Source organism: Callorhinus ursinus, unplaced genomic scaffold (assembly GCF_003265705.2).
Source record: "Callorhinus ursinus isolate GAN/ISIS: 27379988/994484 unplaced genomic scaffold, GSC_fseal_2.0 scaffold1, whole genome shotgun sequence".
In the NCBI taxonomy this organism is placed as follows: Eukaryota; Metazoa; Chordata; class Mammalia; order Carnivora; family Otariidae; genus Callorhinus; species Callorhinus ursinus.
Genome location: NW_027397063.1, coordinates 93,103,199 through 93,175,287, shown reverse-complemented (window position 1 = coordinate 93,175,287; position 72,089 = coordinate 93,103,199). Strand labels below are relative to the sequence as shown.

Genomic DNA, 72,089 nt, shown 5'->3' with positions numbered 1-72,089 from the left:
TTTAAAAATACTTAATCTGAGTGGTATAGAAAGTCTAGATACTGTTAGTGATCAAAAATGATACTCCTTCAAGAAATACTGAGATCAAAAACATGTCAAAGTCACATTATCTAAATAATGAAATACATAATGCAAATATGCCATAAGAAGCTGAAAATTCTATCATTTTATGTTGCATTTAGATACAACAGGTGCTGCTTCATCCTAACTAAATCATTACAATTAGATCATCAAAGTACCCAGGTAATCTTCGTGGCAATCTTAGGAGATAAAGTATATGAGAAGATAGTTAAAACGGACATTTGTCATCCTTTACAGTTCACAGAGGCTGTCATCCTGCTGGAGCAGCATGAGCACCCTTTCCAGTAGACATCGATTGTACACATGAAGAATTGGAGACCTCAGGAGACTGAGGCTTGGTTAAAGCCACACAACCAGTAAGTGGGGGTCCCCGAGTCACACCCAGCTCTGTCTGCTTCTCAGTCTAGCTCACGCTCAGGTATGACTTGTACTTCTACTGCATATTAAGAGCAGGTTTCAGGTTTAGAGGCCTCACCCTGGGCTCAGGATCTTTGCACTTTCCATTCTCTCTGTCTGGACTGTCTCGCAGACATCCGTTTGGCTTGTTCCCTCACCTCCTTCAGTTTTCTGCTCTGACCACTTTCTTTGTGAGTTCTTCCCTGATTATTGAAAATCCCACTTACCCTCACCCCCACACACATACCCAAGAATTTCTCTGCCTTTTTCTTGCTTTATTTTTCTCCAAGCACTTACCAGCCTCTGATATGTTAAATATTTACTTGCTGACACTTGCACGTAAGCTCCACAAGAACAGGAGTAAAAATTCCTAATAAAAATTGTTCTGCTCACTGTGGTATCCTAGAGCTAGAGCAATGGATGGCTTCTAGAAGACAACAAATATTTGTAGGATGTATACAAACTAAAAAAATAAATCCATGTAATTTCAAGTTTAAATTCATAGCAGTACAATTGGCTTCTGTGGCCATAGTCTGAACAGCCTGATTTCTAGCTCTGAGATTTTCATTCATTCACTGTTTTGCTTTACTTCACATAATTTATCACTGCCTGAAACTTTATTATGTATTTATCCATGTACTTATTTATTATCTGTCTCTTTATTTTACTATAGTATTAGCTCTAAGAAGGCAATGGCTTTGCCTGTCTTGTAAAGGGCTATATCCCATCACAGAAGACAGTATCTGGCACATAATAGGAGTTCAAGAAGTAGCTCTGATAAGATAATAAATTAGTAAGTGTATTAATTTAAGAAACATTTATTGACCACCTGGCATGACCTGTCTTTAGTTTTATGAGGGAGAAAAACAAGTCAACAGGGAATTGCAACATAGGTAGGATTTACCATGGAATGGGGGGGAAATGTGCAGATACCCCTAACCTGGTTGTGAAGGGTCACAGAGAACTTTCCAGCTGGGATTGTCCTGAGCCAAGCTTGACGGGTGACAGCATATGCAAAGGCACTGGGTCAAGCAAGAACATGACAACTCTGGCAGGTACAGAAAGCCAGTCACAGGCCCAGCCTTCTGGAAGTGGACGGGCTAGACTGTCCCATGGCTCTGTGGGGACATTCAAACCCCACGACAGTGCTTGGTGACAGCTTATGGGTGTCTGAAATGCCCGCCAGGAGCTTTCCCACTAGTGTAAAACCTGGAAATAAGCAAAGCTGTAAAAATCTATATATCTTGATAAGCTAGTAATTCTAAATAACTCTAGAAAGTAATAGAAAGATTAAAAACTCTCCTTTCCCCACTTTCATCATGCATACAATTTTAAATAATACGTGCAAATAGTACATTTAATACTTGGAGGAGATTTTTCTAAATCAGCTGGGTAAGCAGAAGATAAAAGTGATACTATGAATCAACCTTGACTGACTCTCTAGTTTCTTGAGACCCTATGATAATTTGTGTCAGCAAAATCAACTTCCACCTGCATATAATAGGGAGAGAAATAGTAGGGGGCCTGTAAATGTGGGGGCAGAGGGATCTGTGCCTCTGGGGAAAACTTCCAGCACAGTGAGGGGGAAAAAGCTTAGTGAAGAGCGTGTGTCCATTCATTCAGCTCACCTGTAGTTGGATCTGCATGTGAAAAGCATGGTTTTAATTCTTTAACAGGAATCAAGGCTGGAGGGTAATAAATAGACTCACACAAATGCATTCAACTGATTTTTTTAAGAAATTGTGGTCAAACTCACATAACATAAAATTAGCCATTTTAAAGTGACTTTGAGTGCATTCACAATGTTGTGCAACTACCATCTCTGTCTAGTTCCAGAACACTTTTATCACCCCAAAAGGAAACCCTATACCTGTTTAGTATTTGCTCCCCATTCTCCCTTCCCCCCCGCCCCATCTCTAGGAATTCACTTATTCAGGATATTTCGTATATTTGGAATCACACAATATGTGACCTTTTGTGTCTAGCATCTTTCACTTAGCATAATGTTTCAAGGTTTATCCACTCTGTAGCATGTATCAGTACTTCATTTCTTTTTATGGCTGAATAATACTCCATTGTATGTATATACCATATTTTGTTTATCCGTTCATCACTTGATAGGCATTTGGGCTGTTTGCACCTTTTGGCCATTGTGAATCATGCTGCTGTGAATATACATGTGCATGTACTTATTTCAGTATCTGTTTTCAATTCTTTTTCGCATATACTACTAACTGATTTTTGGGAAAGAGGCAAAGCAATTCAATAGAGGAAAGACAGACTTTTCAACAAATGGTGCTGGAGCAATTGGACATCCATAGTCAAAAAAATAAACCACAACTTACCCCCGATAACCTTATACAAAAATTAATCCAAAATGGGTCAGAGATTTAAATGTAAGATGTAAAGCTATAAAAACTTCTAAAAGGAAACTGGTTCAGTCACTCCAGAAAACAGCATGGAGTTTCCTCAAAAAGTTAAAAATAGAGCTACCCTACGACCCAGCAATTGCACTACTAGGTATTTATCCAAAGGATACAAGCATAGTGATTTGAAGGGACACCTGCACCTCAAATGTTTATAGCAGCAATGTCCACAATAGCCAAACTATGGAAAGAGCCCAGATGTCCATCGAGAGATGAATGGATAAAGATGTCCTGTGTGGGGATGGCATAGCCACTCTGGAAGGATGGTTTGGCAATTTCTTATAAAACTAAACATGCACTTACCATAATGACCTGGTGATTGCACTCTTGGGTATTTATGCCAGAGAAATGAAAACTTATGTTCACACAAATGTTTTGTGTGTACATGAATGTTTATAGCAACTTTGTTTATAAGCACTCCAAACTGAAAACAGCCAAGCTCTGGTACATTCATACTGTAGAATACTACTCAGCAATCAAAAGTAGTGAACTATTGGTACAGGCAACAACCTGGATGTTTCTCAAGGGCATTATGCTCAGTGAAAAAAGTCAATCTCAAAAGGCTGATACTTTATAATCTTATTTATATAACAATCTCAAAATGACAAAACTATAGAGATGAAAAACAGATTAGAGGTTGTGATGGGGCAGGGACAGGTGTTAGGAGAGGATGTAAATATATATGGAGTGTACGAGAGGGTTCCTTTGTGATGATGGAACAGTCTGGTGTCTGGATTGTAGTGGTGGCGACATAAATATATATGCTTGGGTTACATATGCATATATGGCATAGAAACACAAACACACACAAATGAGTGCATGTAAAAATTGGTGAAAAAATGAACACGATCTGTAGTCTAGTTAACAGCATTGTACAAATGTGGATTTCCTGTTTTGATACTGCATATAAGATGTCACCATTGGGGAAAGCTGGATAAAGGGTACTACAAGTGTTTCAAAATACAAACTTAAAAAAAAAAAAAACTAAGTAGTGAGTAAAAATGCTTGTAAAAAACTTAGAAATACCTGTATTTTGAGCATATAAATGAAAGTGTGATTTTAGGCCTTGCTGCATATTCCAGGTGAGCTAGAGGGAGTCCGTGCCTTCTAGGTGCTTAGGTAGTGGGTAAGAAGGTTCAGTGAATGGCACATTGTCTCATAGGAGGTGAGCATGTAAACAACCTCCTATAATCTCTGAATCAAATACATTGATTAATTCCAAGCAAAGTGTGGCAGGAATTGAGAAGAAAGAGATTTTAAAGTAGTCCAAGAGGCTGGGAGAAATTTCTTAGGGGAGGTGTTTTCTGATATGAACCTTGAGGGATGGGTCCGATTCTGAAAGTACAGAAGAGAGTAAGGAAATTTTTCATGTGGATCTTAGAATTTTTTTTTTTTGGTTAGTATTTTTAAAATCAACCTTCTACTTTTCCCCAAACTTATTCTTTAATGCCTTTAGCCTAGGAACCTAGATGAGTTTATATATGGTAAAAATGCACCATAGGGACTGGCTTGAAATGTGCTTATTTTGAGGTTCAAAGAGTGTTTAACATCACTTCATAGTTCTTCAAAGAGAAGTACTTTGAGAGAGAACTTGAATTCCTGGGTCCTATAGCCATATGCCTGGAGGTACCAAGCTGCAGTCATGTAGCTGGGAACCCTGCCAAAATAAAAGAGTATCTCTTCCATCCTCATAGTTTTGTTTTGTTTTGTTTTGTTTTTATCAAGAAGAACTTGAAAAATGAATCCCACCAAGTGCTGCTGACAATAAAGAATATTGCCCCAGGTAGGGACACAACAGACTATTTGCAGTTAACAGAGTCTTGATTCTGTATTTTCTTGCGTCTACTTAAATTTGGGCTCCAGCCCAGAGAAGCCCAATTCCAAAGGAAAGCTAAGTGCCAGATATAAATAGACCCAGACAGGGCACAGGCAATTTATTCTATCATTTGTTGTAATGAGGAACTTACATTTTACTTGGCCCTGCCTTACCTTATTGGCAAGTGTTAACTCTATTATTTACCTAGTGAAGTTTTCCTCTATTTTTGCAAACATTAATTTGTACTTTAGAAAGAGGACTGCAGGTCCTTTCAACTCTGTGGAGAAGGAATGCCCTTGCAGAGCCAACTGTTAGGGTGCACATACAACTACAGACAGAACCTGGGTGTTTGGCTGAACAGGGCCCTGGAGATTACCTTATTAAACAACCTCATTTTGCAGGTGAGGAAACCGAGACCAGAAGAAAATGCTCCTTTGTTGCAGAATAAGTGGAGTTTAAACTGCCCGTTCGTGTATTTGTTCGTTCAGTACATTCTGAGCGCCTATGAGCCAGATGCTGTTCTGGATGTTGGGGGACACGGGGACCCTCTCCCAGGGAGCTGACAGAAGTGCTTGTGAAGGAGGGACGAGAGAATTAAAAAGTAATCAAGCGAACTTCCAATTTCATCACAGTGTCAAGTACTGTAGACAAAGAAGTCCTGGGAGAGCGACTCTCTGATGTGGGTGGGAGGGGCTCGGAGAGGGCCGTTGCCAAGAGGCACATGTAAGCTGAGGCCTGAATGATGAGAAGGAGCCAGCTGTGTTAAGGCAGTGGCAGAGATTGTTACAGGGAGAGGAAGAGCTGAAGCCCTGAGGCAGGAAGGTGCCTGGCAGTTTCAAAGAGCAGAAAGCAGATGAGTTCATAAGGAGGGAGATGTGCTGGTAGGCGGAGAGCTTGAGGGTTTAGACTCTACAGGCCTTGTAGGCCTAGGGGGCGACTTTTGGGATGTTGCAGGCTTGAGCAAAGGAGTTGCAGGATTCTGGTTTATATTTTTTTAAAATAGTTCATTGGGTATCCTGTGGAGTGGACGGTAGAGAAGCAAGAGCAGAAGCAAGGAGACTACTGGTACAGTCAGGCCAGACGAGAAGGAGTAGCATAGAATAGGGTGGTGGCAGAGACGAGCGAGGGCAGTGATTGCATTTAGGGTATATTTTGGAGACAGAACTGTTGGGACTATGGTTGGATTGGATATGGGTGTGAGGCCAAATGAGAGTAATCAGAAGGACTGAGGTTTTTGGCTTGAGTAATTGGGTAGGATCGTTTCCTGAGATGGGGAAGTCTGGAGAGGAGCAGGTTGGGGAGAGTGTGGGTGGGGTGAGGAAACATTTATCAGAAAAAAATAAAGCGGTATTGAGAATGGGGGAAAACAGGAGTAGATCCATTTTGGTAGAACAGTTAATGAAGGCCTCATTCAGAAGTTGACATTTAAGGTGAAATCTGAAAGGTGCAAAGCCAGCTAAAAGAACATTCCAGATAGAGGGAACCACAGGTGCAAAGGCGCAAGAGAAGAAATGGCTTAGCAAGTCAGAGGTAAGTGGAAGGAGCTAGTGTGACTGCAGGGCAGGGAGTGAGATAATCAAAAGAGTGGTTTCTATTTTTTGTACTGCTCGGGAACAAGTTTAACACTGTAACTTAGATGTGCAAAAAGAAATATTGCTTTTTTTTCCCTATATCACTGACCTGATTTTCCTCACAGCTGCTACCCTGAATAGGAGTAGAGACTGTAAGAAGGGACCAGAAATTTAAACCTGCCCATTTGTGTTATATTCATTGCTTTCGGATAACTCCATTGCCTTCACAAGGTGTGTGTGTGTGTGTGTATGTGTGTGTGTGCACGCGCGCACGTGCGCGCGCGCTGGGGGGGAGACTTTGGGTCCACACACCAGTCGTGTACTGCTTTCTAGCGCCCCTTGCCTCCATCTTGACAGGAGCCAAGCTCCTGTCGTGTACTTGTCCATCCAGTCAGGTGACATGTCTTGGGAGAACTCTTAGCCTGCTCTCTGGGCACAGTCGGCCTGGAGGTCTTTCCTGCACACTCACCCTACTTCCATTTTCTCTGATGCCACAGTTCCTTCTCCCTGAGGTTTGAGAGCACCTGTGACTCCCAACTTAAGGCACTTCTGAGTCACCTCATCATTGTTCTGTGGCATCTTTAGCGGCAGCAACATCATCTCACGTCCTTCACAAGGCTAGCAGGAACCTGGGGCTCTTCTGTGCCATATGGCAGCCAAGGAAGTCTCTGGGTAATTAAGTGTTCTCACTCCCTGACTGGGCTATGCTGCCATTTTTACTTTGCTGTGGTCTTTCATTGTTGGTGCTCTGTGTGGTGATGCCCTCTCAGAGTTGTCAATGGGAAGGGGCAGCAGCTCTTCCACTTTTGACTTCCTTCTTGACCCTCGACCTGTCTGATACCTGCCCCAGTGATGTTACGGTCCAGGGTGGTGTGGTGGTGATCCATAACACATAGGCAGCTGACAATTGGCTTTCTCTACCTCTCTTCTTTTTCTAGCAAATTCTCTGACTAGAAGGAGAAAGTGTCCTTCTTCCTTCTTATGATAGTTTAAAAACATACCTGCAAATTCTTTGATACTGTCATCAAGAGGTGGAGTCTATGTCACTTCCCTTGAAACTGGGTGGACGTTTGTGTCTTCCTTGATGAAAAGAACATGGTGGAAGTAATGTGGTGGGACAGAGGCTGGACTAGAAAATTCTGTGCTGCTTCTGCCAGATTCTCTTGAGACTCACTCTAGGAGCTTTTAGTCACCATGTGAGAAGCCCAGCTACCCCGAGGCCACCATTCAGGGAGATTATGTGGGGAGATGAGAAAGAGAGGGAGAGGAGAGGGAGGGAGAGATCTGAGGAGCTTGAGCTGTTAGCTGTTCAAGTATGCCAGGCCAGGTGCCAACATGCTAGTTAAGAAGGTGTCAAGATGTTATCAGTTTCAACCACTGTCTGATTGCAACCTCAAGGGACAATCTGAGCAGGAAGCACCTGGCTGAGTTCATTCAATGCTCAGATTTATGAGCAAAATAAATGATTGCTTCCATTCTTTTGGGGTGGTTTGTTAGTAAAGATTAGAGTACTCACTCCTCCTGGAGCTCACATTCTTACCAGTATTTTTCTTCTACCTTCAATAATGTGTATACTATGGCTTATAATTAAGCAATAGGTCCAGGCCTTCAAGTAGAATGACCAATTACTCTAATTTGACTGGGATCGAGCAGGTTCCTAAGATGTGGGACTTTCAGTGCTGAAACCTGGGAATATCCTGGGCAAATTGAGATGAGTTGGTCGCCCTATTCCAAAGTTTGCTTTCAAGCTGAAGAAATTTCGGGATTTTTAGAATTACTGCATCACTATGAATTTTAATAAGTGGCTTTGGGCTTGGATGCTGACCCATTGTTCTAGAGGATATCTGTCCTCCCAAAGGGAGTCAATGAGTAGGCTAATGCAGGCAAAGATAATTAGAGGATCTGAAAAAATATTTCAAAAATATCTCCTACAGATGGGGAAACTGGATCAGACAAAGTCACTGACTTTTCCAAGGGCAAATAGTGACAAGGCCATAATTTGGGATACAGATTGTTGGACTTAAGTCAAGGGCTCTTACCTCCATATTATGTCATTTTCAATCCTCATCGATCTTTACCCTGTGAATATGGTATAATAGTGAACCCTCGATACTATTTAGGCTGAAGGAGAGATGTCCTTGCCAGTACTATAGTTCACCATCTTCAGCTCTAGGCAGTGCACAGATAAGAATAAAATCTAATCTGGGCCATACCTGGACAAACAGAGAACCAGAAAATACATCTCGATTAAAACAAAACCCTAAACCAACGTCAGGTCTGTTTTGAAATGGAGTTTTAACAGTCGCATCAGAAATGTTGGTGAAAAATTGTAGGCCCTGGTACTGCTGTCCCAGAAGAAGCCCAGTTAACTTTGGGTCCCGGTGTTAGGGCTCTCCTTGAAAGTACAGGATGGGGCAGCTTCCAGCCAGCAGCAGGACAGGTATAACTAGATATGGGCCAACAAGTGTTTCTGGGTGTGTCTTTTGGCAATGAAACCCAGACTGCTTTAGCAAATAAATAGGAGGCTGGTAACTATCTACTCTGCCTAGAGCTGAAGATGGAGGACTAGGTGGGAGGAAGGGTGGAGAAGGAGAATATTACTTGAGGTCTGACCTGGCAGGAAACTGCCATTATGCTGCTTGCCCCACCTCTGTTTAGAAAGTGTATGTGGTATGCTTGGGTGTGGGCTGTGTGTGTACCTAACCACTAGAGTACAGCTTTTATCAAAGAAAACAGATTGCTCACTGATATGACATGACCACCCAAAAGCCAGCCCCATCCCATGCAAGGGATCCAGGAGGAAGCTCTGTTTTGACCGGCAAGGCAACGTAGTGAGGAGGCTGTGAATCATACGTGGTTAGATTTGGTTGGCATGTGAGCAGGCGTGAGCTGCATTTCATTTAATGATTATAAGATAAAGCCCTATAATTTTGCACAACCTAGAACTCATTCAGGAGCAACTGAAATTAGTTTAAAAAGAAAGTCGAAGCTCTTGGGATGGGGTACTATTTTGAGATTTTTAACCTTTGCTCTTCTTCTGTATTTCCTCTTTTTTTCCTCCTTCCATTGAAGCAGGCAATTAAGTTTGTTCTTTGCTTCCATGGGGGGTGGGGGGGGGGTTATGGTTGAGAGGCGAGCAAGCCTTGTCTGCTTGTCTTCCTGGCTTTGGGAGCAGAGGTGGGAGGATGTGGGTCAAAAAAGCACAGAAACAACATATTGGCCAGAAACCCAAAAGAAAAAAAGATTTCTCCAAGACAAGAGAGATTTCCCAGCACTGGAAAGAGAGAGAACAGAGAGCTCTAAAGTTCTGAGACAGGGGTGCCTGGGTGGCTCACTCGTTAAGCATCTGCCTTCGGCGCAGGTGGTGACCAGGGTCCTAGGATTGAGCCTTGCACAGGGCTCCCTGGTCGGCAGGCGACCTGTTTCTCCTTCTCCCACTCCCCCTGCTTGTGTTCCCTCTCTCTCTCTGTGTCTCTCTCTGTCAAATAAATAAGTAAAATTCTTTAAAAAAATAAAGTCCTAAGGCAGAGAAAAAACATGCCCTGAATCTTGCAACATTCATTCACTCAATTCCTGTATACACCATGCACTGTCCTAAGAGCACTGAACAAATACATAAAGACCTTGTGCACGTGGAGCTAACATTTTAGTGAGTATCAAAACATATGGGATTCTGATATGCCAGGGGCTATTCTAAGTGCATGGGATGTATTTACTTCTCAAGACCCATTGAATTAGATACTATATTCCCAGCTCACAGGTGAAGAAGTTTCAACATAGAAAGGTTACATAATTTGCTGATCTCCTAGCTAGTAAGTATCAGAGGCTGAACATTGAACCCAGACAAGCAGGCTTCATTGCTCTTAACTGCTTGCTTAATTTCTAGGCAGGGCTTTGGGAGGGTGGCAAGGCACTAGAGTTGAGAAATCTGTGTGGAGCAGTTTCACAGACTCCCATGCCCCAGGTAGGTTAGGGTGGCAGTGAAAAGACCCTGAAATTCTAGGGGCTGCAGCCTGTGATGATGGATGTCTCTGAGTCAGTCTTCCCCTGAGTGTGTTCCACTGCCCCAAATTCTGGGAGGCCAGCATGAAAACAGAAATTAAGCTGAGTTAAACGAATACAAATGATAAAATAGATGACCAAAAAAAATAAGAGAAAGAGAATAAATGTTTTTGTAATCCTGAGTCTGTAGACTTAAGAGCTAGCCGTGTATTTTGGAAAGTGTGGGAATTAGAGAAAGCTATGTGCTGCCCGTGGGAGGAGTTAAAAATCCCAATCCCTTCACACGTTCCCCGTCCCCCCGACCCCTCGCCTGCCCAGAATTGGGGCACTGTACAAGGGGGACTAGGATTTCATGAAGGTGGAAGCCCAATCAGGTAGAGCTTATATTAAAAAAATAAATAAATAGGGCACGTGGGTGGCTCAGTCAGTAAAGTCTCTGCTTTCGGCTCAGGTCATGATCCCAGGGTCCTGGGATCGAGCCCCACATCGGCTCCTTGCTCTGCGGGGAGTATGCTTCTCTCTCTCCCTCTGCCTGCCACTCCCCCTGCTTGTGCTCTCTCTGTCAAATAAATAAATAAAAATCTTTAAAAATAAATAAATAAAAATAAAGTTCATCACTCCAATCTTTGTTTCTGACATTGCATTGACTTCTTCTCCCTCTTATACAGACCATTGTGACTATACTGGGTTAATCTGGATAATCCAGGAAAACTGCTGAGTTTCTATTGATCAAACTCCCTCTTAGTCTGATTGATCCAAATGTCAATTAGTGATGGACAGTCTTAACATTGCAGTTGTGTGAACTGCTTTTAAATAAAGCAAGCATGGCCCGTGTTTCATATTTACATAGCCCAGAATATGTTTTTATTTTTTTTGGTACATATCCAACCATTTTGAATTCAATAAGATTTGAACTTGAAATACCTCAAATACAATGTCATTTGTCAAAGAGGAGATGAAATTTTTTTTAAATTTTTTAATTTTTTAAAATTTTTTATTGTTATGTTAATCACCATATATTACATCATTAGTTTTTGATGTAGTGTTCCACGATTCATTGTTTGTTCATAACACCCAGTGCTCCATGCAGAATGTGCCCTCTTTAATACCATCACCAGGCTAACCCATCCCCCTACGCTCCTCCCCTCTAGAACCCTCAGTTTGTTTTTCAGAGTCCATCATCTCTCATGGTTCATCTCCCCGTCTGACTTACTCCCCTACATTCTTCCTCTCCTGCTATCTTCTTCTTTTTCTTTTTTCTTAAAATATGTTGCGTTATTCGTTTCAGAAGTACAGATCTGTGATTCAACAGTCTTGCACAATTCACAGCGCTCACCGTAGCACATACCCTCCCCAATGTCTATCACCCAGCCACCCCATCCCTCCCACCCCCAACCACTCCAAGTAACACTCAGTTTGTTTCCTGAGATTAAGAATTCCTCCTATCAGTGAGGTCATATGATACATGTCTTTCTCTGATTGACTTATTTCACTAAGCATAACACCCTCCAGTTCCATCCACGTCGTTGCAAATGGCAAGATCTTATTCCTTTTGATGGCTGCATAATATTCCATTGTGTATATATACCACATCTTCTTTATCCATTCATCTGTCGATGGACATCGTGGCTCTTTCCACAGTTTGGCTATTGTGGACATTGCTGCTATAAACATTGGGGTGCATGTACCCCTTCGGGTCCCTACATTTGTATCTTTGTGGTAAATACCCAGTAGTGCAATTGCTGGATCGAATGGTAGCTCTAATTTCAACTGTTTGAGGAACCTCCATACTGTTTTCCAGAGTGGTTGCACCAGCTTGCATTCCCACCAACAGTGTAGGAGGGTTCCCCTTTGAGGAGATGAAATTTTATACAAATTGATTGTGTTTACTTATTACAAGCTATACTGGTTTTCTCATCTGAAACCCCAAGAATTCTTTGTGTATGTGTTGTCCTCCAGCTTGGGTATCTAGTGCGTGGACACCCTGTCTGTGAATTCAGTCCTAGGTGGTTACCTGCTTTTTCTTCAGGAGAGAGAACTACTGACTCCAGTAAGTGCTCCTTTAACATCCTGCTCATATTGCAACTGCTAAATTCAAGTCATTCTTGGGGCAGTATGGTTCAGTTGGTTAAGCATCTGCTTCAGCTCAGGTCGTGATTCCAGGGTTCTGGGATGGAGCCCCATGGCAGGCTTTCTGCTCAGTGGGGAGCCTGCTTCTCCCTCTCTCTCTGCCTCTCACCCCAGCTTGTGCGCTCTCTCTCTCTCTCTCAAATAAATAAATAAATCTTAAAAAAAAATTCAAGTCATTCTATTATCATTATGTGTCTGTCTATGCCATTGATTGCTGGGCTCTTCAGGTCATGTTTATATCTTCAATCTTTGTATCCAACACAGTGAACATGGCATCTGAGGTATTGTGAGTCCTCCACAAATATTTGTTAAATGGATTCATTTATTGAAGAAAGAACCATACTTTATTTGATTCCGTGATGAGAACTTTACATCGTTTCTGGTTTTCCTTTCCCTTGCATACTAGAAAACTTCAAGCCAAATTGCTCTGTGACAATAACTCTCTCATCCTAATTCTAAAAGATATTTTACTTCTGTTCCTATTTTTCTTTAAATTAACCTGACTACGTATTTTTATTATACATAATGCCAAACGCTTTTTAGAACTACAAAGAACATAACTTATAAATAACATGTTTGGCAAATTTTGAATCATCTGGGATTTATGTTTAAGGAAGACCAATGCCTTTCACCATAGTGAACCTAATCACTATGATGGTAACAGTAGGAAAAACCAAGGAGCAATAACTATCAGATAAACATGGGAAGGTGGTGTGCATTGTGCTTATCAACAGGAAAGACAAATAGGGATCATTCAAAGAATTGACTGCTGATGTGGAACTTCAAACAGGTACACTTCTATGGGGAGAGTGGCTGAGGTTGTCTGGTACAGATGGCTATTATGTTGCTAGAAGAATCATGTTGAAAACATTTATTTTACTTTTAGTTATTTTTTTTTAATATCTAGAGAAAGAAAAGGACATAGAAAATCTAAAGGATTTCTCAGAGAAAAAGGAATATTATAAACCTGGTGAGAAAACTGTCCAGTGGTCCAATTATGAGAAAGGCAGATGGAAGATCCTCGTACCAAGGTCAGACAGAGTCTGGAAGGTGCACCTCAATCATGATGAGAGAAAAACAGTATTTGAGATTGGGGAATGGTAGCCTTGGCTAGTTACAGGGACATAAATCAATAAGAATATTGTTTTGTAAAATAAGGAGGATATTCTCTGAAATTACTCTTGGTTTTGTTACAGGCTTACCAAAAGGCCTAGGGCCAGAGTGAAATGGGAAAACAGGAAACAACAGAAGAAAAGAAAAATCAAAATGCTTGATGACAAGGCAGAGCTTTATTTATTAAAGTTTTTCCTTCAGAAAATTTGAGAAAGTAAAAAAGTTCAGCTTTTTTTTTTAACTGAAAATAGACGATTGGTTTTACTTAGAAAGCAAAGAACACTTTTTAAATGAATACAAATAAATGGAAGAATCCACAAAGAAGCAGTCATCTCATCATTACGTGAGTCAGTAGTCACTCTGTAAGGTGACCAGAAATATCTGGTTTTGTTTTTTTAATCCTGATGATATAAAACTTTCTAGTTTTTTACTAAAGGTTAAACAAAGGTAGTTCAACCTTTAGTAAACAATTGGTTTTTCCAATTGGTCCAAGAGTAGACAAGGTTTGCTCTTATAAATGAATTTGTGGGGCACCTGGATGGCTCACTCAGTTGAGCGGCCAACCCTTGAGATTGCAGCTCAGGTGATGATCTCAGGGTCCTGGGATCAAGCACTCAGTGGGGAGTCTGCTTGAGGATCCTCTCTCTCTCCCCCTCTCCCTGGGCCCCTCCCCCTGCTCACATGCTCTTTCTCTCAAATAAATAAATCTTTAAAAAAAGTGAATGAACTCCAGTTTCAAAATGAAAAGTGTCCTCATTTAGAATATTTTTGTTGTCCAAAGTTGGTAGGAATATCCCGATATTGGTAAGTGGGCAAGGAAGGTGCCTATGGGAAATGCTGGGATCTGTAAGTGGGAAAGGAAGTTCCAAGAGGGTTGGCTGGGCTTGGCTGTAGTGAGAGTTCTAGTTCTCGAGCTGCTCTCAGAAAGCACAAAACATGTAGCCCATCTGAAACGTCCTATTATCATGATTAACATTTAATCATGAGATTTCACATAAGCAGCCACATTTCTGATTTCTCTTGAAAAATCTGAGAGCATTCAACCGTAGCAACTATCACTGAGTAGGACTGAATAGCTGCTGCTCATTGGGACAGGGCTGGCTCCCTGTCGTCCATTCCTTCCCACTCCTGTTTTCTTCAGACGTGGAGACGAAGTGTCAATTGCCGTCCACCCATGAGACTGCACAGGTGTTTGTCTTATGGTAGAAGTAATAAGATATGAGAACATCTCTTATAACCTTGTCTATATCAAAAGTGTGAAATAGACCAAGATGCCACATAATTCAAGAACAATGGGCAAAAGCAAATTTCCTTGTGGAAGTGAAGAGTAACCTAGGGATTCATATGCATATAAAATAAATCTGTATAGAAATCACTTGCCTGTTTTACTCATTTGTTCCCTTGCAGACTTTGGGTTTAAAATGCCTGGTTTAGCTTTTGTAGCTGCGATCTCATCTTTGGGCATGGATCACCCCTGAGGCTAAAATAATATGTTTCTTTTTCCAAGAAACAGTTCCCTTTTCTTTCTTTTCAGTGAAACTCTGACTTTTTATGGTGGTAAAATGCCCACAGCTGGGTCTATGCCAAAAATTTTAACCACATTTAACCCTTACTTCTCAGCTTCCTGTGTTGCTAACCACATAACCCAGTGCTGACCAATGAGATGTAGGCAGAACATGCTGAGGAGTTGAGGAATTTATTTACCTGTAAAAGGGAACAGGTGCAGTTTGTTTGGCCTTTTACTATTACCCCCTTCTTCCTGCTTTGAAATGGACAAGTTCTCAGGAGATGTAAAAACCATCTTGTACCCACAAGGAGACAGCCATGGGGGCAAAAGCCAATTTGTGAAGGATACTGAGCAGAAATAAAGCAAGAGTCTAGGCCCTTGGGTACAGGTGAATAGCTAAACCAATTGCCAGTAACTACCTAGGTTTGATTATAAGAGACAACCCCTTCATTGTTTATATCATGGTTGTTTGGCTTTTCTGTTACTTGCAGACATAGGCATTCCTAATTGATTCGTTCTTCTCCCCTCCCCTCCATTCATATGTGCACAATGCTTCTCACTGATATTTTGTACTTCCTAAGTCTGCCAAATTATGTCAATACCCCAATTCAGTTCCTACCAGACAATGTTTGCAAGGCATGATGCTAGGATTTGGAATGCAGGATCCTATAAAGATGAGCAAGACAAATACTTTGTGTTAAAGAATCTTGTTATCTAGGGGCACCTGGGTGGCACAGTCGGTTAAGTGTCTGCCTTCGGCTCAGGTCATGATTCCAGTGTCCTGGGATCGAGCCCCACATCTGGCTCCTGGCTCAGTGGGGAGCCTGCTTCTCCCTCTCCTCTGCCTCTCCCCCTGCTCATGCTCTCTCTCTATCTCTCTGTCTCAAATGAACAAATAAAATCTTGAAAAAATACAAAATAAATAAAGAATCTTGTTATCTAGAAGGGAGAATTAGATACCTGCACACAATAATTGCAACACAAAGTAGCACAAAGACAATGCGCAGGTTGTTACAGAGTGTTCAAGGTGGGGGTGACAAATGCCATCACACCTGGTTCCTGGCTGGAGTCATCAGGAGGGATTTCTTGGAGAGGGTGGAATTTGAGATGAGTCTTGAATGTTGGGTAACATTTTAGAGGACTCCCTTCTAGAAAGGGACTGGTGGGAGGAAAGGCCTGGAGGCAGCAAATGTAGAACATGTTGGAGAACGAAGGTTCTGTAGCCCCCTGCTCCCACACTCCAGACCCACTGGCCTTGCTGGTTCTTCTGGGAGCAAGCTAGTCCCAGCTGTGCACTCTCACACATGCTCCTTCTCCTGCTCATGGCTCTCCCTTCTTCTCCTGTATGCTGGCCAACTGGGTCTGTTGTTTCCTTAGAGAGGACGTCTGTGGGTAGCCAAAGTCAAATAGGTCCCACCTGCCACTCTTTCTCTTGTACTTTTTCTTTGCCTTTACAAAATTTAGATGCTCGTTTGTTTAGCAATTGTTAATATTTACTGAAGACCTGTTGTATTCCAGGCATTGGCCTCACCTAGTAGCTATATTAGTGAATAAAAAAGTCAAGGAGCGCCTGGGTGGCTCAGTTGGTTAAGCGTCCAACTCTTGATCTCAGCTTAGGTCTTGATCTCAGGGTTGTGAGCAAAAAAAAAAGTCAAGCTTCATGCCTGTACATGCAGGTAATGAGACAGGTGATTAACAAACATAAAATTATTACCTATTGTGTTAAATGCTGGGAAGGAAATAAGGGTAATCTGGGAGACACCTGGGGCTGGCAGGAGATAAATTCTGTTAATGACAGCACCTACTTCAGAGGATTTTGTGACGATAATAAAGATGATATATATAAAGAGCTAAATAGAGTGGCTGGCACATAGTCAGCAATTAAATTAGTAATTACAAGTTTGTGTGAGTGTCTGAGTAAACTTTTTATTGCTACATATACAAGAAAGAGCACAGAGCAAAAGTCTATAGCTTGGTGAAATTTTTTTAAAGATTTATTTATTTATTTATTTATTTATTTCAGAGAGAGAGAACATGTGGAGGCAGAGAGAATGCTTGAGCAGACTCCCTGTTGAGCGTGGAGCCTGCTGCAGGGCTTCATCCCAGGACCCCGAGATCATGACCTGAGCTGAAATCAAGAGCTGGCTACTCAACCGACTGAGCCACCCAGGTGCCTCTGTAGTTTGGTGAATTTTTATAAATAAAACACACACATGTTACCCTTCCCAGATCAAGAAACAGAATATGACTCGAACCCTCAGAACCCCATCATACTTCCTTCTAATCACTTCTCAAGGGAAATTATTATTTTACCTCTAATAGCAGTGAATGATTTTGTCTGCTTTTTGAACATATTTATATAAAGTATGTACCCTTTTGTACTTTTTTTTCCCTGAAAAATGTATTTTACAGTATGGGATTTTTTTAAAAAAATGTATATATTCTGTTGAAAATATTGATATGCAAAGAAATAGTTTTGGGTCAAATATTTTTAAAATTTAGATTTGATCAATTAAAATCAGAAGTGTTGATTTTATTGTTATAAGAAATATTAATTCTTGTAAGTCTTAACTGAGAATTTCTGCATAAATGATTGCTGTACAATGTATCAAATCTAAACAGTAGTATAGCAAGAAAATAAGTGGTCAAAAATAATTACACAGCAAAAGGAAAAACCAACAAGGTGAAAAGACAAACCTATGGAACAGGAAAAAATATTTGCAAACCATACATCTGATAAAGGGTTAAGATCCCAAATATATCAAGAACTCATACAACTCAATAGCAAAAACCCAAATAATCCAAGTAAAAAATGGGCAAAAGATCTGCATAGACATTCTTTCCAAAGAAAACATACAAATGGCCAGCAGGTACATGTAAAGATGCTCAACATTACTAGTCATCAGGGAAATGCAAATCAAAACCACAATGAGATATCACCTCATGCCTGTTAAAATGGCTGTCATCAAAAAGACAAGAGATAATAAATGTTGGTAAGGATGTCGGAAAAAAGGAACCTTTGTGCGCTGTTGGTGGGATTGCAAACTGGTACAGCTACTATGGAGAGCAGTAAGGGGTTTCCTGCAAAAAATTAAAAGTAGAACTACCAAATGATCCAGCAATTCCACTTCTGGAAATATATCCAAAGGAAACAAAAACATTAATTTGAAAAGATATCTGTGCCCCCGTGTTCATTGCAGCATTATTTACAATAGCCAAGACATGGAAACAGCCTAAGTGTCCACTGATAGGTAAATGGTTAAAGAAGATGTGAGATATATATATATATATATGTATGTATATGAATATTATTCAGCCATAAGAAAACAAGGGAATTCTGTCATTTGTGAAAACATGGATGAACCTTGAAAGCATTATGCTAAGTGAAATAAGTCAAACAGAGAAAGACAAAAACTGTATAATCTCACTTATATGTGGAATCTAAAAAAATAACCAAAAAAAAAAAAAAACACCAAACCAAATTTATAGAAAAAAAGAACAGATTTGTGATTACCAGAGGTGGGGGGTGGGGAGAGGGGGAATTGGAAGAAGGTGATCAGAACTTCCAGTTATAAGATAAATAAGTAGTAAGGATGTAATGTACAACATGGTGACTATAGTTAATGTTACTGTATGATATATATAGGAAAGTTGTTAAGAGAGTAAATTCTAAGAGTTCTCATCACAAGGGAACCAAATTGTTTTTCTTTTCCTTTTTATTCTGTATGTGATGGTGGATGCTAACTAAACTTATTATGGTAATCATTTCACAATATATGTAAGTAAAATCATTTTGTGGTACACCTTAAACTTATACAGTGATGTTAATTACATCTCAGTAAAACTAGAAACAATAACAAAAAAATTTAACCAGTAGCAATAACCAGACTCCCTTTTCAAAGAATCTGAATACACAAAGAATGGGAAAACATTGTTGTAAGATTTTGCAGCATACAAAAGCATTTGATCCTAATTCATCGTCATCAACACCCCTTTTTTCTCCAGTAGTGCTGGACCTAGGTTAAATCCTATCAGTTCAGTAGGTTTATACGTGAGCCATAGCACACACATGTGTGCAGGGTAGGTTCTGAATGCCAACGTCTGTCAAAGGTTGCTTTAGTAAGACACAGGATTTCAATGTTGATATCATTGACTAGGCTTTTCCTTCTTTTCTTCCAAGATGGGTCATGCTATCCTCCTGGTGTTTTTTTCTCCAGGTGGAATGGATGAGTTGCAACGTCCTATACCTGGCTACCAGGACAGACGAGGCGAGGCAGGAAAGCCGTTCTGACTCTGGGTGCTCCCAGGGGCGGGGTGGTGTCTGATGCCCTGGAAGCAGCACCTTGCCTACACAGACCACATTCTCTAGCATCTCCCTGGATACCTTTATCTTTAACTGAAGCTGCCGCTCCTGCCCCAGCATTGGCAGACCCAGCCTCAGCAGGGCTATGCTATGCCTGCGGCTGTAGTGTGTTGATTTTCTTTTCTTTTCTTTCTTTCTTGTTTTTTTTTTTTTTTTTTTTTTAAGATTTTATTTATTTGTCAGAGAGAGAGAGCACAAGCAGGGGGAGTGGGAGAGGAAGAAGCAGACTCCCCGCAGAGCAGGGAGCCCGATGCAGGACTCAATCCCAGGACTCTGGGATCATGACCTGAGCCGAGGGCAGACGCTTAACTGACTGGGCCACCCTGGTACCCCTGTAGTGTGTTGATTTTCATTGCTGTGTAGCATTTGATGGTGTGACCATGCCACAATTTATTTATCCATTTCACTGTTGATGGCTTATTTTTAAATGTTTGTCATTTCACCAGGTTGCATCTCCACACAGGTTCAAAAGATTTTTATCAGATGAATGTATATTGAGTAGGTGATGTGAGATAATACTGGAAAAGTGAATTAGGGCCCTATTATGGAGAAATGTAAAAGTCCAGTAAAAAGTTTGCAGCAATTTCTTAGGCGAGAAGCTTTAGGGGAAGAGGTTAAAAGCATGAACTACGGTGGGGGCGCCTGGCTGGCTAAGTTGATAAAGCATGCCACCCTTGATCTTGAGGTTGTGAGTTCGAGCCCCATTTCAGGTGTGTTCGCTTAAAAAAAGAAAAAAGCATGACCTGTGGAGCCAGACTATTTGGGTTTAATGGCCAGTTCTACTTACTACACTTAGTAGCTGTGTAACCTGGAGGAACACACCTAATATCTCTGCCTCAATTTCCTTCTCTAAAACAATGGGTGTCATAGGGAGCTTGTAAAGATTAAATGAGTTAATATTTAGAAATCACTTGGACCAGGATTGAGCACATGGTAAATTCTACAGCACTGATCGTTAAGTAGAATGAGGGTCTCTGCTGTCGGTTTTTGAACAGGGAAGTGGTATTGTTGGAGCAAAGTGAGAGACTGTCAACAAGGCAGTACCAGCGGTCCAGCTAAGGTGACTGTTCTTATAAGGAGGGTGACGGTCCCTGACCCCGGGGGTGTTACCTGTATCAGAAACGCTAGCGAGCAACTCAAATGCAGAGAAACAGCTTGAAAATGGGAGTGACAAAACTATAGTTCAAAGATTCCATCCTCTGACTCAGCAGACAAGCTGTGAACGGGCAGTTTGGAATTATGACCTGTAATTAGAAAACTTACATCTTTTATAACCATCAGTTAACGAACAAACTGTAGTTATGTGGAATTTCAGAGCAACGGAAGAGGGATTTTTTTTTTTTCCATCCCACTGAAATGACACAACGTTAAGAGTCTCCCTCTGCTCTCTGGGCTCTTGAGATTTGCAGGAATTTCCACTGGAAGTTTCCTGCCGTGAAGTTGTCTTGTGTTGTGCTAGGTTATTCTGCTGGAGCCAAACTACAGAACAGTGAATATGTAAGAATCTCGGAAGAAACAGATGCTACACTTCAACTGCATAATTTGAAAAGAGTTTAAGAAAAGGACCATTTTACAGAGTTAGGAGATATAAAAAGGTAGTGCAGAACCCTGAGACTTGCAAACTTGGGAAGATCTGACCACCCTAGATCTGAGGGTGGTGGGGAAGCTCACCAGAACCCAGAGAGGGCTGAGGACAGAAGCTGTGGGCTTTGGTACACCCAACCAGTGGTTCCCTGGTAAGGAGGGAACTGTGAGAATGCATCCTGGACTTTCCCCTTCCCCTGCCCTCCCCACTCTGCCAGTGTGCCCATTGGCGGAAACTTTCTGGAAGCCGGAAGGCACAGGAGTCCAGTGATGCAGGTCATAAAGGTCAGCCTTCCCAAGACACAGAGCAGGGGGAAATCCACAGAGGCATGGACCTGAAGGGGCAAATAATGCATGTCCCGCAGAAACAGAAAACAATGGCATCGGCCAGACAGCCCATTTAGCTACTTTCAGAGTCAACGTAATCTCATAAAACAGCTACGATTAATATGAATAGTAATAATTGGCATAGTAAAAACATACTTTTAATCTATTGGGCATCCCCTGTGCCAGGCACTGCGCTCAGCACATTGCATGCTTTAGTTCACTAAATCTTCACAATAGTCCCATGGTTAGTGTCACTGCTATTTTGCAGATTAGGAAAACTGAGGTGTGAGAGAATTAATTGACTAACCCTAAGTACCGTAGTGCAAAGGAAACACCTGGATCAAAATGTAGTCCCATGCTTTCTGAAGCCAAAGTCTGTGCCTTTGTTACCACTTGAGTGATCTACTGATCCCTTTTATTTATGCATTCCCTTCAAGTATTTTCTACTCAGTTAGATGATCTATTTACATATAAATTGAAACAATACAGAAATTATAAAGTCAGTTAAGTCCTTCCCATCTCTGTCCCTTAAAATATTTCCCTTCTCAGAAGTTCTCAGAAGTCTGTTAATGGTGTGGTATGTCTCCTTTCAAACTCTTTTTTCTATGCATTTACAAATTTACATGTACATATGCAGCTATTCTATTTTTACATAAATAAGATCATTTTGTTTATAATTTTCTTCAACTTTTAAAGAATTAACTCATTTTTTATTGATGTATAATTGACACACAGTGCTCTATTAGTTTCAGGTGTACCAGAGTGGTCTGACATCTCTATACATTATGCTCAGGGCACCTGGGTGGCTCGGTCGGTTAGGCGTCCCACCCTTGGTTTCTGCTCAGGTTATGACCTCAGGGTTGTGAGATCAAGCCCCATGTCAGGCTCAGCACTGGGTATGGAGCCTGCTTAAGATTCTCTCTCTGCCCCTCCCCACCTCTAAAAAAAAAAAAAATTATGCTAAGCTCACTGCAAGTGTAGCTGCCGTCTGTCACCCTACGATACCATTACAAATACCACTGACTATATTCCCTATGCTGTATATTTCATCCTCATGATTTATTCATTCCATAACTGGAAGCCTGTGCCTCCTACTCCCCTTCACCCATTTTGTTAACTTTTTTTTTTTACCCTGGCTTTTTCCCCCTACTTTGGACCCCTCCATACTATAGTGACTTGAATTATTTTATGTGCTGGCTTAAATACGTATAGATATATAATTACATATAAAACGCCCCTTGTGCTTCTAGGTCATACACAACTATAAAACCCAAATGAATTAAGGACCAACAAAATTCCAGAATAAAACATTATCAGCATTAATGTAATACAGTTTAATGTAATTGAAAGGAAATTATAGATGGATGGGTTTAACAATAGGATGATGTTTGATTTTTCAGTTTTTGACTTGATCCTTTTGATTTTGAGCATGATGGCCCATTTTTTATGTCATCATCGTCATTATTTTTATTTTTCCTTTTAAACAATAAACACTATACTCTCTTTTGATCCTATGACCAATCAATGTAATAGAGCATGCCAAAACTTACTGAAAATTTTACAAAGGACCATTGAACACAAATATTTTCCATGTATCTCTACAATTACATGTTCTGACAATAAACTTTTGCAAGCTGATTGATACAGAAGGAGATACATACAAAAAATGAGCTTGCTTCCTGAATAGTACTAACAATCATACCCTTACATCTGAACTGCTGTGTATAATGTGACCTGATTCTTCAACCATTGTTTAGCTTTTGCATAGCACAAGATGAGGTAATTTGGCCTCCAGTTGAACTTGGTGCCTCATTTCCATTCTAGGTCTGTCTCAATTCTTTCCTCATTAGCTTCATGCTTTAGAGTATGTTACTGCACATTTTGGTGATATCATGTCAAAATCCCAATTTATTAAGTAACTTAAGAAACTAAAGCATTAGTCCGTGAAAATATCTTTCAATTTTGAGTATCATTGCAAATATCAAGATTTATCTTTATCATTGGCTAAAATAAATCATTTAAGTATAATAGCAGCCATGTTGTCATTTGGGTATGAAGATACACCAGCTCAAATGTGTCCAGTTATGTCTATTAACACATAAAAGTTAAATGCTGTCCTTTCAGATGATCAGGTGATAATAAGCTGATTACAAACAGCAGTGCAAATATGCAGACACTAGAATTAGTGGCAGTTTGTGGGTATTAAGTGGTCATCCAGATTGACCCAGAATATGCTTGTTATTTTTTCAAGAGTATCAACCATATGAAAATAAAGAATTAAAATAATCCCAAGATATTTGTGGGTATACTTCCCTCCCCCCAGTTATGTGTAAGTGAACATCCACAGTTTAAGAACCACTGTGCGCTATGTTTTATGTTCCTGCATGGGGTATAAAGGCAATCAGGATTAGGGGCAAGGAGGAAAGAATTGCTAGAGCCAAGAATTTATAGAGTTTCTGTCTGCTGCTGGCAAGGAAGTTGGTGTTAAGAAAGAGATACTGTGGGGCGCCTGGGTGGCTCAGTTGGTTAAGCGTCTGCCTTCGGCTCAGGTCATGATCCCAGGGTCCTGGGATCAAGCCCCGCATCGGGCTCCCTGCTCAGCGGGAAGCCTGCTTCTCCCTCTCCCACTCCCCCTGCTTGTGATCCCTCTCTCGCTATGTCTCTCTCTGTCAAATAAATAAATAAAATCTAAAAGCAAAAACAAAAACAAAAAAAAGAAAGGGATACTGTGGTCTGTGTGGGTTTCTGCCTCCCCAAAACCCAACCCAAGAAGATATTTCTCCCTCCTTCAGACAGGCTTAGACTAAATTCTTTCTGTGATGTCTAGACCTTGAAAGATTAATGTCAACCTTCCAAGTTACCACTCCACTAGTTTGTACTGTGGCTTGAGACCCTAGTTTCCTGTTCCAAGGTGTACTCATTTGCTATAAAAGGTAGGAGGGAAATCCATGGTGGTTATATGGTAATGGCCTCATAAATGTATTACCCTGCTATATAACTCACCCAGGTGGCATGAGTGCCAGAAATGTGTTTTGTTTTTTATCTTTTCTTGTGTGATTCAATATAGGTATATCCCATTGAAAGAAAAGTGTCCCCTTAAAATACTACTTTTTCAGACTAAGCAATAGTTAAGAAGAATACAAAGGGTTAATTTTTCCTTTTTTCTCTCCTCTCCTCTTCCCTCCTTCCTTTCTTTCCCCCTTTCCTCTCCTTGTCCTTCTTCGTTTTTCTGAAAGATACCCTTTAGGTTATCTCCTTTGACTCAGAAGTATGGAATAGACATTCCCAAGTTGATAGATCTCACTGGGGCAGAGCTATTGCTGGACAAGGATCTCCAAGACTCCCAGAACTGTGCTTACCATCCTAAGCATCTGCTAAGGAGTATAAATCAATAATATATTAATAAACACTGAGCCTTATAGAATAATTTATCCAATTAATAAATATAAATGAATGAGGGAAATCTAAAACTGTCATTGGGCAAATACCATAGTAATAATAGATACAGGCAGGATCCACTGATGGATAAAATCAGTGGGTGAAAGTTGGAGTAGAAACTGGTTATTAGCAAAATCTTAAAGTATCAGTTATAAAGAAAAAATAGTAACTTGCAATGGAGAAACCAAACAGATGCCACAGTAACCAAATGGCCAAGGTGAATGTCACTGGTACTGAGATGTATCAATATCACCTACCTCTTGATATGATGCACTGAAGACACGTCACTTTTGTAGTAATCTTGTCAAAAAGGTATAAAACCTCTGTTAAATCACGAGAAAACACCAGATAGGTCCAAATTGAGGAACATTCTACAAAATACCTGTCTAGTACTCATTAAAAAGTCAAGGTCATATGTCAGATAAAGGGCTAGTATCCAAAATCTGTAAAGAACTTATCAAACTCAACACCCAAAGAACAACTAATCCAATCAAGAAATGGGCAGAAGACATGAACAGACATTTTTCCAAAGAAGACATCCAAATGGCCAATAGACACATGAAAAAGTGCACAACATCACTTGGCATCAGGGAAATCCAAATCAAAACCTCAATGAGATACCACCTCACACCAGTATGAATGGCTAAAATTAACAAGTCCAGAAATGACAGATGTTGGCAAGGATGCAGAGAAAGCGGAACCCTCCTACACTGTTGGTGGGAATGCAAGCTGGTGCAACCACTCTGGAAAACAGTATGGAGGTTCCTCAAAAAGTTGAAAATAGAGTTACTGTACGACCCAGCAATTGCACTCCTGGGTATTTACCCCAAAGACACAAATGTAGTGATCCGGAGGGGTATGTGCACCCCAATGTTTATAGTAGCAATGTCCACAATAACCAAACTATGCAAAGAGCCAAGATGTCCATCAACAGATGAATGGCTAAAGAAGATGTGGTGTGCGTGTGTGTGTGTATATATATATATACATATATATATATATATACACATATATATATATATATTGCAATATTATGCAGCCATCACAAAAGGATATCTTGCCATTTGCAACTATGTGGATGGAACTAGAAGGTGTTATGCTGAATGAAATAAGTCAATCAAAGAGAGACATGTATCATATGATCTCACTGATATGAGGAATTCTTAATCTCAGGAACAAACTGAGGGTTGCTGGAGTGGTGGGGGGTGGGAGGGATGGGGTGGCTGGGTGACAGACATTGGGGAGGGTATGTGCTATGGTGAGCACTGTGAATTGTGTAAGACTGTTGAATCACAGACCTGTACCTCTGGAACAAATAATACATTATATGTTAAAAAAAAAAAAGAAGAAGATAGCAGGAAAGGAAGAATGAAGAATGAAGGGGGGAAATCTGAGGGGGAGACGAACCACGAGAGACTATGGACTCTGAAAAACAAACTGAGGGTTCTAGAGGGGAGGGGGCTGGGGAGAGGGGTTAGCCTGGTGATGGGTATTAAGGAGGGCACGTTCTGCGTGGAGCACTGGGTGTTACACGCAAACAATGAATCATGGAACACTACATCAAATAAATAAATAAATAAATAGAGAAGAAAAAAAAGCAAGGTCATGAAAGACAAGGATAGACTGAGGAACTGCCACAGGTTGGAGGAGACTAAGGAGACAACCAAATACAATATGGGATCCTGAATTGGTTCCAGAACAGCAAAAGGACATTAAAGGGAGAAAGTAAATACATTCAAGTAAGATCTATAGCTCAGTCAATAGTATCGTACCATGATTCATTTCCTGGTTTTGATCACTATGCTATGGTTGTACAACATACTAACATTAAAGGAAGCTGGGTGAAGGGTATGTGGAAATTCTCTGTACTATTTTTGCAACTTTCTGGCAAGTCTAAAATTATTTTATTTATTTATTTTTAAAGATTTATTTATCTATTTTAGAGAGAGAGAGAGAGAGGAAGAGAGAATGGGGTGAAGGGCAGAGGAAGAGGGAGAGAGAATCTTTTTTTTAAATTTTTTTAATTAACATATAATGTATTATTTGTTTCAGGGGTACAGGTCTGTGATTCCTCAGACTTAAACAATTCACAGCGCTCACCATAGCACATACCCTCCCCAATGTCCATCACCCAGCACCCCCATCCTTCCCACCCCCCACCACTCCAGCAACCCTCAGTTTGTTTCCTGAGATTGAGTCTCTTATGGTTTGTTTCCCTCTCTGGTTTCGTCTTATTTCATTTTTCCCTCCCTTCCCGTATGATCCTCTGTCTTGTTTCTCAAATTGAAGGAGAGAGAATCTTAAGTGGGCTCCGCACTGAGTGCTAAGCCCAATGTGGGACTCTATCTCATGACCCTGAAATCATGACCTGAGCCAAAACCGAGAGTCAGCCATTTAACCAACCGCGTCACCCAGGTGCCCCTAAAATTATTTTAGAATAAAAAGTTAAAAACAAAAAGAAAAAGTACTCGGAACAGACATTCTCTCTTGAGAAGGGCGGAAAAAATTTCAGTCTTTAGGACCATCTTTAGAGTGCCCAGCAAGTTGATGGGATAAAGATCTTTGAGAACATTTGTGTCTTGTAGTTTGTGTGAGGATGTGTGAGGAATTTTATTGATTTTATTTTGTCCTCCCTTTTCCATTTTCTGCCAAAATATCCTGCTTTCCCTTGGTAAGTGTGATTTGAAAATTGTGTTGTATTTTAAATGTTATTATAAAATTCTGAGCACACAGTTTTTCCTGTTAGGAACTCATTTCAAACTTTTATAGGGAAATAAAATGAGTTTTCCTTCCCCCAGTTATTGGTAGCAGTCTGCTTTTAGAGACTACATCTCATCTTTTAAATGAGTCATAATTGTGTCCAAATCTGATAAAATTAATCAATCAGCACATGTCTACTTACCACTTGCTGAAAACTCAGGACATAGCTGCAGTCCTTAGTGAGCTCACAATCTCTTTGGAGAAACAAGTGAACATAGGGAAAGCAGGGCAAAACCCGAAATGAAGCCCTGAATGAGGTTGTGGTGCAGAATTTAAGTGCTGTGGGAGGAGAGGGGGCTAGGGGGTTGGAATGGTCACAGTAACTTTCCTGCATAAGAAGTTATTTCAATACAAAAAAAGAAATTATTTCAATATCAAAACATCAAGTCATACACATCAAGCATATACAATTTTTATATGTCAAAGATATCTCAGGAGAGCTGTTAATAAAAAGAAATTATTTGATCTCAGTCTTGCATTGTTGGCAGAATTCCGTAGATGGGGGTGATGGAAAGGACTTCACATAGGGAGAGAATAAACCAGCAAGCCCGCACTCAAGCGATCGATGACAAACACAGCCTGCCTGGGGTAGCCAGTGGATGTTGACCTGAAGTTTGGTCAGTAGCCAAAAGTGGGGGGAGAAGGGGGGCTGAGTTATGGAGATTCTTGAAAACCAGGCCAAGAACATTAGATTACAAGCCTGTAGCAGATAACAGACTCTTCACATGTTTGGGAACAGGGAGTCTATTGTAGTGATCTAGATGGGACCTAAGGCCTTGCTAGGTTTGCATATTGATAGTGGGGATGGAGAATGGACATGACACAGAATATGTAAGAAACATTCAAGATTTGATAAATATGAGGGAAATGGAGAGGAGTCATAGAGGACTTGAGAGTTTTCGGCTCAGGTAATTTGGATGCCAGTACTCCTGACAGCAGGAAATTCAGGAGGCAAAGGAATTCAGGGGGAAAGGACATTTTGGTATAAAGTTTGAGATATTGTGAGAGATTTGAATGAAAATGTTTTAGTAATAGTTTTATAAACTCATTCATTAATTCACTTATTGAAAAAACTATCACGTGTTTTGTGCCAGGAATTATGCTAAGTGCTGCATATCTTATCCCAGGGGAGTCTGGTAGAGCTAGACATCTATGCTCTGAGTGCAGGGAGCATGAAAGGGCTCTAGGAGCGTCAAGGCAGGGCAAGTTTCTCAAGGTGTTGGGACTATGGGACTACAGGTCAGACAAAAATGGAAGATCCAAAAATGTTGAAGTCATTTGCAAGAAATAATACGTGGAAACCGAGATTGGCTAAATCCAATTTTAATGGAAGCAAAAAGGCAGAAGGTCAAGGTGTGAATCCTGCTGAGACACAGAGAGAATAGGAGAAAATCAAGTGTCAGCAACAGGGAGAAAGTACTGGAAAATTTGCATGAGAATAGGTAGTGGTGTCCCAGACCCTGGAGAGAGAGTCTCAAGGAGTTTGCCAATTGTTTGGATTTTGGAACAGCTTTGAGGGGATGGTTTCAGGGGAGCCAAACTAGCAGAGGTTGGAGAGGAGTTAGAGAGGAAGTGAAGGCATTAAGCACTCGTGTAAAAAGTAAGGTAATAAAAGAAATCTAAAAAATAGGAAAGTAACCAGACAGGGCACCAAGAGAGAGTGAAGTAAAATCTCCATTCATGTACTCTGTAAAACACACACACACACACACACACACACACACACACACACAACAACTGATTCGGTTGCCAGGCACTGTGATGGCTACTTCATGTATATTTTCTCTTTTATTCCTCACAACTTTTTGAGTGAGTAGCAACATTTATTCAGAAAACATTTATTGAGGGCCACTTGGGGCCACGTAGTGTTTCAGGGGACAGGGATACAATAGTGGACAAAAATAGACAGTTCCTGCCCCCATGGCACTTATTTTCTAAGGGGAGAATTGACATGAAATAAACCATGTCACGCATTATGAAAAATTGAAAAAGGAACAAGGTGTACTGTTACGGGACTTATCATTCAAACAGGGCTGTGCTCCAGTTCACCTTTGTCCTGTGAACATGCATTTTGCTAAACAAATTAATAAAGGAAAGGCCACAACATCTTTATGAAAAAAGTTCTAATTTGCAGAGAAGTGTGCACATGAGCACCCTGGGTTTGCTATAACTCTTAGGGCCACTCTGATTGTGGGCACTGATGTTAGGTAACTTCAAGTGGAAGTTTGTTCTGCTGCCCTCCTGAATCTTTGGATTCACCTGAGGCACCTTATCAAAACCAAGAATTAGGCCAAGAGTGTGCTCTGAAAGTAGCGGAGCTGGTGTTTAGCCCTGAACCTGGGAAGTTGGCTCAGGTTGACCAAATGCCCCCCCACCCCAACTCCCAGGGGCAGCCTGGAATTTAGAACCCCAGATATGTCTTACCAGGAGTGGGAGTTTCTAGGCACTATTCCCACTCTAGGCTCTGGAGTTTCCCACTTGGTCTTTTTTTTTTTTTTTTAAGAGATTTTATTTATTTGTTTGACAGAGAGAGAGAGCAAACAAGCACAGGCAAGGGGGAGAGGGAGAAGCAGGCTCCTTGCTGAGCTGAAGGCAGACGCTTAACCCACCGAGCCCAGGCACCCTCCCACCTGGTCTTGACTCCCTATTTCTGTTCTCCTAGCTCCTGCCAATCCAAACAATTATTTTCTTTTTGCCCAGATCTTGATCTTGGTTTTTAACCTCTGCCCAATAGACTGATATCACCTCTGACTGTTTTTTTTTTTTTTTTAAGATTTATTTATTTATTTGAGAGAGACAGAGAGAGAGGAGGAGGGGAAGGAGGGGCAGAGGGAGAGGGAATCCCAGGCAGACTCCATGCTGAGCACAGAGACCAATGTGGGACTTGATCTCAGGACCCCGAGATCATAACCTGAACCGAAACTAAAGAGTCAGCTGCTTAACCAGCTGCGCCACCCAGGCTCCCCACCTCTGACTGGCTTTATTTTTTATTTTTTTTAAGAGTCTATTTATTTATTTGAAAGAGAGTGAGGGGGAGAGAGAGAGCACAAGCAGGGGACGGGGTAGAGGGAGAGGGAGAAGCAGACTCCCCACTGAGGAGGGAGCCTGATGTGAGACTTGATCCCAGAACCCTGGGATCATGACCTGAGCCGAAGGCAGACACTTAACTGACTGAGCCACCCAGGCGTCCTGGCTTTATTGTTTTTTCTAAGCTGGTTTCTGTCTCTGGAAGAGTCAGGATCCCACCATCCTGAATAGGTTTCACCATTTTTTCCTCCTGTCTTTCATCTGGGAGGCAGGTAACTTCAGGTTTCCAGGATATATGACCATTGTTAAATCAGATCGACTTTTGAGCCTGGATTGAGTGTCCCATTATGGTAATTAACCCAGAGTCAACCCAGGCTTTGAAGAAGTGAGAAGCAACCATGTCCTCCTTGCCATTTCTTCTCTGAGCTTCTCAATGCTGTCAGGTCTTACAGGTAAATGTGACTTACAAGGCTTGTATCTTTGCGTGTCTGTGGAGTAAAGTCACCGTCACGGTCAGGTCGAAAGTTATTCATTATTATAATTAATTTGAAAAATACGGCTGTTAAATGAAAGGCATGGTCCCGAACCAGAAACAAACAAAAACAGGATTCCAATGCAGTCCCTTTTTATTTTCTTTGATCAGTGGGCTGTCCTGTTGGCCCAACCATCCTTAAACTAAGGCTCGGCGTTATAAGTAGAACCAATCTTTATTTGTCTGAAACTCTCCAAAATCTAGCATCTTCCCCCTCATATCTTCATGGAGTTACCGGCTCATTACCTTTGATTTATTGGAAAGTCTGAAGCTCTTGCCTATAAGAGGGAACAATTTCCTCACTCTCTGGTGCCCTGAAATATTTTCTCCTTTCCTAATCAAGAATTTTATTAAATCTTTCCCTCCCTTTCTAACAACCCAAGAACATCACCTGGAAGTGACATTATGCAAAGCAAGTTACTGCAGTTGGGACAGGACTGCACTTTATTCTTGCACATAACTTAATGGTTTTTTTTTTTTTTTTGAGTTTTGGGGAGGGATGGTTAACTCCATTTATGAAATAATGTATTTAAAGGGGGGGGCTGGATGACTCATTCGGTTATTATCTGACTTTGGCTCAGGTCATGATCCCAGGGTCCTGGGATGGAGGCCTGTGTCCAGCTCCCTGCTCGGTGGGGACAGTGGGGAGTCTGCTCTTCCCTCTCGCTCTGCCCCTCCCCCTGCTCATGTTCTCTCTTTCTCTCTCTCAAATAAATAAATGAAGTCTTAAAGAAAAAAAAGAATGTATTTTGGGGTCCAAGCAATATAACCTACTGGAATGGGAGAATGTTCATATTGGAGAATAAATTGATTTTAAGGTGGCCAATTGCTATTTATGCTATTTACTCATTAATATGTAACTCAGGCATCATCTCAGGTAGAAAGCCTCTGAATTCCCCCCCCCCCGCCCCCCACCTAAGACACTGCCGGGTCAAACCAGGATGTATGGTCACCCTCTGTAAAACTCTGTCTAAATCTCAAAGTGTTTTACTACATGCACTGATCTCTGGCAGTCATAGGGAATCAGTACATAATAGAATGGAAAAATAAAAAAGTAGGGTGAAGGGGGGTGGTTGATATAGATATTCAGAAGAAGATAACCTTTCATCCAGTGGTTAAGCCCATGTGCAGACTGCCTCAGTTCGAATTCCAGCTCTTTCAGTGATTACGTAGCCTTGAACAAGTCCCTTACACAATCTGTGCCTCAGCTTTCCCCCTCTGTACAATGGGGATCCCTAAATGGATTGCTGTAAGGACTAAGTGAATTACCTATGCAAAATGCTTAGAATAGTGCCTGACACATAGTACCTGCTGCATAAATGTTACCCTTTCTTATCATGGCATACGTTGGCCTAGCAGAAGAGGTAGAATTTGAACTAGAGCTGACAGGTAAGTGTGACTGGGTAAAGACAGCTATATGCCAGTATGTACATAGGGCTGTGAAGATTAGCGCTAAGGTGGTGGAAACAGTTGTTTTCATTTTATTTCTACTGGTCTCCATCCATTGCATTGGGTTGGGATGGCAATTCTCTGGTGTTCGGCCCAGTGGAAATTAAGCTTCACTTTCCTTCCGACCTCCTGATAGACATTGATAAGTTGATAATGGATTTCTGTGCAGCGAGCTGATACAGCCTCAGAACGCTTCTCAACACACCGTCCCGAAGGCCCTGCTAATGACTGAAGAACCGAAAAAGGCAAAAGCGTATGTGCCATTCCCAGGTGAATGTCTCACCTCACAGCAGAGAAACCTGGAGCCTAGAGAAGCGAAGTGACCTCCCCAAGGGGACACACAGCTACCAGAGCAAGAACGAGAACTTGGGTTTTTCTACCCTCCGGTTGGCATTTATCTTTTCATCATCCACCACTGGTATTCATTTTTCTATTACACATTATCACTTGGTTAACTTAGTTTCTAATTAGAATGGCTTCTGTCACCAACTACATTGGTATGGCTTTAGATGGTTTAAAAATATGTGTGTGCGTGTATTGTCAAAAGTTCATAAATAACAGAAGGAAAACCAGGGATCACCTAAGGCATAATTAGTAAAAGTTTATTGTGCGTACACCAAAAAGACTATTCTCAAACCGAGAGCACTGGAACCAAAACTTGGAATGAGGCTCGGCGGTGCATTGTTATAAGACAATTTATATAATAGAAAGGCAGTGACTCTTTATTCTTCACAGTGATTGGTTTATAATATTATAATTTTCTTAAATGATGGGGAATTGGTTAGTGGTTACCTCATATCAAATTCGGGAAACTGTTCTGCTTATGATTTCCAGAGGCATAAGCAAGAAATGACCTAGTCAAGTTCATCCGGCAGCATAAGCTAAATTAAGCTTTGCTTCTATGACTAAACCGGTTTTGTCTGCTCAGAGAATTTTTAAGGCTGGTCTCTGTTTGTTTTTGATTTTTAACAATCTCCTATATTATGTATCTATTATGGGAAAGACGGGTAGCCGCAAGTAATTAAAACAAAAGGAAGCGAGGTACAATCATGCGTCCATAGGACGCCTTGGTGCCTTCCAACCGTACGGTGAAATGGAGAAGTCTTGCACGTTCTGCAGCAAGACTGATGACACAATTTGGCTTAACTGAATTATGGTGACATGATCTTGTACTCAAGTTGCAAATGAAAAAGCTCCACCAAGCTCATCAGCGGCAGATCGAGTGTACTTAGAGCTTCAAGCCTAGAAGCATAAATTGTGATATTTTATTGCTCTTAAATGATGCATGATGAATGATTGAAGACATCATCCCATGGGACAGAATCTGGTGGGGAGTGTGATGTTCTTAACTGTTTAGCACTTTAAGCTCTTAAGGCAGTGTTAAATACTTTTACAGAAAACCTGTAGGAAAGTGATATTTGTTATGATTTAGACTGTGTCTAGAGAAACAGTGGAGCCTTGACCCTGTCATAGACATGTTGGGGAAACTGGCAAGTGGGAGAAAGTTAAGTGGAGTGTCCAGCTTTACACTGGATTTTAGTGACTTAATTAGCACTTAGTGAAGCCCTGGTAAACTGGTTCTTGGTCTAGGCTGAATATTAGAATCACCTGGGGAGCTTTTTAAAGAACCATGCTGCGGTCCCCTTCAGGGATTTTGATTTAATATTTTGGGTGGGGCCAAGCACTGGTGGTTTTTAAAGCTCCCAAATGCTTCTAATGTATAGCCACAGATGAGAACCAATGGCGTGGTACTTGAGGAGCAAATTCATCTTTAGCCTTTAAAAATCCTCCTTCTTTCAGCAGAGTATGCGGGGATTGCTGCGAAGGAAAAATATAGGAGCGGAAGAGGAGTAACAGGTAGGAGAATCTAAGGGAGGGTCAGTAATTTCTCAAAACCTTCGTCTACACTCGTTCAGAGTTTAAAAACTTTCTTTAGAGGTGAATCACTCAATACAAACTCTAATGACAGATCACGTCTGGAAATAGGACTCTGTGCTTCCCGACCTGGAATTGTCAAAAGGACTTAATTGTCAAAAGGACTTATTCATTAATCAGTTCATTGAATGAGCTCCTACAAAATTACACGGGGTCAAAAACACAAAACACAAAAACCAAAACACACATACACAAAACACAAGGTCTGTGCTCTCCAGAAGCAATTCACACAGGACTCTGTGGAAACTGACAAAGGAGAGACAGGGAATATTCCTCTGTGGGTAATGGACTTTTCCTCCCCCTCACCCCTCTTTTGGAGCCAGTTACTTTTTCTGGCTGAGGGAAACATAATTCCGGGCTGGGAGGATGGCAGTACCTTTGCATAACAAGGTGTAAAAGATAAGCTACCAGAGGTTACATCCGACCCTTGTCTGTTGGCTAGACCAGGACAGGAACCGAACCGCTTCCGTCTTTGTAGATTCTACTCACAGCCGGTCCTCTTATCCCCAGTCCTCTGTGTTCGTCCAGTGGTGAAAACTGAGGTTGCTGAGAAAGACAGTGAACCCTTCCTGGGGCAGCAAGTAAGAGTAGGCAGGCGGAGGGCCCCCAAGAGGCCTGTGGGAGGGGGTGGGGGAGGGGCTGCGGAGTGGGCGTGGCTACTGAAACGTAAGGTGCAAGCTGAATCCCCCGGGAAGGCCTCTCCTATAAACCCACCACCCATTCAATGAACTAGTTTTTCTCAACTGAATCTGCGGTGAAGGACTGACTGATTGCTCTTTGGGATTTTGTGTGTTTGCTTGTTTGTTTTTATTTGTGGGCTGTCTTACCTTTTTCCCCGTAACAACGATGGTTAGTGCGAGGGTTACAGAGGCCATAGAATTTCAGAGAAAGGTCAGGTTCCTATCAATAACCAGGGAAAGCTTCAGGAAGCTGAAATGCTGAGAGTCACTAGAATTTCATAGACTGTAGACTTTTTAATTTGAAGACACTCTGGAGAGACCCAAATCCATTCCCTAATTTTCTAAGGAGGTTATTGAGCTTTGAAAAATAATGACGTAATGGGGTTGGGATGGGATGAGACAGAGTGAAACTTAGAAGCCAGGCCATAGGGGAGGGAAGACATAAGACCCACTGGAGGATGGAGAGAGGATCAGTTGCCTGATTATTCAGAAGTTTTTTTTACTATGGGCAAAGGTGAACTATTTTAACAAAAGAAACTGAAATATTAATGTGAACAAGATATAAAACATTTGGATATGGCTCTTGTTAGGAAAAAAATATATGAGATCAGGGAATTTCTTTGAGGGATGAAGATGGAGGAGAGGCATTGCACTTTACTTGGAAGTGCGACTTTCCCAGTATGAACGCAGAAAACAAAAGGATAAGCCTTCTTCCATTTTCCTTCTTCCCTCCCCTCCCCCAATCTCTCTGACTCTTCTTCCTCCTCGTCCATTTCTCATCTCATTGCTGAGTGGGACACCAAGCTGGGTGACATGGGGCTCTCCTCCATCGCTGCATCCCTAGTGATCAGGACGATGCCATCCAGGGAATTTACCCGCTGGTGTGCGTGTGTGTGTGTGTGTGTGTGTGTGTGTGCGCGCGCGCGCGCGCGTGAGAGAGATGTGGGGCACTCTCTCCTCCATTTTGCAGTCTCCCCTCCCCCACAATCAGACATCTGGGTTAAGTGCTGCCTCTGTTAGAAAGAAAACTACAATAATAAAAAGCAGCAATTTGAATTTTGAATTCCATCTGGAAATGATTAGAAGTGTGAATTTTGTTAATGGAATACGTCATCATTGTTCACAAAAAAGCTACAGAAATAGGCTTTGCCATTATAGTAAAGGCAACTGTAATTTTATTTTGGAACTCCTTCTGCCTCCAGTTTCCTCATAATTTCTAACCAAATAACTGAAATTAAAAATTGGTCAGCCATGCTCCGATAACACTACTATTAAATCTTCTCAATACCATTACTTTCACTGTTGTCTGCATAATAATTCGGGAATGAATCAAAGAGAACCCGAGCCCTGAAGTTTGCTTCTAAAGCCTTTTCAAGCTCTAGAATTAGTCTTGGGGTAATTTAATCCCTAGGAACAACCATGCTACTGATATTTTGGCTAGTCCGTTTTGATGATGCAAAGTACCTAGAGAATAACATTCTGTTTCATGGTGGAAAACTGGAGTCCTTTCTTCCAGTCAGAAGTGTAAGGACTCTTGATGAGATACAGTGGAAAAAATAGAAAAAATATATGAAGCTGGCTTCCTTCAACCTCTCTTAGGATAGTTAATCAGCTCCGGAAATAACTTTACCAAAATGGGAAGTTTCTTTTGGAGTTTAAAGAAAAAAGGTTTTGGGTATTTAATGGAATTACTCCTTTGATCCAACCTATAAATAAGATATGTGACTTTCTAGCTTCAAAATATGTCAAATCAGACCTCTGTGTCTCTGCTTCTGATACTGCCCCCTTAGTCCAGCCCTCTCCTGCATGGGTTCTCCCTGCTCTGACCCCTGCCCCTCCCACCCGCCCTCACACAACAGCCAGTGTCCCCCTCTTACAGTGTGAGATCACCTCCTTCCCACCTCGTCCTCCTGCTACCATCCTACAATGAGAGAAGTTTGGATTCAAGTCTCACTGGGTCTCCCAAATGCTCCACCCTCCCCGACTTTCTGTTGCTTCCTCTCCAGCACTCTGCTGTTCCATTCCTAAGACCTTACCACAACTCATAAATATTTTGTTTGCTTATTTTTTTCCTGTGTCATCTTGTGTACCAGATTGTATGATTCATGAATTTGGGAGTGTTACTGTTTCAGTCTCATTTATCTTTGTTTCCTAGTGGCAAGCTCAACGACCAGCCTGTAGTAGACTTTTCCTCCAGCGTTTTTTTGTTTGTTTGTTTTTTGTTTTTTATAAAAACTTTCAAACAAGGGTGCCTGGGTGGCTCAGTCATTAAGCATCTGCCTTCGGCTCAGGTCGTGATCCCAGGGTCCTGGGATTGAGTCCCACATTGGGCTCCCTGCTCAGTGGAGAGCCTGCTTCTCCTTCTCCCTCTGTTCCTCCTCCCACGCTCATGCTCTCTCGCTCTCTCTCTGGCTCGCTCTCACTCTATCTTAAATAAATAAAATCTTAAAAAAAAAAAACTTTCAAACATGCAGTAAAGTTAAGAGAATTTTACAACGGACATGTGAATACCTACAACCTAGTTTCTACTAGGCTTTCTTCATTAGATATCTATTCATCTCTCCATTCCTCTCTCTGTACATGGTTGGCTTTTAATATGTTTGTTAAATGAATGAATAAACAAATGAATGAGTGCTACTCTTTTGGTTGATAGATGGAAGCTATTCATTCTGAGGTTGGCCCAATACAAATACTGAGCTTCCTTGATTCTGCGTGGATACAGGGTATGTCATGTGCTCTAGGATGTGTATCTGCTAAGCTCTGTATTGTGAACTGGGCTAGATACTGGGGATTCAGAAATAAGAAAAAATTTCCTGCCTTTCAGGGGCACATGCTCTGCTAGTGAGAGAATCTAAATAAGGTAATGATGGAAGAAGAAAGAAGTAGAAGATGTGAACTAGTGATTTTTTTTTTTTTTTTTTTTTTTAGTACACACAACTTATTAACAAAGACTGACCGGTGTTATCTTGGTGTTAAAACTGCCTGCTTTCTCAGCATTTTGTGTTTTTGGTTGCACAAGTAAGGAAAAGCAGTTGTTGACTTGGCCAATATCCGTGCAGGAACATTTTATGATTCCAAGTTTAGTGAGTGACAAACACAAGCCCATTTTAACCATGAAACTTTTGACTATTCCTTTTTTTTTTTTAAAGTTCTGTGACCACTGTTGAAATATACAAATAATAGAAGAAAAGAAAAAGCATATAAAAAGTGTTTGTAATCTAGGCTAACACCGGTCATGGTAAAGAGCATCTCTGCCTAGCAGGACAAATTGACAGAGTAGCGCAGGTGGGGCTCTCTTCCCTTCTGTATGCAGATACGTTTTTTCCCCCCCATACTATGTTTGATTATATTTGATGAACCCTGTGTTTATCATTTTGATTGCTCAGTGGAAATGCTTACCTTCAAAGTGACAGCCTGGGGGCAGTGCTTTGCAATATCCTTTATTAGGCTTTACTGTGTCTCTTCACATTTATTTTAACTCTTATTTTTAGAAGGAGGATTTTAAGGTCAATGCACTATCTTTGTAATTGAATTCCAAGAGTACTTAGCAGGGGTCCTTGTATATAAGCATGTTGAATCATTGTGAACTGGGAATGCATCCAAGTTCATGCTTAACTGAGAATCCTCTTTTAAATATTTAAAAGTGAAAGCGCTCTTTCAAAATAGGCCTATGGGCCTGGACAGCGTAGAAATGGGTGAACACAGCACCAGGGTAAGCAGCAAAGGTGGAACTGGGACCTGGGCTTCTTGTTCCTCTGACCTCCGCTGTCTCCTCATGCCCTTGCCTCTTTTAATCGATGTGGTTCTGTTTCCTAACCTGTCGGTGACCCCATCCCATCATCTTTCGTTTGCTCCCATTGTCCTCCCACCGCTCCAACGTGCCACGTATTTCCGGGCCCAGAGGAGCCCTGCCCTGGACCTGCTTCCTTGCTTTGCCACTAGCAGCTGAAGGACCTTGAACAAGAAATGCGTCTTTTCCAAGTTCCACGTCCCTTACCTGTAACTGGGAGACCTTAATATCTACTCCAACATGTAAAATGGGTTCACTATGGAGAAGACCCTTAATAATTGTTCATTTTAACCCGCTGTTTTAAGATCAGTTGCCCCAATGGATTATAAGAAAAGATAAGTTTAGGGGCACCTGGGTGGCTCAGTCGTTAAGCGTCTGCCTTTGGCTCAGGTCATGATCCCAGGGTCCTGGGATCGAGCCCCGCATTGGTTTCCCTGCTCAGCGGGAAGCCTGCTTCTCCCTCTCCCGCTCCCCATGCTTGTGTTCCCTCTCTCGTTGTCTCTCGCTCTCTCTGTCAAATAAATAAATAAAATCTTTAAGAATAAAAAAAAAGTCTGGGGACAAGTGTGGATGGAAGCACCTAGATAGTTGGTGCAATATGAGGAGAAAGCAAATCTGGAGGTGACTGTCTTATTTACAAAATTAAGCCTAAGTTTATTTGGCAAAAATCAACAAGTCCAGGTTCAGATCTGGTTTATCGTCAAAACACGTGTTTTTGGTTTTGTTTTGTTTTGTTTTTTAACAAACATGCATGTTAATTTGGCATGTCAAACATCTTTCTCTCTAGCCTTCCTTGGAAATGTTTTTTCCATAACACAAACATGGGTGCAAATACTGTCCAAAAACTATTTACATTTTGACCCTCAGAATTACGAACCTTACTATTTATTGAAAGGAAAGACGAACTGTAAGGTTTGGTCTTTGGCATTCACATTTGATTCAGCAGTACAATTAAAAACCTGTATTTGTTTTAAGATAAACACTTTGAAGGAAATTTAATAAATCTTGTTTTTGCTCTGCAAAAGAGCCACTATATCAAAGCATTTAACTGGAGCTGTCGAGTTCCTGCTGGTAGACTATTACTTCCAGCCTATTTATTAGCTTTTCTTCCTGTAGCCCAATACGTGCTTCCCCCCACCCTCCTCCACTGAGTGAAATCACAGAAAGAAAGCAATTTCTTTTTTCTTCCCTCCCCCCACCCCCCGGGCACCATGCAAGGCAAGTCAACATCACAAGTCATGATATCTGAATTTACTTTGATTATATTTTGTTCCTTACACTTAATATTTTTTGTATTATAATACTTACTGGGTTATCTAAAATCAACATTGTTGATTTTAAACTCTTATAAAGCCAGACTTTTAGAGGCATTTGAAATAATTCATGAACCATTCTGAAAAGAGATAATTGCCTCCCACCTATTCTTTTGCACTTGAAGTAAAAGAATTTTAGGTATCAGCAGTTTGCTAGAAAATAAGACTTTAGGGGGCCCATATAACTTATTCACATCTTTTTATATGTGTAAACAAATAGGATACTTTTGACAGGAGCTTATGAACAATTTTTTTTTTTAAATATACCCTTTAGTACAGAATAAATATCAAGGGAGCATTTTAAACATGATTCTGGTAGGTCTCTTATGAGCCTACTTTTCAGAAAAATTTTATATGAAATTTCCTGATTAAAAAAAATCTAAAGTTGTAGATTTAAGTTGAAAGAATATGGTTGGTATGTGAGGCAAGGTGTATGTATTATATGGACTAATGCACCATGTAGCATGTACAAAAAAACCTAAAAGACATCTATCCCACACTGCAGGCAAGATATATGAGTGCATAGACAAGAGAGTTTTTCAGATCATACAATGAAAGAAGACACGTATTCACGTAACACCGGTTAAGTTGTAAGCAACATATACATAGGCAAAGCCAATTCACAGAATGCAAACAGGATCAGTTAGAAATTGTACTGTGATAGCCACACATTTTGGAGAAAAATTCCCAAGCCAGACGAATGTGGATTGGGATAAAAACATAGGCGGTATACACCACCATAGCAAAAATGGTCAGTAAGATTGTATTGAACATGGATTGCTCCCAGGGCTCCAAGACAGCACAGCAGCTAATGATTTGGTATTGATAGTAGAGCCAGGAGAAATAGTCCTTCACACGCTTGAAATCCATTGTTGGCTCCTTCAAGCTGCAGAAAGTCTGTCCTGTTAACAGATTAGAAGAAAAATAAAATGAGGAACCAAACACAGAATCTCCTTAGATTTTCATGATCTCAGCATGTTAAAACCTTTAAAAGAATGTCAATGATCATTGGATGGATTATTTATATGAATATTATATTAGAAATAATTCACAGTATATTAATCATAGGAGCTCAAAATATTGCCACTATGGATAATAATTACTACCAGGATTAATGGCAACAATATTATTAATAATAGTAATAGTTATCTAAAAACGATAATTGCTAGTGGATAATCTAGTGAAAATACCTAAAAATCAAGGCTAACCACATTTTCTTTAGCCATGTATGCAAAGAGTGAGAAGTGTGAATATTCTATTTCCTACAACATGTATTCTGGAAGAAGATTTAAAGAATGGTGTGCAGAAAAGAGTTAATACAGCAAGCCTGAGGCTGCTATATTTACAAGGGTCTGCTTGCAAGTTTTTGGCCCTTGGCCAGCATCTGGGAACTTGCTTTCGGAATGTTCTCTCTATTCCCTAATGGATAAGGATGATTCACTATGTCTAAACTGTGCAAACACTGTAATTTTTGGTGAACACCTGCCTTATTCTGGAAGTCTGAATTTTGATAATTGTTAGGCAAAGGATGTCCACAGAACCAGCCCCAATTAAAACCCTGGTGCCGAGTCTCTAATGAGCTTCTCTGGGGAGAAATATTGCATATGTATCACTGCACTTTTTGCTAGTGGAGAAAGAAGCACGCTTGGTTTGTCCACTCATGGGAGGCAGAGAGCATCAGAAGCCTGTAAAGATATGTTTTCCAATTCCACCTGTATCTTTCTTCCTTGCTGATCCTGTTGTACATCCTTTCACTGTAATAGTCTCTAGCTGTAAGTATAAACATATATTGAGTTTTGTGAGTCTTTCTAGTGAATCACTGACTATGTGGGCGGTCTTGGGGACCTCCAAAGCACATGGAAGCCCAAAGGTGGGTGATCATTTGGTTTTTGGGTAAAGAAATTATGAAAACCATGTAAAAAGGTTTTGTTGGTCCCCAGATAGAATCACACTTACAACCACATGCATGTAAAACTTCCTAGAAAGAAGGGCATCTATTATTTCTTAAAAAGATTCTTGGGAAGATTCTGTAAACTCCCACAGATACTATGGGAATACAAGCTGACCCTTGTGCCTCTTCTGCATATTCCTAAGAATATAATGGTGCCACATCCTCTAAGTCCACTTTGCTTACATTTACTATTCAAATCACAGTTAAAGTTTTTGAAGATAATTTCTACCTTCTGACCTAAACACGTCTCTCTTTTCTTTGATTCTCTTTGAGTAAAATAAGATGTTTTTGCTCCCTAAGACTACGGACTCCTCAGGCTATGGGGAGACTTTCATGATCCTAAAGCCCGCCACAAAGATGGTCATAAGTAAATATGTGCTGAATGAATGAGTGAATGAATGAAGAGTAACCAACTTAAAAAAAAATAATTATAGATCACTCATAGTCCCAACCTAAGTAGGATATGGTTAGCTATTGTTGACTTTCAACAGCTTGGTTTTGATAAGTAACTATTTCTGATAAGGGTAATTTCCACAAAAACTCAAAATAGAAAGTCTTTGTTGCGATTATCTGTAATAATGGCCAGGATAATCCAAGTAAGTCGATGGTACAAACTGAAGTCATTGTGCTTTCTTATGAAACGAAAAGTCAGTCTCCCATCTGTCCTAGAAGCCAGAGCAGGAACTAAGTAATTGGATTGAAATGCCTTGTCCTGGTTGGTGGACCTTGGTTAAGAAGTCACTTCCAACATTCTTTTTCATTCCTAGCTCTGGCTGCAGAGAAAGAGCAAAGGCCAATAGAGTTTGGTCTCAGAGGAAATGAATGACAGAAGTGGTCATTTCAGTGAGCAATATTATCCAAGCAATCAACATTTTCCATTGAGAGGCCAAAATGGAGAAAATTAGGAGGTATCACTATTTGAGCTTTTAGGCTGTCCTACTAGACAACTGTATATTTCAAACTAAACTTACTTGTTTAAAGATCTCATTTACAGCTACCCATATTTGCTTCCTCTTCATTACCTAGATATGGTTCAGGGTGACACTGGGTAACTGTTCGGGAATGTGAGAAAACATTCATCAGGTATCACGTCCAGGCTGTACTAGGCAAAGGTGGAAGACCAATGGCTCAGACAGGCACAGACCCTCCCCTTAGGAAGCTTCGTCCAGTTGAGGAGAAAGGTAGCAATCAAGTGGTATACACAAATATGTATATCAACTACATTATGCCCTTAAGGAAAAGAGCAGCGTATGAGAGGCTATGGGAAACCTGATCCAGTCTTAGCAAGTCTTGGAGGAAGAGATGCTTGAGATAAGATCTGAAGGATGACTATAAGTCATACAGATAACATCGATAGTCAGGTGGGGAGAATGGCCAAGAGAGGGATCAACTTATGTTTGTGCAAAAGTCAGAGGTGGGAAGAGGTTTGACAGATGTTTGCGGGGGTCAGGGAACGGAGCCATAGACACCTGGGGATGGAGAGTGGGAGTAGGAGAAAACTGAAGAGAAGGGGGTGGCCAGAGTTAGGCCAAGCACAACAGGGACTACTTGGATAAGCTAAGTATTTTGTCTTTATCCTATGAGTGAGGGGGGCTGTGGTGGGTTTGAGACAATAAAGTGTTAAGCTCATAGGGACATGTGGCCTTCTCTGCATTCTAAAGCCAAGATGAAAAGATTTTCAAGACCAGTCATTTCAGAAAATCTATACCTCTGCTGTCCCAAGGGTGTTACTCATTCAGAATCAACCTCCTACCAAAAATCTGCTTAAAATATTCTTAATACTCTTTTCACTTTTATAAATGAGATAAACGACTCATTTAGAAATATCACTGGCTTGGGCGCCTGGGTGGCTCAGTTGGTTAAGCGACTGCCTTCGGCTAAGGTCATGATCCTGGAGTCCCGGGATGGAGTCCCACATCGGGGTCCCTGCTCAGCAGGGAGTCTGCTTCTCCCTCTGACCCTCTTCCCCCTTGTGCTCTCTATCTCTCATTATCTCTCTCAAATAAATAAATAAATAAAATCTTAAAAAAAAAAAGAAATATCACTGGCTTTTTCTCTATACTTTTTCTCATTTTAGCTTTTAAAAATACACACAACAAATTGCCTGGCCATAGCTTTCTCTTCTATTTTTAACTTTTTTCTTTTTTAGTAGTCTCTGCCCCAGTGTAGGGTATAGATTTCTCTTCTAAAATTAAGTTTCTTGCTCGAGCAGCCCCGATGGCCACCTCGACTGCAGTCTTGTGAGAGACTGTGAGCCAGAGGCATGCAGCTAAGTTGTGCTCAGATTCCTGAGCCACAGAAACCGTGAGACAGTCTGTTGTTTTCAACCGTAAAAACCAATCAATTGAACGACAAACAATAGATCTGAAGCACACCAACGTGCATTCACCAGAGGTGGATACCTGGTAAGACCTTGATATATACTGCTAACAATTTAAAGAATCAAGATTTTAAAAGTTTTTCTTGCCAGTTTTCCTGGCCCCTGTGTCACTTCCCAGGACCCTGTGTCACTTCCCAGTTCTCTCAGGAGCCAGCTAGGACATGTGAAAATGCTTATACCGTCACATCTCACTTCAGTCTCCTGAAGCCTAAAAGTCAACAAAAGGCATTGATTTCTCCCCTCACTTTGATTCTTTCTTCCCCTTATTGATGAAAAGCAATTTTAAAGATGGTTTATTTGTTCCTTAGCTGGAAAGGTAACTATATAAATTAGTCATGGGGAGGAAAAGTATATCATAAGAAATATCGTCAATAATAACTGTAGTAACTTTGTATGGTGACTACACTTACCGTGCTGAGCACTGGTGAGTACGTTGAATCACTGTGTTGTACACCTGAAAGTAATATAAGATTGTATGTCAACTACACTTTAGTTAAAAAAAAAAATTACTAATGCAGCCGGGAAACAAAGGAAACAGAATTATAGTACATTCTAGAATCTATGTGCATTTTTACAGAATAAAAGGGGATAGCATTTTATAAAACATTTAAAAAAAAGAAAAGGTGAGAAGAGAGAGTTGGTTATTATTGGTAAACCATCTGTTACAATCTATTGTTAGAAAAACACTATATTTAGTTTCTAGATTTGCTTAGGTAATATATTTCTACTTCCTTTTGAGCCCATTTTAAAATTTCCTATGGGAATACATCCAAGATTAAAAAAAAAAAAAGTCCTTAAGATGAGTAATGTGGGTAGAAGAATTCACTCATTCATTAACGAATGCATTTTGAGTACTACTGTGTGATTTCTTCTGAACAGTGATGGCTTCAGAAGGAATCTGTCCCCAAAATGGCACTGTAGACAGGAGATGCTCTTATAGGCAGCACACTGGACCATGTCACAAACACGCAGTGGATGAGGGGTCAGTAATGAACACCACATGGGGGATAGGACATGGAAAGATGCTAAGAAGGAAACTAGGAGACTGGGCTGAGTTTGGGGAAACAAGATGGCAGAAATGCCATGAAAGGAATCACCCATTGGTAACTTAGAACTGGATGAGAGCAAACATTTTAATGTCTTAATTTCTCACAGTGAAATGTGGAATTCGTTTGCCCACTTCCTTAAAGACCTAATGCAAAGCTAAACAAAGGACTTAAACTCAAGCACACAACAAATCTCCTTGTTTACAGTTGTGTGCTTTTGAAAGGTGATTTCCATACATGGAAATGAAGGAGGCAGTAGTTTGTTGCCTTTAAAAGAAAACTTCCCTCCAAACTTGATGATTTTTAAAAACTTCCTAGATCTTTAAGGAAGCTGTCCTTTTTTTAGGGGCAGAATTGCTTAAGCAAATAGTGATATGTCTTTGGGGGCCTAGATGGGTATGACTGACAGCTGAAGCTGAGTGATGGGTACACCCTTGGGTGAACTGGGAGGGCTGGGAGCCCCTGCGGAACACAAAGCAATTGAAGCTCCAGGTAAGAAGTAGGGGGTGAAGCAAAGGGCAGCAGCGTTACCTGGAGAAATGGACTGTGAAGCCTAAGGAAAGGCTTTCTCTGGGCCATTGTTTTAAAAACATGAGGACCAGTGTAGGACCACATTCTAAGGTGCCTAATGGATTTGATTTATTAGAGTTTCTTTAGTAATAATAACAACAAAACAATTTATATTTTCAAAGGATCTTTTATAGTTTGAGAAGTGCTTTTTTTGCATTTGCATAATGCAGAGTATGAGTTTGGGAATAAAGATAGATGTTGATTCAAGTCCTGACTCCTCCACATACTGGCTGTGTGACCTTGGCCCAGTTACTTAATTGTTCTGGGTCTCAATTTCCTCACCTGTAAAATGGAGACAATAATCCCTACTGTTTAGGGTTGCTGGAAGGATTAGCAGAAATGCAAGCAAAACATCAAAGATTTGCATATGGAGGAAGGACAGAGATAGGAAGATAGAAACTAACTGGAGAAAGCCTTCCCTTCTTCCCTCCCACCCTCCCATTTATTTACTGAAAATAATTATTGACATGCTGGTAATTGCACTAGAAACTGGAGATTCCATGGTGACAGTCATCATTGCCCTTGAGGATTATAATTCAACTGAGTATATTCCACCAATCTACATTAGAGATAATATTTACCACATATAACAGGTAGCTAAAGTGAAACTCAGAATGTTAATGACTGGATGGACTGTAGAGATCCCCTAGACCAAATTACTCATTTTAAAGAAAAGGACCAAGTCTATGGGGTTGACATCAAATTGATATTAAATTGGTTGACATTGAAATTGGTTTGTCAAACCAAATTGAAGTGACTGGACCAGCTGGAGAACACCTGGTATCTTGGCAGTTGACACTGGATGAATGAAGTGAAAATTCCGGTGAAGGTTTTCTGTGGTCTTAGAAGACTCAAAGTTGAGCAAGGACAATGGATTCAGGTGTGTAGGATATCTAGAAGACCTCAGCCCCTACCCTCTGTTTCCCCAGACTCTACTCTTCCCTTACTCAAGACTCTTTCCTGAATTCCCACCCTTCAGATGCTCCTCTGACCAAATGAGGATCTGGATACCTATTTATTGCAAATGTTACTGGGAACTAGCAAAAATTTAGGTTCTTGTTAGTGATGCACATCTTAGCATGGCTTTACCCATGCTACAATATGCAAAATAATAAATTGTTTTGTTGTTATTATTAGAGAAACTCCGATAATTGGCTTTAGCCATGGCTTGACCCAACTTGGTAAAGCAGAATTTTACCAAGCAGAGGGGAGGAGGAGAGAGAAGGATTATTAGAGTCCTGGGAGACACAGGAAGAGACTGAATCCTGAAGGGAATCCAGGACACTGGGGCCCTGGAAAATAGTAAGGGCTTGGAAGTCCCCTAAGAAGTTATCTTATAATTGATTGGAGAGTAAGTGACTATTTTTTATTTCTGAATGTCACTGCCCTTTTATCAACAGGTGATGATTTTTTCCCCCTCACTCGATTTGTGTACAGTGAGGAAGGAGATAAAGTTGCACCTCTTCTCCCAGAATGAACGGAGAGGACCTGGGACTTATGACCCACATTACTCAGGGGCAGGACTTTGTTCTGGTCTGTATGGACAAGAAAGAATACATAGAGCAACAAGAAAACACCATGTGTTCCCATGAACCCATGTGTATGAGTCATGAAACGAGAGCATTGTGAAGGGAACGTGCAGGGAAGGAATGAAAAAGAGAGGCTGGGCTTGCTCAGGAAGTTCTGTGTTGTTGTTTTCTCTACATGAGAACAGGAGTGGCAGGAGGTTAGGCAACTGCAACGAGGGGGAAGCAGCAGGTGGTTTGGCAGGCTGGAATTGACCTTGTGGACATTGCAGAGGCTTGATCTTGCAGCCCTCCTCCACCTAAAGAAGCTACTCCAAATTACCGGATTTTCTCAGTGTGGGATCTCCCTTTCTAAACATTAGCTAAAAATGAATCTTCCCTCTTGGGGGGGAAAACCCATTTTGGGTTTTGGGTTAAATTTACTTCTAAAATGTCAGAATCTGGGGCTGAGGAGAAAAGTCAGAAAGATGTGCAGTTGATTTTGAGTTAATTCCTTTCCGACTTATTTTGGAACTTCGTGTCAATCACTCAATTTGTGTGTGTGTGTGTTTGTGTGTGTGTGTGTGTGTGTGTGTGTGTGTGTGTGTGTGTGAGCTTCATATTTGGAACCTGAAAATCTGAGATGTGAAAAAAGTGTCCTGCCTGCTGCAGAGAGAGATGCTGTATCTAAAAAGAGACCGCGTCTATACTCAGAAGTAGCTTTCTTTGGAAAGAACTCAGTGTTTTTTACTCAGGTTCAAGCCTCCCTTTGATTAAGTAATTCATTTTTATTTTTCTTAAAGATGTTATTTATTTATTTGCCAGAGCGAGGAGCACAAACAGGGGAAGGAGCAGGCAGAGGGAGAAGCAGGCTCCCTGCTGGGCAAGGAGCCGGATGTGGGACTAGATTCCAGGACCCTGGGATCATGACCTGAGCCGAAGGCAGACACTTAACTGACTGAGTCACCCAGGGGTCCCTAAGTAATTCATTTTTTAAAAGGAGCAGAGTGATTTCCTCCCAAAGAGTACTGTTTGACAAGGGGGATAAAAAAGTAAATTTAGAGTGGAGAAGACTGATTAGCACTACCTCAGCCAGTGGATCAAGGCCAAGATCAATAGTGATAAATGATGTTGATGGTATGTATCCATGATATCATGGCATGAAAATGGCACTTTACCTCTGCGGTCTTCCCCCAAATAACCCACAACCTCAGTGCAATCATGAGAAAAAACATCAGACAAAATTCCAACAGTGTAGCATCCTGCAAAATACCTGATCAGTACTCTTTAAAACTCTCAAGGTCATCAGAAGCAAGCAAAATGTGAAAACCTGTCACAGCTCAAAGGAGCCTATGGAAACATGACAACTAGATGTAATGTGTTATCCTGGATGGAATCTTGGAATAGAAAAAAAGGATATTAGGTAAAAGCAAAGGAAATATGAATAAAGTATTGGCTTTACTTAATAGCATGTCAACCTTGGCTCATTAATTGCAATACTAACGTAAGGTCTTAATAGGAGAAACTGAGTGCAGGGTATGTGGAAACTCTCTGTACTATCTTCTCAATTTTTCTGTAAGTCTAAAGCTCTTCCTAACAATAAAGTCTATTAATTTTTTGAAAGCAAAATAATTAGGAAAGTCTTGAAAGTCCAGAGTTATCCCTATTCTAAACTCCAATGAACTAAACTCTGCTCTTCTGGGAACGTCTTGCTAATAACTCTGAACATGGTTAAATAATACCCTTTCATAAAGGAATGGCTTTCAAACATTTTTAAACAGAATAGAGAGGGAAAGTACATTTTGCATTGTGATCCAGAGTACACACACACACACACACACACACACACACACACACAGCTCTATAACTGAAACAAACATCTCTCACAGTATTACTCTACAGTGCATGCTACTTTCTTTTCTATTCTGTTCTAGTTGATTTAATTCTACTGCATTCTATGTTATTCTCTTTGGTCATTAAAAAATATCCCAGTTGTGAGCTACACCAATTATAACCTATAGTTGGAAACACCCTGCTTTAAGGCTTAACTCAAGTGCCAGCTTCTCTAAGATGCCTCTGCAATGTCCAATATGGCAGCCACTAGTCACATGGGGCAATTTAAATACTTAGTGCTCAGTAGGCACATGTAGCTCATGGCTACCATATTGGACAGCATAGATATAGAACATTTCTGTCATGGCGGCAAATTTTATTGGGCAGCGCTGTGGATTCTCTCTATATCTTGCTTGGACTAATGAAATAGCCTACAAACTTATCTCCTTTCACCTTACAATCTTCCATCCCGATGCTGGAATTAACTTTCTAAAATCACAGATTAATTTCTTTGCTTGAAACCCTTCAATGGCTCTCCATTTCCTATGATATGAAATATTCCTTTAAGGCCCCTCATGATCTCATTTTTCTACCTCTCCAGCAGCATCTCTGAACTCTCCCGCTAAATTCCATTCACTCTTAAGCTTCCATGCTTTTGTTCATCTTTTTTTTTTCTAGAAATGTTCTTGTGCCCTTTCTCTTCTAGATAAAATCCTGTTCACTTTCAAGACCTAGCTCCTATATTCTCTCTCCTATGAAACATTTTCAGGAAACTACCCTTCCTGAGCAAAATATATTGCTTTCGTTTATGTGTTCTAATTGGAATGTTTCAGCACTTATACCATAATATAATTAGCCATATAAAGTTTCTCCACTAGACTAGGAGGTCTTTGAGAACTGGGAATATGCCCCAGTCATCTCTTTAACCCCAGTACCTGGAATGTGGGATACTTGCATGCTGGCTGGTGAGCTGGTTGGCTGGCTGGCTGGCTGGCTGGCTGGCTGTCTGAACTGTAAGTAGGTTGAGGGCAGGGAACACACTTGTACTTATTTAATATTTCCATAGCACATGTGGGCTACATAAAAGGTACTTATGAATTCTCATTGTCTGCTTTCAGGCAATGAGTTTTAGGCAGATTGTTTTTTGCAAATTCAGTACAATCTGTCCTTTTGTAGGAAGGAAAGAAGCTGGTACTAAATTTTTTTCAATGTAACAAATGCTTTTTTTTTTCTCATACTATTTAAAGTTCATGGACTCTGTGGGGAATAAAAAAAAAAACACTTGTGAAGTCGTTTTAAAGCCCATTAAAATGGCTTTTACAAGTGCTTACTCTAGGTGAGTAATAATTTAAGATTGGTAGGTAGAAAAAATTGTTTTAATAGAGAAAAATCCCAGGATGGGAACATCTGGAGACCTTAATTGTGTTGTAGCTTACTCTTTTCTATTCATTCATCCATTCATTCATTTTGCTTCCTATTCCTGAACAAGTTCCAAAATCTTCTGGGTCCCAGCCTCTCTATGTAAAATGAAGATCATCATAACTGCCTCCAAGTGTCTCAGTGATGCGGTAGGGAATGTAGGGGTAGGTCGTGAGCTCTTTAGAAGTCATAGTCATGGTCCTAGTAGTGTTTGTTGATGTTTCTTGTGGATTGGTACAACTTTAAACTATTTGCAAGATTTTTCCTAAGTTAATAGAGTCAAAGGGTCTTTGTGAATTAACGGTTACCTATAACGGAGTGCTGTGTATATTTTATAGGAAGAAAAAACCTCAACCTTTATTTGTGTTCGCTAGTTGAATTGTCTAGTAATGTTTTTGAAAAACTAAAACAACATATGTATATAGTGATCACCACAAACCACTACTTGAAGGGCAATGCAATCTCTAAGCACATTTTCAAATGTGTCTTGGGCAGGGCAACCACATACCACTCACTGTGTGAGCTGTGCCCTGCGCAACCTTATGTAATAGTTCTTGTCTTGGAGACCTAATTGCAAGTTGCTGCTTTATGTGAACACGGTTTGATTCACAAAGATACAAAGTTCCTACGATTAATGGCAAAACTTCATATTGTGTCTATGTCAGAATCAGCCATAATAGCAGTTTATTGGTCTCCCACTTTCCAGATATCTTGCTCTAAGTTTTCTGTGGATGACTCCAGTGTCTTTTTGTGCCTCACAGAAAGTTCCATCCTTGCTTCACATTTTCCTGTGAATTTCCTTTCCATCTTAGAATACTCTCCAGCCATCCTTTGGCAACCAATGCCTCATGCTGATACCCGGGTTAATATTAGTAGTCAGACGAGAAGTGATGGATTTGAATAATTCTAGGCTCCTCGGAGAGGAAGAAACAAACAATTGTAAGTCAAAGCATGTTACTGCTTTGGGCAACTAAGTTACTCTAAGTTGTCTAATCCTGTACTTAGAAGTGACTTACTGAAATAATGTACTAAAAGGAAAAAGTCTCACCAACAATTTAGCCAAGTTGTTGTTGGTACAGTGTTGGTTTGAATTATATGCAAGAGCAGAGTGTGTTTGTGGCTATCTGAACTGACCTGATTGCCTCCAATTGTCATTGACACTAACAAAAGCAGAACAAGAGAAAACATGTATTTCCAGCCCAACTATCTATTGAGACCGCTGGGCAACATGGCATATGTTGGATAACTGTAATTTCAAAGTAATCCTTATTGTTTGGCATATTCTGACAGATTCCAGAGGGATTTATGAATTAAAGACTTCTGCCCAGGAAAGAAAATTTGGAATTTGACTTTAACACAAAATTTCATAATAGTTTAAGAAATACTAAGTTCACATTAGATCAGTCTCTATGTTGGGTAGCTATCAAAAAGAAGATAAATATTTTGAAACTAAAAAAGAGCAGTAAGTACATTCGTGTTGAGTAGATGTTATGAATAGGAAGAGAAATTTGTAACAAGTGGGATGATATATTTTGTGTTGTTCCTGGTGTCCTTTCATTTACTCATATAGAAAAAAGCCAAGTACCTCTGTTTATTTCTGCCCAAACTGGAGGGGAGAGTAGAATTTCTGAGCCAAGCTTTTAGCTAGAATGTCATTTCTTAGGATGAACCTCTTTATTACTATTTAAAAAAATTTTTTTATTAACATATAATGTATTATTTGTTTCGGGGGTACAGGTCTGCGATTCATCAGTCTTACACAATTCACAGTGCTCACCATAGCACACACCCTCCCCAATGTCCATCACCCAGCCACCCCATCCCTCCCACCCCCCACCACTCTATCACCCTCAGTTTGTTTCCTGAGATTAAGAGTCTTTATTACTATTTTATTAAAGAAGAAGAAACTGGGGTGCCTCGGTGGCTCAGTCGTTAAGCATCTGCCTTCAGCTCAGGTCATAATCTCAGGGTCCTGGAATAGAGCTCCATGTTGGGCTCCCTGCTCAGCGCAGAGTCTGCTTCTCCCTCTCCTTTTCCCCTCCCCTTACTCGTGCTTGCTCTCTCTCTCTCTCTTAAATAAATGAAATCTTAAATAAAACAGTCTGAACAATATATATTTTTTGTCGTTAAAAGTCTTGAGATTCTCAATTTGTAGTGGGGCATGACTAGCTGAGCAAAATTACATAGATGTACCATCCAAAGCTGAGTAAATAAATAACCCCAAATATCTTCAAATAATAATTCGGAGGTCCCAGTGGGGTTCCCTTTCTCTTGACTTTTAGGATACAAGAGGAAAATCAGAAACTGCCAAACTACAAATAACCTTCTGAGAGGAGGGATGACATGTTTACGTGTATTCTTGGCATCAGTGAAAGTCAGTATACAGAATACATACAGTACTTGTGGGAATTGTAAATTCTATGATATGCCTATTTGTTTTTGACAGTGATGTGAAAAATGGGGCTTATAAGACCCCAGTACCCAAAGCACTTTAAAAGAAGTCAGAGTGGAAAAGTGGTTAAATTGTTTGGCCGAAACTTTTCTACTGTCATTACAGAGCCCTTTCTAGGCAACTGTATTCCATGCACATCATAACAGTTCTGCTTTGTGTTTTCTTCCCTAGCTCTTGGCCATCAAACCCACAATTTTTTTTTAAAGATTTTATTTATTTATTTGACAGAGAGAGACACAGCGAGAGAGGGAACACAAGCAGGGGGAGTGGGAGAGGGAGAGGCAGGCTTCCCGCAGAGCAGGGAGCCCAATGTGGGGCTGGATCCCAGGACTCGGGAATCATGACCTGAGCCGAAGGCAGACGCTTAATGACTGAGCCACCCCGGCGCCCAAACCCACAATTCAGTAAAGGAACTACGTTCTTATTGTTTGTTTCTAAGGACTCTGTTTTCTTAGGAGCTAGAGGCCTGACCATGAAAAATTAAACCTTTATCTCATCCTATCTATCGTCATTATATTTGATGTGTCTTCAGAAACAGAAAACTTATTTCTAAGAAACAATCTGAGGCCGAAGAAGGTGAGTTACTGCAACACTCATCTGTCACAATCATACCTGGTAAGCACTTGCTCCCAGAGTTCTGTCAATGGAAATCTGTTTGATAGGCAGGCAGCTGGTCAATCAAGACACTTCCAATAGTATGTCCTAACAGTAGTTTTCTTTGGAAATTTATTTTTTTGATAACATTGAATATTTGCTCATAAAACTTTTTTGTTTTTTTTAATTTTCTATCCTTCCTCCTCTTTCTCATTCTTCTGGTTTGTTTTTTACTTCTTATTACACTGTTTGGAATGCTTCTGGTGATGAGTTCAGTGTTTTTCTTATTTTGGTGACCAACAACACTGAACTCTCATAGGCGTGATTTTTGTGACAGTAGTAATACAGTCTGTTGCTTTTTCACTGCCCTCAACTGAGCTGCTTCTGTGTCTCAGTTATTATTGCTTTTAGGCAAATAAGTAGAAATCTAGGCTGACTCCAAGGGTCATGGAGATAGACATGGCATTGTTGAGATGTTTTCTCTGTCAACGCCCAGATCCGAGGTCATTTCCCTCCGGGGTTGGTTGGCATTCTAGGTCAGCTAGTTTCTGGCGTAGGGAATTTAGGGGTACGAGGAGGGGGGAAAGGAAAGACAGGTGTTCATAGAGTTACGTCAAAACAGGTTGTTGCTTTTAGGCAATTAAATTACTCTAAATCTTATGATTTCGTACTTAAAATTGAGTTACCTAAATGATATACTAAAAGAAAAAAGTCTCATTGACCATTTAGCCAAGTGGATTTCTCATTCTCCCGGTAAGAACTGTGTAGCCATATTATTACTGGCTTCATTCTCTTTCACCTGCTCCCAAGTGCCTGGCTACCTTGCATGATTCTAGTGAAAAGTGGACAAGTGCTAAGCTGCAGGCCTGTTCTTTTAAATGGGTAACAACTGCTTGTTTCCCAAGAATTTTATTGATTTTCAAGTAAATGTGAGAAGGCTAATGGCAACTGGGCATATTAAGAAAAATGTTTTCAGCCGGCAGATTTTATAACCAATTTAACTATAGGCGTAAATTGGGTGAGATAAAATGTTCTTTTCCCCCTTGGAATAAATGTGGGCTTGTTGGTCAAGAATACCAGAGGGAATCTCCCAGGACATAAGCATATTTAAATTAAGATTTCATAGTACGTTGAATGGTGGATCCCAAAGAGATATGTCCACATCTTGGAACTTGTGAATGTGGCCTTATTTGGGAAAAGGGTCTTTGTAGCTATAATTAAGTTATGAATCCCAGCACAGGAGGTGCAGAGGAAAAATTCCCCGTAAAGCCTTTGGAGGGAATGTGGTCCAGCTAACACATTGATTTCAGACTTCTAGCCTCCAGAGCTATCAGAGAATACATTTGTTTTAAGCCACCCATGTTGTCATACTTTGTTACACCAGCCCTAGGAAACAAATTCAGATCTCTTTAAAAACACCAGAATTTTGGGATGCCTGGGTGGCTCAGTCGGTCGAGCCTCTATGTTCGGCTCAGATCGTGATCTCAGGGTCTTGGGATCGAATCCCTCATCGGGCTCCTTGCTCAGCGGGGAGTCTGCTTCTCCCTCTGCCTGCCACTCTCCCTGCTTGTGCTCTCTCTCTCTCTTACAAATAGATGAATAAAATCTTTAAAAAAAACCCCAAAAAACATTAGGGGCACCTGGGTGGCTCAGTCGTTAAGCATCTGCCTCCGGCTCGGGTCATGATCCTGGGGTCCTGGGATCGAGCCCCGCATCAGGCTCCCTGCTCAGCGGGAAGCCTGCTTCTCCCTCTCCCACGCCCCCTGCTTGTGTTCCCTCTCTTGCTTTGTTTCTCTCTGTCAAATAAATAAAATCTTAAAAAAAATAAAAAATACAGAAAAAACATTAGAATTTTATAATGTGAAATTCTCTTCAGAGAACAGAAAAAACGTTTATTAAGTACCACTGTGGCAGGCACTGGCTAGATGCTTAACTTAAGTGCCTTCTATTTTAAGGATGAAAAAACTGGGGGCAAAAGTTTCACAGTGACCGAATGTGGAGCTGGGTGAGAATCTCACTGAGAGACTGGGTGTGATGAGTAGTGATGAGCTCTGGCCCTGGATCACATCTGGGTTTAACCCTGGCCAAGTGACTCAACCGCTCTGACTCAGTTTCCTCAAGTGGGAATTAGGAATCATAACAGAACTTCATAAGATTTCTGGGAAGATTAAAAAGTGTAAGGTATTTACAATAATACATAGGAAGAGCTAAATGAATATTAACTATTATGATTACTACATAGTGTTTTATATACTACATTACTTACACTGCACACTCTATTAATATTACTAATCATTGCCTTAGCTATGAATACCAGGTATAGATTAAAGGAACATGAGCTCATCTTTAAGACAAGGCATCTGAACTTTGTTATTCAATTAGAGGCCACTTTTAGAGATACTCTTCTTTAGTATGTTTATTCAGTTCTGGTGTGGCTGTCATCAAGGAGATAAAAAATATACCACTTCATTTTAAAGACCAGAAAACTAGGCTCCCCCCGCCCCCCTGGGTGGCTCAGTGGGGCGCCTGCGTGGCTCAGTCATTAAGCGTCTGCCTTCGGCTCAGGTCATGATCCCAGGGTCCTGGGTTCGAGCCCCGCGTCGGGCTCCCAGCTTCGCGGGAAGACCGCTTCTCCCTCTCCCACCCCCACCCCCACCCCCTGCTTGTGTTCCTGCTCTATCTCTCTGTGTGTGTCAGATAAATAAATAAAATCTTAAAAAAAAAGGACAAGAAAACTGAAGCGCATTAGCTTTTTGCACTTTGCTTATTGCCAAAAGCCAAAGCGGAAACAACAGTGGGGTTTGGTCCTAGGATTCTCTCACTCCGAGCGTTGTTTCCATCGCCGTACTGGCCCTCCTGTGGGAGTGCTGTACAAATGCGAAGGGTCCCATGAGTGGCTTTGAATTAGGAAAATCAGTCCTCGTTATCAATAAAGTAATTTAGGAGCTTCCCAAACTATTTTAAAATGAAGACATTTTTTGCCAACCATTTCAGAACCATAAATCTCTTAAAACATTGTGGCAAAGGGAAGGATTAAGAAACAATTTAGAAGATAAATCTACTTCTTTTTGTCCCCACCCCTACTCTTTTCCCCATTTCCCATAGATTTCATCAAAGCGGTCATGACAACAATTAGTGGTAATCTAGGTTTTGGTTTTTTTTTTTCATTTTACTTCCTTTTCTTACTTTCTTAAAAATAAAAGAAACAGAACAAAAATGAAGGTCCTATTATAAGCACGGATCGTCCTCACTTTCACTGCTAACATCTTTGAAAGAAAAATGTTTTCATTTTATCATATTTCTCAATTTGTCCCATCCAGTTAATTAAATACTTATTAAAACATTTAGTACGCTCTTGTATCAAAGGTCTTCCAGGATAAGATGCCGCTCCATTTAAATAAAAGATGAAGGATGCTGAAACAGAAGACGCCTTTAACCAGCAGACCCATAAATAAGAAAGGAGCTGGCATTATGCAGTCCTGACCCTGGCACTTGTACTAGGCTTGGCCAGAGGTTCTTAACCTGGAGGCCAAGCACTTGGTGGTGGGGCGCATCTAGAAACCCCTTGAGATGTTAGCAAATTTTGCATAAACCTTTTTCTGCACACGCTTTCAAAGAAGCCTGTGATGTCTGTTAGCTAAGCTGTTTCAAGGCCTCATTGCTAAAGCTAATTGCCCCATTTTATTCCTTTGTATCATCTTAAATGTCATTATAATATCAAGGATATAATGTTTGTTGGTTGCTTAAGTGAGAACCAGAAGCCCCGTGTTGTTGAAGATGTCATCTTGTCATCAAAAGGGTCAGATTTCTAAAAGTGAGACTCCATGATATAATCAGAAGAATTTACCTGCCGAGGAGGGTCCAGAGCTGGGTTCTTGTCTTTGTGCCTCTGTGGAATGATCCTGTGTGGGTTACTCCTCTTCTCTGGGTTGCTGTTTCTTCATCTGTGAAATAAAGATTTGAATTAACCCAAAGTTGCCTTCAAACTTCAAAACAATTCTGTTCCATGTAAAAGATTATGCAACCTCTTAAATGGATATCTCCCACAAAATTCTAGAATATATTACAAAAACAAGGTATAACAAGCTAGTCATATTTAAAAATTGTTTTCAGAGAAGGTTACAGTTTGAAAACATGCCATTGGCTAGTCACTTCCGAATGTCCCTGGGGGACTATTAGGTGCCATGTTACCATCTATAGCAGGGTTGAGGGGACCCCCAAGTGGGACAGAGACAAGGCTAAGAGTCTTGCACCTCATTTCTAGCAGAACAGCCAGCTTTTGATCTGCTTTATATGGCGGGTTTTATGTGAGATTTTGTTTGTAGAAAATATGTTTGTTTTTTTTTTGAAAATGTTTTTTGATTTTGATTAGTCTCTTTTGATATCCATGGTGGGGAGAAAAAGGAAAAAGTTAATCTTTTTTTAATCTGTTTAAAAATCTGTTTTTGAAAAGGCACTGGAAACAATCAGAAGCCCTAAGGCTTTTTCCTATTTTGACATTAGCTGTGTCACATTAGGCAAGTCAGATAGTCTTTCTGAATTTTTGTCTTCACATATCATGATAATAGTATCTGATTAACAAGGTATTTGTAAGAACCAAATGAAATGTTTGTGCAAGTGCTTCGTAATTGGTAAAGCATCATCAAGTCGGGGAGTGGGTTAAAGACCCACTGGTGAGGCCCACAGGTCTGCATTTTCTCCTGACCACGGTAGCATTTTTGTCCATCTGAATTAAATCATAGAAATTATGCATGATCAAATTTACAGATAAGCCCAAGTTATGGGGTGGAGTTATAAGACTTAGCAGGTTACAGGGTTCCAAGTATGGTAAAACTTAGGGGGAAATATAAAATCTTGTTCTTCAATTCAAAAAGTTAACTGTCTAAGGGTCAGATGGGGGAAAATGTGGCCGATGATCAGTTCAAGTAAAAAAAACTAAAGAATTTAATTTGACTTCAAGTTCATTACGAGTCGTTAGTGTTGTGAAATGTTGGGCAAATAAGCAATCTAATTGTCTCAGTCCATTTGGGCTGTTAGAACACCACAAACTGGGTAACTTATAAGCAATAGTAATTTATTTCTTGCAGTTCTGGAGACTAAGAAGTCCAAGATCAAGGTGACAGCATCCCTATCATTCTGGCGAAGGCCCTCTTCCTGGTTCATAGCCGGTACCTTCTACTGTATCCTCGCATGGCGGAAGGGGCAAGAGATCTCTCTGGAGCCTCTTTATAAGAACACTAATCCCATTCATAGGGGGCTCAATCCTCATCACCTAAACACCTCCTGAAGGTCCCCACCTCCTTCTAATCCCTTTGGGGGTTCAGATTCAACATGGATTTTGGGAGGATACATTCAGACCACAGTGCCAGTGTTCTTCTGTATTTATAGGAGTACTGTGCCACAGGTGACAAAGGGGGCTACAGCACTTGGCTTTGATTAGCATCCTTCTTCCAGCTGTTAAAAGCAGTTACTCCAGCAGGCTGAGCACATCCAAAGGAAGCTAAATAGAGAAAAGTCTGGAAGTTTTTTTTTTTTAAATTAACATATAATGTATTATTTGTTTTAGGGGTACAGGTCTGTGATTCATCAGTCTTATACAATCCACAGCGCTCACCATAGCACACACCCTCCCACAGTATCCATCACCCAGCCACCCCATCCCTCCCACCCCCCTCCCCTCCAGCAACCCTCAGTTTGTTTCCTGAGATGAAGAGTCTCTTATGGTTGGTCTCCCAAGTCTGGAAGGTTTTCAAGGGCAATGTTGAGAGAAGATTTGAGGAGAGAAACGTGTCGTGGAGGTCTTAAAAGATCTGAAAGGTTTTAAATGATGTCACAGGCAGTCATGGAGGTGAAGGTTTGGAATTTATTGTTTTCAGAGGTGAATCTCAGGGAAAACTTTAAATAATAAGAGCTATCTAAAGGGAAAGCGATTGCCTAGTTGAAGTAGTGAGATTTCCATTAGGGAAACCGTTCAAGCAGAGACTGGACCACACCTCCCGAGGGTTGCTATCAATCAGCAGGAAGGTTTTAAGAAGAAATTACTAAGATTTCATCAAATCTGAGATCCTATTTCTACAACAGAATTCAATATCCCACTGGAGAATGATTTGCTTCATTAAATTTTGGGGGGCTGTAATAAAAGTGTGGATTTTGAAATTGGCAAGCTGGAGTTTACTACTGTGTGATAGTCAGGATGCTGTTTAACCCCTGGGAACATCAGTTATGTTGTCAGTAACACAGAGATGATTATTTCTGTGTTGCTGTAAAGATGATACAGCACAACATTGGTAAAGAATACTTAATGGTGCCTGGTCCTAGTAAAGGGCTCAGAGAGTAAATTTTATCACAATTATTATTTGTTCCTCTTATTTTCTACATGCGTTTTATTTCTTCTCCTAAGAGATTCCTTTCAGGTGACTCTACTGAACCTTTTAGAGACATATGATGTAAGTGGGTAAAATGGTGACTTCCGTGAGCCTAGGAGAAAGAATTCACTCCAAAGGTCACAGGGGTACCATATCACCTCTTTTGTGTTTGCATCAAAAAAAAAGTTTTCTCCTAAATGGAGGAAACCTGTGGAACAACTTCTTTGTCCTCAGTTATAACCTGATTTTCCTGCCCATCAAAACCAGAACTAGGTCAACCTGATTGATTTTTTTTCTTTGTTGAAAATTTTAGGCAATAAAACATCTTATTAAAAATTTAAGGACCAAGATCTCCCTTGTGGAGTAGAGGAAGTATCTACAGCCTTGAGGAATAAAAAGAGCTGGTAACTGAAGAATTGGGGTCAGTTATGTCTTCTTTCTAGGCCCAGTTTCTTTCCATCAATAGAGTGATCCTAAGCTAATTTTACTTAAAAATGACTTCCCAGTTGATGAGTTAGTAAAGGAGAAGTTTACTATTCTGAGGGGAAGACGAAAGCCAGGAGACTCCCCCGTGGTTGGGAGAGAGACCATGTGAATTCTGTTTGCCAGAAGCAGAGGGAGGCAGAGAGGATGCTGGGGTTCCATATGTTGGTCACAGGTTGGCGTTTGGTCTCATTCAGAAGGTAATAAGGACTTGTCTGGGAGGAGGCGCTATGATAATTCTGACCAAGGGTCTCACACAAAAAGAGGATTATTCAATTTTCAAAAGAAATGAAAAGGATACTATAACACTTTTGGGTTTAGATAAGACTCCACTTCAAATAATTTTTTTCCCACTTTTCTTTCTTCTGCATCAGTGAACATGTATTGATGCCTAAGGGGCGTGACATTTTATGAGGCATGGGTGTGTTCCAGAACGGGGATGAGCTGGTACTTGGGCTATCTACAGGGGAGGGTGAGGGCACTAGAGGTGATTATTGCCCCAGAAAAGTTGCTTTGGACATGCCACCTTGAGCTGGTTTCCTCCTCTCTTTTTCTAGTCCATTTAATTTTCTTGTTCAATATCCTGCTTATATTAATTCCCCAATTCTCTTTTTAATCTTTTCGGAGAGCTTGAACTCAAAATGACGCCTTTAGCTTGGAATTCCTAATTGACATCCTTTGATCTTACAATGCAGCTGAAAGGGCAGAGATGCAATATTTGAATAGCAAACTGTCCCCCAGGAAATTGCCATTCTATATTGGTAATAAGAGCAGGTAGTATTTATTGAACAACTTTTGTCCCAGAACTTTGCTAACCACTTTATATGTTTACTTTATATAGTTCACTTAATAACACTATAGGGGAGGCACTATTTCTTTTCTTTCTTTCTTTTTTTTTTAAGATTTTATTTATTTATTTGACAGAGAGAGACACAGAGAGAGAGGGAACACAAGCAGGGGGAGTGGAGAGGGAGAAGCAGGCTTCTTGCCGAGCAGGGAACCCGATGCGGGACTTGATCCCAGGACCCTGGGATCACGACCTGAGCCGAAGGCAGACGCTTAACGACTGAGTCACCCAGGCGTCCCAAGCGGAGGCACTATTTTTATAACCATTTCACAAATGAGGAAAGTGAGACATTGGGGAATTTATTTTATTTTATTTATTTTTTAAAGATTATTTGAGAGAGGGAGAGAGAGAATGCAAGCCAGGGGGTGGGGGGAACAGAGAGAGAGGGAGAGAAGCAGACTCCCCACTGAATGCGGAGCCCAAGGCAGGGCTTGATCCCAGGACCCTGAGATCATGACCTGAGGCAAAATCACTGGACACTCAACTGACTGAGCCACCCAGGCGCCCCTGACATTGGGAATTTAAAAGCGGACCCACAGTCTCACAACTAATTTAGAGTACACAACTCTTAACCACTCTGCCAGACTGCCTATCTATGCAAAGAGCTTTGATCTTAACCTGGCAAATCATTAATCTACCCACCCATCCATCCACTCAAATATTCATCAAACATGTGCTAGAGAGGGGCGCCTGGGAGTCTGCTTGTGATTCTCTCCCTCCCTTTCCCTCTGACCTCACCCCGTGCTCCTCTCTCTCTCTCAAATTAATAAAGAAATCTTTAATTTAAAAAATGTACTAGAGATGTAAACTATGACTAAGACTGACATGGGCACTCTCCTCTAGCCACTTTCTAGAGAGGAGAAAGGACAGTTACACTAGCATAACCACACAGTGTGATAGCACTATGACAGGGAAGGGGGCAGGGAAGGAGGCTCCAACCCAGTCTGGAAGGGGGTGTCAGGACAGGCAGGTGGAAAAGTTCTTATCCTCATCACTGTGTGCTTCAACTATTTTGTAGCAAAAGGCATATAATGTAACCTCTACAAAGAGAGGTCTTTGAAACAAGGTCTTCCTCTATGTTGTTCCCCCAGCACCTGGCACATAGTGACTGCTCAATTAACATCTGTAGAATAAATGAATTAGAATTCTAATACTCCATAATAACCCCATTATAACAGGGAATCTTTTGACTTATTTCTAACTGGACTCTGAACATGCTTAAATGCTTCTCCTCTAAGCCTGAAATAAATGCTCTTTTTTTTTGTACTTAAAAACATCAAGTCCCTGCTCCCTTTTAAGCCATTTTCTAAAAGCGCTATTCCAGGAGAACTGCCACATCCATTGTCTTTTCCTACAGCAATGTGTCCTCTGGTGTCTTTTAAAACAGGGGCCTTGGGGTGCCTGGGTGGCTCAGTCGTTAAGCATCTGCCGTCAGCTCAGGTCATGATCCCAGGGTCCCGGGATGGAGCCCCGCATCGGGCTCCCTGCTCAGCGGGAAGCCTGCTTCTCCCTCTCCCACTCCCCGTTTGTGTTCCCTCTCTCGCTGTGTCTCTCTGTCAAATAAATAAATAAAAATCTTTAAAACAGGGGCCTTGAGTAGAGATTCTGGGACAGTCCAGGAAAGTGGAGACTCTGGTTGCTTCCCCTCTCCTTTTTCGGGTGATCTGTGGGATTCCATGCTCTGTTCGCTAGTTCTGAAAGCTCCGTTCTCCCTTCACCTTTCCAAGATGACCTGGAAAGTTATCTTCCCCTCATCCTCTCCCCAACCCTCTCACTCTTCAAAGAAGATGTAAACTTTGGGAAAGCAGTTCTTAATTATTTACCACACGGTCCTCCGGCAGACTACAAGAATCCAGGGCAAAGCAAGAGAGAAAGGCAAAAGAAAACCAAAACCCCAGGCTAATGATTTCCCTCAACAAGAATTTTTGTTATCATAAGGTAGTGTTTTATTTAGGTTATGGTTCTTTGGAGCAGGTGTTAAGCTATGTCTTCCTTGGGGCTGCGTTAAGACTCGTATTTTCCTTAATGAGACAGCAGCAAATCCAAGGGAGCAAAATAATGCTGATGGGAAGGGGACACTGAGACTCCTGAGGGGACAAGTTCACTCCTCACGGTCTATCTCAGAGACACAGGGCCAGGTTTGTACACGATTATCTAATTACATAATTTTACTTCCTAGCATGATGCCACAGTTTAAAACTGTACCTCATTCCCTTCCCTGCTTAATTTTTTCTCCAGAGCCCTTATCTCCTATCATACACTGTAATTCACTTAATAATAATAATAATAATAATAAATTTTTTAATCATTCTTTAAATGGCTGATGTCCCCTCTAGAATTGAAGCTCCTCGAAGGAGCTTATTTTATTACTCATTCAGGGCCTAGAGTTGTTCTGGCCCAAGATAGGTGCACAATAAATATCTATTGGATAAATGAATTATTAATCCCGATCAAAGCAATATTAATAAATAATAAATGTGATCAAGCTTTTTTTTAAGTGTATTTAATCTACAGACAACTGGTTGGACCTTTAAAATTATTTTGTATAAATCTTCTAATTGGATAAAATATGACAATAGGACCTTTACAAAAGCTTTGATGGTCAAAAGCCAAATGGAACCCATTTTCATCAGCATGGTATGCTCTTCTAAACATATACATGGAAGGATAAGCCTGTGCTGATGACAATAGAAACTCTTGTGTTTTCCTGATGCAGGCAGACTTACTTGAATCCCTAAAGCTAAGGGTATGGTTAGGCTCATTGTACTCATAACTGTTGCTAGCAGCAAGTTTAGCTGCTACTTACCAGCCCCATGGAACTCAGAGACTCACTAATTTTATATTCTTATTTCTGGACAAAGCACTATCATCCAATTCCATGGTTCTTGGTACAGGATCAGGCAGTTTATGGGAACTCAAACCATTAAGGTGACTAGAGGAATATATGCATTATCTGAGAGCTCCTCTTGTATTGGAGATCATATAATCACAGGAGATGCTTTCTAGCAGCGCCATGTCGGTGTAGTCTGAAAACCACTGTGGTGGCTCCAGCTTTTCCTTCCCCCTCCCCAAGACTCCTACTCCGGGGGCCAATCTAGTGGGAGTGAAACTGGGCTTATCTGAGTGGCAAAGTTCACTTTTGGTTGAGATTTAAGTAACCTCCTTGTCTCATGCAGTGTGACCTCTTTCAACAACTGGTCTGAAGAACTGATAAAGGACTAGAGTTATCTAGAGGTAGGAGGAACAACTGGCCTCACTGGGCTTAAATTAATATGGCAAGTTGGTGAATCCAAAAAGGGCATTTACAAGCCAATTCTCTGTAAGACTACATTAATGACACTTGACTACTTTCCTTATTTATTTATTTATTTATTTATTTGAGACAGAGAGAGAGAGAGAGAGAGACAGAGAGAGTTCATGCCGGGGCGGGGGGGGGAATGGGGGCAGAGAAAGAGAGGATCTTAAGCAGGCTCCACGCCCAGCACAAGCCCAACTCGAACCTTGATTTCATGACCCTGAGATCATGATGCTGAGATCATGACCTGAGCTGAAATCAGGAGTGGGATGCTTAACTGACTGAGCCACCCAGGTGCCCCTACATTTGACTGATTTCTAAACAGAGGAAAGCTTGGGTGGGTGTGTAAACATGTGCAAATCACAAAGCTGTGTAACACCTGTGCCACTCTTGATTATTTCATATATTTCAATGTGGCCCTTGGGGAAAAAGCCTCATGTGGGGACACCTGGGTGGCTCAGTCAGTTAGGCATCTTCCTTTGGCTCAGGTCATGGTCCCGGGATCCTGGGATCAAGTCCTGTGTCAGGCTCCTTGCTCAGTGGGGAGTCTGCTTTTCCCTCTGCCTGCCACTCCCCCTGCTTGTGCTCTCTCTCTGACAAATGAATAAATAAAATCTTTAAAAAAATTTTTTTAAAAAGGCCTCATGTAAACCATTTGTCTAGTGGTATATGGGGATTCATGAACTCCCAAGTTCTAAATCCACTCATTTTTTTTTTATTTTGGCCAATTTATTTTTAAAAACCAGCTTTATTGAGATATAATTCAGACATTTCAAGTACACAATTCAGTAGTCTTTAGTATACTCACAGTGATATAAACATCACCAGTCAACTTTAGACCATTTTCATCACCCCAAGACACCTGTATTCAACTTTTCTTTTAATTTATTTATTTGAGAGAGAGAGAGAGAGAGGAAGCAAGAGTACATGTGAACAGGAGGAGGGGGAGAGGTAGAGGGAGAGAATCTCAAGCAGACTCCCTGCTGAGCTTGGAGACCGATTCAGGGCTCCATCCCAGAACCCTGAGATCATGACCTGAGCTGAAATCGAGTCAGATGCTTAACTGAGCCACCCAGGCGCCCCTGCCACAGCAACTCACCATCTTATATTCCTACCACCAATGTGTGATGATCCCGATTTCTCTACCTCCTTTCCAACAGTGTTATTATCTGCCTTTTTTATTATGGTCATTTTGGTTGGTGTGAAATGGTACCTTATGCTTTTGATCTTCATTTCCTTAATGACTACTGATAGTAAGTACTTTTTCATGTGTTGATTGGCCGTGTGTACATCTTCTTTGGAGAAATGGCTCTTTGATTCCCTTGCCCATTTTTGAATGGCTTATTTGTCTTTTAGATGTTAAATTTTTCTTCATATGCCTTAAGAATGGGGGTAGTTGGAGGAAGAGCCTGAGACCTCTTGCCTGCTCCTGCCTAGACGAAAGTTTCTACAACACAAAACGGGTGGTAAGATGCCAGTAGCCTGCTTTTCCCAGGGTATACCATAGCCCTACACTGGGATCTAAGTTGAGAGGGAGCCCTGTGTTCTTGGCTGCAGGCCCCGGGAATGGAGCACCACCCCCTAGCTGGAAGGGGGCAGGGAAGTGGGTTGTGACTGAAATGCCTCACACTCCTGCTGTTCTTACTGAATTGCAGTAGTTTGTCTTGAGTAAAGTTTTCCTCATTTGTTGTCTTTCCTCAGAACAATTTCCAGAGACGAAATAGCTCATCTGTAATTTTCACCAGTGGTTGTTTTGCTACAGAGTGGGTTCATGGAGCTCCTCACACAACCTTTCTGGAAGTTGAGTTCCTTTTGAATAATTTTTAATGCAAATGTTGCATCTGTTATACTTGGTGGTAAAAGAGTTTATGTTGACATAGTAGATAGAGAATTATGAAGGACAGTTTTTACAAAAGTAAATTTTGTAAATTTATTAACATTGGATTAAGAGAACTGATTGAAGTTGAGGCCTGGTTGACTTTTAACTTTATATCCAGTCAAATTCTAGAATGCTCATGCATTTGATTTGACAAACTATTCTTAATTTATTGTTATTAAATGGCCGAATAGAAATATTTGAATAATAAGGGTGACAGCGCATTTCATATGAGATTATTGCTCTAGTAATCTATGTACAAAGCCATCAAAGCCATTGACAGTTATCAAAATGATTCCTGTTTTTGAAAGCACAGGAATAATTAAAATGTGAAAATCAAGTTATTAAAACCTCATTAGTTTTATGCGTTAATCTAAAAAGTTCACAGGCAAAAATGTCCATGTATTTCTTAATTAATTCAAAAGAACGACCACATCACTATGTCTTTTATAAAAACAACTTTCCCAATTTCCGTGATGAACCCGTTTGTAGTTTTAGGGCTAAGATTTACATTTAACAGTTCCTCAAATTCTTTATTGAATCAGGAGCTGAACTCATCTATGTTAATTGCCAACCAGTCGAATATCACTTTAGTTGAAACAGACATAGAACCTCGGCTCATATCTAAAACCCTCCTCTTTCCATTCCTTTCCATTCCATGGCAAAGCTAACTATTCCTTTCTCCTGGGGTTTAGAAGTCTGGTTACTCATGAATGATCACATAACCATCTTTGAGAAAATACATACTGCTTAATAATCATGAGAAAATGTTAAAATGTACTCCTTGTTGGAAATTCTTCACTTTTTGGGCAGTTGACTTGTGCGTACTATCACCTAAAGTAGCTTTAGGGGCAAAAAGTATTATATAAGAACATAACACTAGAATATTTAAGAATGAAACCAAGCACCTCCCAAAGATATTTCCCTGAATAGTTACTGAACTACACAAAGATAAATATGAAAGTAATTCACAAAGTAATCTCTTCTTTGGGCTGGGAAAGTTTCGGTAATAAAGTTTGGCTTCTGTTGAGTGAAACCTCTTAGTTTCTAACTATGTTAGAAAGGCAACGGTGTTACTAAGGTAAATGGAAAAACCCATTCAATTCTTAAAATTTTAATACAGTTAAATAATAAACTGATAAATTGCATTAAAGCTAGGATTAATTTTTCCCCTATAGAGACAGGAATTCTAACCTACTAAAGCTACTTTAGCGTTCAAGCATATATTTTGGAAGATGCTTACCTCCCGGTTGGGTGTATCTCCCTGCGGCTTAGGTGAGCGCCCAGGCTTTGGCTCCTCCCCAGCTGCTGCGAGCTTCCCACTGCGCCGGGCGCCTCAGAGCCTCCTGGAGTTAGGTGTTCGGCCCCGCCCTCTGCACTATTGCTAAAACTCCAATTCTGCCAGACCGATTCCGGTGATTAATTATTGACAAAAGGAAAACACTCCCGCGCAAACTTGTGTCCAACCGCACTGCTCCCAGCGATTGCTTCCAGAGGAGAATGCCGGCTGCACCACTCCCCTCCCCCTTTGCTCTACGGTCCCAACTTCCCACACGCTGCCACTCTCTGTCCTGGGCGATCAGGCTCGTCCTCGGAGGAATGCAGCCCAGCGACTTCTACATTTTTTAAATTTGGTTTTCTGCAGCTCGTTAGCACTTCTCCGGGGACCAGCCTCTCAGGAGGGGGCGCTTTCCGGATGCAGGGGAAGCAGGGGCTCTGAGAGCAACGGAGGAGGCGAAGGCGTCGCTGTCACCTCCGGCTGCTGCAGTAAAACCCCGAGCCGCGGCGGGGTTGGGGAGGAGGGGATAGGGAGGTGTCCTCCCCCCTTGCTTGGGCTGGGAGCCCCGACACTACCAGAGGGGCACGTCCTTCGGTAGTGGTGGTGGGGGCGGGCAGATAAACGGGAGGCGCGAGGTGGGAGCTTTGGGGCTTTAGCCGGAGCCAGCGTTAACCCGACCACGGGAAGCCTGCGCCCCGCATCCATCCATCTGCAGACTTGGGCAAGGGGGCGAAGCTCGGCGGATGCTGAGCAGGACTGCGGTGTGAAACTCGGCAGCAGGCTGCGAAGTGAGCCCAGGGCTCCGGGCCGGGGCGGCAGTCGGCCGAGCAGGCATCTCCCTACATTTGTTTGTCAAAAATCGAAGAAAGTAAACCCATTTAACGTCGGCAGCTGATTTTGGTGCCTTCGAACGCGCAAAAACGCCTCTCCCCGCCCCACTCCCTCCATCCTGCCCCGTTCCCTCCGCCCCTTGGCTGGGAGGTTAATCGTTGAAAAACTGGGCCCCCCCGGGGAAACAGAAGGAAGGATCGTGCCCGGGGAACTTGTGTGTGCTCACTCACAAGTGAAGAGAATTAATCCGGGCCCGGACTGCGGCAGGAAAGCAAACTGGGGAGAGCGGGCTGGGAGGCGTCTCGGCGGTGCAGACCCGCGCGGCGCGGGCTCCCGCGGTTCCGGGGCCGGCGTGCCCAGCGCCCGCGCTCCACTCTCAACGATCTTCCCGAGGAGGCGCGGGACCGCGAAGAGCATCTTCCCTGGAAGCCCGCATCCAGAACACCATCGATCCCTTCTCTACCGAGCGCAGGATGCTTAGATTTAACGTGGCGGCTGCTGGCTGCGAGCGCAGAGGCCCTTGAGGATCACGGCCCCGATATCTCCGCCACCGAGACTCTCTGCCCAAGGCCCGGGGACGTCCGGGGCCCAGAGCCTCTTGTGATTAATGAGCATTTGGGCAACTGCCAGTCAGCCCCCACTGCTGAAGGAGGAGGCACTGCACATGCTCGGCCAGGGCTGATGGTGCTGAAGCGCGAATTTGAGCTGCGGGCAGGTTTCTGCTCGTTTTCACCACACTCTTCCAGCAGGTTCCAAGCCGCGGGTGCCACGAAGAGGGAGGTTTACGTTATTGAGAGGGATTTTCTCCTCGCAGGAGGGGGTGCGTCCCCAAAGGAAGCTGAAGGTGGTTGGGGCCAGGGAAGGGAGCCACTAGGAACGGAGGAGCACTTTGGAACATGTACTGGCCAGTTTTTACATGGTTATCTTTTCCTTCTCTGGAACTGTATCTAAATATGAGCAACCACGCCTAGTATTTTTTATTTCATTATCACTTTGTGTTGTTCACATTCCTTATCTCGCTGCCTCTCCTGACAAACCTTGTAATTTCGGCAGAGCAAGTAAGACCACACCATTGAGGCGTGGAAATAGATGAGGAAATAGAAAACCTGAAAAGTGACTTGTCCAGGGTCACCAAGCCCGTTGTGTGGTAGGACCAGTACTATTACACTAGTTTTTAGGTCTCGTTCTTCATTATCTAGTTCTCTTACTGGATCTCGCCAATCACCATGTGATTGTACATTTGTGGAACTATAGAAACAGGCCCCTTTTCTCTGTGCCAGAGATTTGTGAAATGGATAGGAGACCTTGCAATTACTTCAAGTGGAGGTTGGGAGAAAGTGGTACATTTGGCAGAAGCATCCAGACTATTAAAAAGGATCTTAAATGACATATGTGTAATATAACCACATACAGATAAAAGAGATGTGTATCTTTTCACCTCCAAATGGAAAATAGATTTTTTTCTATCTAATCATAGAACATTCTCAAAACTTAACTAGATCATAAAATAAAGATCACATTTTTAAAAGACAGGGAAATCATATAGACCACATCAACTATTGAAGCACAATGAGGATAAAATTAACAAAAAAAACTTAACACGAAAAATTCCTTCTCATTGATATACAACTGGAAATTTAAAAATGCTTTAAATCTAGATTAAAGAGAAGAACAAATGAGAAATTACAAAATCTTTAGAAATAGAAGAAAAAAAATCCTGCATAACAAAATCAGGAGAGTATTGAAAAGCAGAAATCATAAACCTTAAATGTATTTATTGCAAAATAATGTACAAACCAAGAAACTTAGAAGAAATTGCAAAAGAATTATATTAACTAGTAAAGATTAAGCAGAAATTAATGAAATAGAAAAATAAAAATCCAGGAGAATTGATCAATAAAAGAAAAAAACTTATTCACTGAATAAAAATCAAGGAACAAAGATACAAGTAACATCAGGAAGGAAAGATGGAAGGAAAGATTATATATAACCAAGAGAAGGAGGATATTAAAAAAAAAAGTCTCAAATGATGTTCTTTTGCCATGAAGAGGATTCTCCCTTTAAGCTAACTACAAATTGTGAGATAAGAAATGGTTAAGACACACCACAGCTTATGGAAAGGGGAATAAGATTTAAAGAACCAGGCAGAATTGTTTAGAATATAATAGTATGAGAATTTGAAGTAATGATAATTTATCAACTGAACATTTTGAACAAGGCCTTTTGTTGTCATTATCATAAAGCAGCTGTTGAATTCTTTAGGTATTCCAGCAAGCATGGAGTAGAAATCTTTTAGCAGTAGTAAAAGTTAAAAGTAATAGAAGAGTATATTCCCTTAGGTAACCTGGGAGGTTTGAGGACAAATATGGGAAGGGAATGGGATCATGTTGTAAAAGCTGTACCGATTGACCCAGAAAGGTTGTGTGGAATGTATCTGGAGTTCAGCATACCAGGAAGGAGAAAGGACCTGATGTGAGAATCCACTTAAAATAACCAGCTGTCAGTTACCAGATCTGGTATGCATCTGCTGAGAACCGTCTTACTCCCGGGGGAGCAAAATGAACAGTTTGAAATATGAGTTTTCTCAAGCTTCCAAATGTAACCAGGGTGTCCTGATAGAAAAAGCTATGGACTTTGGGACAAAATCGCCCTGGGTTCAAATCCCAGCTTTTCTACTAACAAACTGTAGTCTGAGACAAATTGTCTATTGTTTCTATACATTAACTTTCTCATCTGCAAAGTGGGAATAATATTGACTTCATTGGGTTTGTCTGAAGAATTAAATGAACCACCATTTACGAAGTACTCATACAGTTCTCCATATCCCTCCTCCCTGGCTTTTCCTCTTCCCTTCCTTCCTCCATTCTCCTCTAAATACCATCATTCAGGAACTTCTCTTCTGTATTTTGACATTTCTTCTGTTTTGTTAGTGGAACTCTATGTTCCTTCCCTTTCTTTCAGTGACTCAGCCACCTTCTCCATGGCTCTTTAGCATTGAGAAATCCAAGCTTCATGACTGAGCACTTTTGGAATACTTTAGAAAGACCCCCCTGAATTGAAAATTAACTCAGCCCCCTCTTACAAAGTGCATGGCAACAACAGGATTGCCCACCTGCACGTCAG

The 72,089-nt window shown here is 41.1% G+C and overlaps 1 protein-coding gene and 1 long non-coding RNA gene across 7 annotated transcripts; one reads left to right on the top strand and one right to left on the bottom strand.

Moving 5' to 3' along the window:
- Window positions 1–13,370: 13,370 nt before the first annotated feature.
- On the top strand, window positions 13,371–17,440 carry LOC141373630 (uncharacterized). Its single transcript, XR_012379882.1, has 3 exons — window positions 13,371–13,453; window positions 13,619–13,878; window positions 17,066–17,440. It is a non-coding gene; the product is annotated as an uncharacterized lncRNA (long non-coding RNA).
- Window positions 17,441–38,149: 20,709 nt separating this feature from the next.
- Window positions 38,150–69,707, bottom strand: SPTSSB (serine palmitoyltransferase small subunit B). 6 transcript variants are annotated; one of them, XM_025879591.2, is made up of 5 exons: window positions 69,197–69,589; window positions 68,100–68,974; window positions 57,838–57,934; window positions 44,982–45,025; window positions 38,150–41,142 (listed from the first exon to the last, which is right to left on the bottom strand). In XM_025879591.2, the coding sequence occupies exon 5, from the start codon at window positions 41,108–41,110 to the stop codon at window positions 40,880–40,882; it is 231 nt and encodes a 76-aa protein (XP_025735376.1). In that variant the 5' UTR covers window positions 41,111–41,142; window positions 44,982–45,025; window positions 57,838–57,934; window positions 68,100–68,974; window positions 69,197–69,589; the 3' UTR covers window positions 38,150–40,879. The 6 variants fall into 6 exon arrangements, 4 of the variants coding, with proteins under 4 accessions (XP_025735376.1, XP_073753977.1, XP_073753967.1 ...); XM_073897876.1 differs by lacking the exons at window positions 68,100–68,974; window positions 69,197–69,589 and adding an exon at window positions 66,194–66,513; XR_012379872.1 differs by lacking the exon at window positions 38,150–41,142 and having other exon boundaries at window positions 44,981–45,025; window positions 69,197–69,699.
- Window positions 69,708–72,089: the final 2,382 nt, after the last annotated feature.

What these genes read in the sequence shown, in the direction of transcription:
- SPTSSB (XM_073897861.1), bottom strand. Translation starts at nt 69,383, where the DNA reads ATGCTCTTCGCGGTCCCGCGCCTCCTCGGGAAGATCGTTGAGAGTGGA. An exon ending in CGGATTAATTCTCTTCACTT is followed by an intron (nt 57,935 to 69,196) that starts GTGAGTGAGCAC and finishes TTTATTTCACAG; the next exon opens with ATGAAGAAACAGCAACCCAG. An exon ending in CTCTGGACCCTCCTCGGCAG is followed by an intron (nt 51,859 to 57,837) that starts GTAAATTCTTCT and finishes TTCCTCTCCGAG; the next exon opens with GAGCCTAGAATTATTCAAAT.